Source organism: Artemia sp. Qi Xiang Cuo, chromosome 2 (assembly GCF_049724085.1).
Source record: "Artemia sp. Qi Xiang Cuo chromosome 2, ASM4972408v1, whole genome shotgun sequence".
Lineage (NCBI taxonomy): Eukaryota > Metazoa > Arthropoda > Branchiopoda > Anostraca > Artemiidae > Artemia > Artemia sp. Qi Xiang Cuo.
This window is the reverse complement of record NC_142795.1, coordinates 66,469,168-66,533,541: the sequence shown is the minus strand read 5'-3', so window position 1 is coordinate 66,533,541 and position 64,374 is coordinate 66,469,168. Positions and strand designations below refer to the sequence as shown.

Sequence of the window (64,374 nt, the reverse complement as noted above, 5' to 3'; positions counted from 1 at the left end):
CTAACAAATTTTCTCATCAAAGTAACAATTTTTTCCTTAGCACTAATAGAGTTTTAGTTATAACTATCAAATTTCTCTTAGAAGTGACAATTTTTCGTCAGTGATAACAAATTTTCTGTTAGAACTGTCAAGTTTTCTGTCAAAGATACCAAATTTTTCTTAGAAGCAACAATTTTTTCGTTTATGATTGCAAGTCTTCTGTCAGAAGTAGCAAGTTTTCTGTCAGAAGTAGCAAGTTTTCTTTCACACTAACAAATTTTCTCTTCGAAGTAACAACTTTTTCCTCAATACTAACAAACTTTTACTTTATACTATCAAATTTCTCTTAGAAGTAACCTTTTTTTCGTCAGTGATAACAAATTTTCTGTCAAAGATGCTAAGTTTTTCTTAGAAGTAACAATTTTTTTCGTTTATGATAACAAGTTTTCTGTCAGAAGTAGCAAGTTTTCCTTCACCCTAACAAATTTTCTCTTCGAAGTAACCACTTTTTCATTAATATTAATTGGCTTTTACTTAACACTATCAAATTTCTCTTCGAAGTAACAGGATTTTCCTAAATGTTACAAATTTTCCCCCAAGTTTTACGTCAAAGACAATAAATTTCTCTTAGAAGTAAAATTTTGTCGTTAGTGATAAAAAAATTTTTGTCTAGAAGTAGCAAGTTTTCCTTCAAAGATACCATATATTTCTTAGAAGTAACAACTTTTTCGTCTATGATAAAAAGTTATCTGTTGGAATTAGAAAGTTTTCCTCAACAGTAACAAAGTTTCTCATCAAAGTGACAATTTTTTGTCAGTTATAACAAGTTTTCTGTTAAAAGTAGTAACTTTTCAGTCAAAGAGACCAAATTTTTCTTAGAAATAACAGTATCTTCGTTTATGATAACAAGTTTTCTGTTAGAAGTAGCAATTTTTCCTTAACACTAAAAAGTTTTCTCCTTGAAGTAACAGCTTTTACCTAAATACTAACAAACTTTTACTTAACACTATCACATTTCTCTTAGAAGTAACAATTTTTCGTTAGTGATTACAAGTTTTCTGTAAGAATTGAATGTTTTCTGTCAAAGATACCAAATTTTTCATAGAAGTAACAATTTTTTCGTTTATAATAACAAGTTTTCTGTCAGAAGTAGCAAGTTTTTCATAACACTAACAAATTTCCTCATCTGAGTTATAACGTTTTCCTTAATACTAACAAACTTTTACTTAACACACTCAAATTTCTCTCAGAAGTAACAGATATTTTCTTAACAGTAACACATTTTTTCTAATAATACCAACCTTTCCGTCAATGATAATAAATTTCACTTAAAAGTTACAATTTTTTCGCCAATAATAGCAAGTTATCTATCAGAACTAACAAGTTTTCTGTCAATGATACCAAATTTTGCTTAGAAGTAACAATTTTTCGTTATGATAACAAGTTTTCTGATAGAAGTAGCAAGATTTCCTTAACACTAACAAATTTTCTTTTAGAAGTATCAACATTTTCCCTTTAATACTGACAAACTTTTACTTAACACACTCAAATTTCCCTTAGAAGTAATAGGTATTTTCTTAACAGTAACATATTTTCTAAAAGCACCAACCTTTCCGTCAATGATAATAAATTTCTCTTAGAAGTAAAAATTTTGTCGTCAGTAATAACAAGTTTTCTGTCAAAGATACTAGGTTTTTCTTAGAAGTAACATTTTTTTTCGTTTATGATAAAAAGTTTTCTGTCAGACGTAGCAAGTTTTCCTTCACCCTAACAAATTATCTCTTCGAAGTAACCACTTTTTCATTAATATTAATTGGCTTTTACTTAACAATATCAAATTTCTCGGAGAAATAATAGGTTTTTCTTAAATGTAACAAATTTTTCCCCCAAGTCTTACGTCAAAGATAATAAATTTCTGTTAGAAGTAAAAATTTTTTCGTCAGTGATAACAAATTTTTTGTTAGAAGTAGCAAGTTTTCCTTCAAAGATACCATATATTTCATAGAAGTAACAACTTTTTCGTCTATGATAACAAGTTTTCGTCAGTTATAACAAGTTTTCTGTTAGAAGTAGCAAGTTTTCTGTCAAATAGACAAATTTTTCTTAGAAATAACAGTATCTTCGTTTATGATAACAAGTTTTCTGTTAGAAGTAGCAATTTTTCCTTAACACTAAAAAATTTTCTCCTTGAAGTAACAGCTTTTACCTTAATACTTTTTCGTCTATGATAACAAGTTTTCTGTTGGAAGTAGCAAGTTTTCCTCAACACTAACAAGGTTTCTCATCAAAGTAACAATTTTTCGTCAGTTATAACAAGTTTTCTGTTAGAAGTAGCAACTTTTCAGTCAAAGAGACAAATTTTTCTTTGAAATAGCAATATCTTCGTTTATGATAACAAGTTTTCTGTTAGAAGTAGCAATTTTTCCTTAACACTAAAAAGTTTTCTCCTTGAAGTAACAGCTTTTACCTAAATACTAACAAACTTTTACTTAACACTATCAAATTTCTCTTAGAAGTAACAATTTTTCGTTAGTGATTACAAGTTTTCTGTTAGAACTGAATGTTTTCTGTCAAAGATACCAGATTTTTCATAGAAGTAACAATTTTTTCGTTTATAATAACAAGTTTTCTGTCAGAAGTAGCAAGTTTTTCATAACACTAACAAATTTCCTCATCTGAGTTATAACGTTTTCCTTAATACTAACAAACTTTTACTTAACACTCTCAAATTTTTCTCAGAAGTAACTTATATTTTCTTAACAGTAACACATTTTTTCTAATAATACCAACCTTTCCGTCAATGATAATAAATTTCACTTAAAAGCTACAATTTTTTCGCCAATAATAGCAAGTTATCTATCAGAACTAACAAGTTTTCTGTCAATGATACCAAATTTAGCTTAGAAGTAAAAAGTTTTCATTATAAAAAGTTTTCGGATAGAAGTAGTAAGATTTCCTTAATCATAACAAATTTTATTTTAGCAGTATTAGCAATTCCTCTTTAATACTAACAAACTTTTACTTAACACACTCAAATTTCCCTTAGAAGTAATAGGTATTTTCTTAACAGTAACATATTTTTCTAAAAGCACCAACCTTTCCGTCAACGATAATAAATTTCTATTAGAAGTTAAAATTTTTTCGTCAGTGATAACAAATTTTCTGTTAGAAGTAGCAAGTTTTCTTTCAAAGATACAATCTTTTTCTTAGAAGTAACAACTTTTTGTCTATGATAACAAGTTTTCTGTCGGAAGTACTAAGTTTTCCTCAACACTAACAAAGTTTCTCATCAAAGTAACAATTTCTCAGTCAGTTATAACAAGTTTTCTGTTAGAAGTAGCAAGTTTTCTGTCAAAGAGACAAGTTTTTTCTCAGAAATAAAAATATCTTCGTTTATGATAACAAGTTTTCTTTTAGAAGTAGCCATTTTTCCTTAACACTAAAAGATTTTCCCCTTGACGTACCAAATTTTATCTTAATACTAACAAACTTTTACTTAACACTATAAAATTTATCTTAGAAGTAAAAATTTTTCGTCATTTATAACAAGTATTCTGTAAGAAGTACAATGTTTTCTGCCAAAGATACAATATTTTTCTTAGAAGTAACAATTTTTTCGTTTATGATAACGAGTTTTCTGTTCAGAAGTGGCAAGTTTTTCTTAACACTAACAAATTTTCTCTTCGAAGTAACAACTTTTTCCTCAATACTAACAAACGTCTACTTAAAACTATCAAATTTTTCGTAGAAGTATATTTTTTTTCCATTCATGATAAAAAGTCTTCTGTCAAAAGTAGGAAATTTTTCTTAACACTAACAAATTTTTTCATCAAAGTAAAAATTTTTTCCTTAACACTAACAGAGTTATAGTTACAACTATCAAATTTTTCTTAGAAGTAAAAATTTTTCGTCAGTGATAACAAATTTTCTGTAAGAAGTTTCAAGTTTTCTGTCAAAGATACCAAATTTTTCTTAAGAGTAACAATTTTTTCGTTTATGATAGCAAGTTTTCTGTCTGAAGTAGCAAGTTTTCTGTCAGAAGTAGCAAGTTTTCTGTCAGAAGTAGCAACACCCAGGATGGTAGAAATAGGGATAGATAGTATCCTAGTCTACGTAAATTTTGTGTAGGAAAAGAAAACAGTAATGGATACAGACTTTTGCAATTTTGTAGGTATATCAATCTAGTTTTTTTTTTTATTTACAAACGGGTTACAATAAATAATTAAACAAACATCTCATTTAAAAAAACACAATCCAATGCATTACTGCATGCCAGACAAAACCCGAAAAAAAGAAAAACACTTTAAAAAAATATAAAATATATATATATATATATAATATTTTCTATTAATATCATTTATTTCCTCAGACCCTAATATAACCCAAAAAGGGTCCAACCCAAAAACAAATAAATATCTTCTCTCGCCTCCCTCTCCCACTCCTCCAACAAAAAAGTAAAAAAAGTGGGAACTTGAGAACCATCCACGCAAACAACGCAACACAACTCACAACATTCACAAAAATAGAGGAGAAAAAAAATAAATAAAAAAAGGGAAATAAATCACTCATCCATTCAAAACCCAAACAAACCTCTCACCAACAACATTCAACCAATCATTCTCTACACACAACCACTAAAATCTTCCAAATTGATAAAAACAGCTTACTCTGAGGGAATTTCAAAAATCATCCAGATCTGTCTTATTTTTACCTCCTCGGGAAGTTTGTTCCAGACAGCCGGGCCATAAAAACAGATAGAAAATGTAGACCTTGTTGTGACAGGGAACGGGATTCGTATGGAATGGGCATTTCTTCTCTCATACCTATGTTGAGCATCGGTAAATGCAATCGAGAAACATGCAGGTAGCAGGTTATTAAAACTTTTAAACATGAATAATGCCGTGTAAAACTTAACTAGGCCAAAAAGTGGAATAATCTTAATACCGTCGTATTGCCTTCGAACCGAGTCAGAACCTTGCATTCTAGATAAAACACGAACAGCTTTATTTTGTAGAACCCTCAGTGGCAGTAGATAAGTATTAAATATCGCTGACCAAACACTTACACAATATAACAAATACGGATGAACTAGCGAGAAATACAGCATTCTTAAAATTTTAGGAGGGAAAAAATGTTTCAGTTTCCGCAGCATTCCAACATTCCTGGCAATTTTTGTACACAGTGATTCAATATGAGGTTTAAACATTAGACACTCGTCAACTTGGACACCAAGATATTGAACATAACTATGTCTTTGGAGATATCCACTTTCTAGTTGAATACCATGGATCCAAGGATAATAATTAGTACTTCTTCCATATAGAATAAATTTACTTTTACTATGATTCAAACATAATTTATTTACACGCATCCATCTTTCAATACAACTCATTCCTGTATTTAAAAGCAGAAGTAAATCTGCCTCAGTCACAGCTGCCACAGAAAACTGTGTGTCATCAGCGAGGCTAGACAATATCATCTTTGACCTTCTAGCTGCAGGTCCCACATGACTAAATATCCTTTTAAGACACGCATTCAAATCATTAATATAGATTAAAAACAACAAGGGTCCAAGCACAGAACCCTGTGGTACTCCACATCTCACATTCATATAATCAGAATGAACACTCCCAACCCCAACACACTGTTTCCTTCCACTCAAAAAAGACAAAATCAAACTATGAAAATTACCACGAATACCGGAATGCTCTAATTTTTATAATAATACACTATGGTCAACAGAGTCAAATGCTTTCCTAATGTCCAGAAAAATAGACGCAACTTTCAGCCCCGCATCCAACGAATCATTGACAAATGTTGTTAAAAAAAGCAAAGCTTGCTCTGTTGACTAAGTTATAACTAATACGGTGTTTGGTCGTAAATGGCTCATAAGTTAACATGGTATTCACGTGATGGTAAGACACAAATCTTATTGATTATGTTTTAGTAAACCGAAGACTGGCAGGATCAAAACAAGATACTAGGGTATGTAGGAGTGCCGTTATTAATGTTAAAAGTAAAGATCACCATCTAGTAGTGTCAAGGGTTAATTTAAATCTTAAATATCGGAAGGGTAACTGCCTCCTGGGAAGCTATGATGTTGGTAGACTCCAGGATGAGAATTTGAGAGAAACTTTCCAGGAACAATTTTTAGGTAAATTTAAAATTTGATAATGTGGAAGATAGTTGGAATAATTTTAGAAAAATAATTTGTGAGCTAAGGAAAAAATTGTTACTTTGATGAGAAAATTTGTCAGTGTTAAGGAAAACTTGCTACTTTTGACAGAAAACTTTTTATAATGAACGGAAAAAAATTATACTTCTACGAAAATTTTGATAGTTTTAAGTAGAAGTTTGTTAGTATTGAGAAAAAAAATATTACTTCGAAGACAAAATTTGTTAGTGTTAAGAAAAACTTGCTACTTCTGACAGAAAATTTGTTATCATAAAGGAAAAAATTGTTACTTCTAAGAAAAATCTGGTATCTTTGGTAGAAAACTTGCTACTTCTGACAGAAAACTTGTTATCATAAAGGAAAGAATTGTTACTTCTAAGAAAAATCTGGTATCTTTGGCAGACAACTTGTTATCACTGACGAAAAGTTTTTACTTCTATGAGAAATTTGATAGTGTTAAGTAAAAGTTTGTTAGTATTAAGGTAAAAGTTGTTACTTCGAGGAGAAAATTTGTTTGTGTTAAGGAAAAATTGCTACTTCTAACAGAAAACTTGTTATCATAAACGACGATATTGTTATTTCTAAGAATAATTTGGTCTCTTTGATTGAAAACTTGCTACTTCTTACAGAAAACTTGTTATTACTGACGAAAAAATGGTTACTTCTAAGAGAAATAGTAAAAGTTTGTTAGTGCTGAGGAAAAAGTTGTTACTTCGAAGAGAAAATTTGTTTGTGTGAAAACAAAACTTGCTAATTCTGACAGAAAACTTGCTATCATAAACGAAAAAATTGATACTTCTAAGAACAATTTGGTATCTTTGACATAAAACTTGTTAGTTCTAACAGAAAATTTGTTATCACTGACGAAAAAATGGTTACTTCTAAGAGAAATTTGATAGTATCAAGTAAAAGTTTGTTAGTATTGAGGAAAAAGTTGTTACTTCGAAGAAAAAATTTGTTAGTGTGAAAAGAAAACTTGCTACTTCTGACAGAAAACTTGTTACCATAAACAAAAAAATTGTTGCTTCTAAGAAACATTTGGTATCTTTGACAGAAAACTTGATAGTTCTAACAGAAGATTTGTTATCACTAACGAAAAATTGTTACTTCTAAGAGAAATTTGATAGTTGTAACTAAAACTCTGCTATTGTTAAGGAAAAAATTGTTACTTTGATGAGAAAATGTGTTAGTGTTAAGGAAAACTTGCTACTTTTGACAGAAAACTTTTATGTCATTGGTCATGTACTAAAGCACAATCATTTTCCCGAAACGAATTTTAACTTTAAACGAGTAGGCGATGTTAGTTTTACTCTAAAATTCAATAGGTTAGTCAAAGGGCTTAGAAGTCAATTTCTTGAAATTGGCGAGCAATCAGCGATTTTTTGTTGAAGGACTTAGAATTGCTCGAAATTTGCTCTTAAATCGATCAGTCATATGCCAAATAATATTGTTTTCTTAAACGAATTTTAACTCTTTCGTTCGAATTCAAAATTTCTGTCTCTGTTTGACTCAAAAAATTTCAAATATTTGTCCTTTTTTAAAACCCTAGTCTTTTTTCAAAGAGTTTATAACTATACTTCTTTTTCGGGATCTCTTTTGGTCCAACATCGACGAAAAAAACTTTTGTTTTAAGCAAATTAGTTGCAAAATGTTAGTAAAAAAATCCAGGGTTTTAGCAAACGATAAATATTTAGATTTTCCGTTTTAATTATCTCTTTTGAGTCAATATCGGGGAAGAAACTTCAATTTCGAGTTGTTGATAACTCTTTAAAAAGGGAAGAAAAGGAGCCTTTACGAAAAGGAAAGTATTACAGCTCGGAGCTAGAGTCGGAACAATTATATTTAAAGTTTCAAGAGTCAAAGTTGGAATCGGTATATTAAAAATATCTGGAGTCGGAGTCGGTATAACTTATAATTGACTCCAAAGTCCTAGCTGTTACACCTTACAACTTTTTTGCAATAAACGGAAAGCAGCAGTATTTAAAAAAAAAAAAAAAAAAAAAAAAAAAAACAAAGAAAGTTGCGGTGCAGCGAATTGCCAAATTCTACTATTTTGCGCCGTAAAAAGAAAATATTTGTCATTTAACAAATTGACAACCCTGCTGCAACACAATTTAATATAAATAATTTCGGAGACCACACTCCCTTTCCATGACGATAAAATAAAAGTCCAAAATAGGGATAAATTTCTTTTTAATAGGCAATGTATAGAAAATTCACAAAAAATACCAGATATTTCTACTGATGAGAGTTTTACTACTGATGACGGTCAATGTATATGTGACCGAAATATCTGGTATTTTTCTTTAATTTTCTATACATTGTCTATTAAAAAGGATTTTATCCCTATTTTGGACTTTTATTTTATCACAATTTAATAAAAACCCAAGACTATTAAGGGTTAACTTTGACTTGAATTTATGTAGAGTTTACACACTTTCTTTATAGGAGCTCAAAGACATGGTTAGCAAGGCGTTATCAGATAGCAATACTTTCATTTTTTGGTTTTTTCAACGTCTATGCTTTGCGTGTAAATTTAAGCATTGCTGTTGTCAAGATGACTGAAGAAATAGAAGCTGAAGATGCACATTTAAATAACTATACAGTAAGTTTTCTAATTGTATATTTCAGTTAGTTAAGTTGATAGTTTAATTTCTAAAACTTATTCAATTTATTAATGGTATTGATTAGATTATTAAGTCTTTACCGAAAACGGATAGGAATCAACTTGAATAATCAAGTAGAACATAAAATGAAAAGAAACTACCCCAAATAAGAGTGGTAATCCAGTCTCCTCGAACCCCCTACAGGCTAGGGCGTCATTTGTGTTTTACAGAAAGCGAAATATATTTCTAATAGTTTACATTTTCAATTATAGGCTAGCACTGAAAATTCAAGAACTGAAGGACTATTATAATAATGAAGGATTTGCATTCTTTTGCTAATTACAATGTCTATCGTATCCCCCCCCCCCGAAAATTCCCCCTGCAGAAAATTAATCTCTTTCGAGAACTCCCCAAGCCCTCTATTGAGTAGTACCCTCTTCTCCGCGAAAAATTCTTCCCACATGTAAAATTAAGCAGCCAAAGGCAAACTAAGACTAATAAAAAGAATAAAGAAAAGAAGGAATTAGGGATATTCTAGCTGTATCACAAAATACTTTTAGAATATGCAGTGTTGGATCAAACAGTTAGGGGTGACGAAGGGTAAGCAAGGAGTTACTCGCCAATAGTAACTAAAACTCATGCTTCTTAGTCTCAGCCTGTTATCTCTGGGCACTTTCATCATAGGGCAACTCTTCTGCAGTTGCAACTGATTTTATAATTTTCAAATTGTTTTCTTTAACCTTTATCTTACCCTGCTACGATGAATCAACCCCCTTAAAAACCCGAAAAAGAATTGAAATAGATACAAATTTATAAGATAAATATTGTAGGATATTTTGCAACATACATTCTGCCTGTATTTAGGAGCATAGATAGAATTTCCAAGATTTCTTCTTTTCATCATTATTTTTTTTCATTCTTTTTTGGGAGTTCAGTTTCATTTGCGGGGGAAATGTTCTGCGGGGAATACACAGAGTACCGCTAATTAAACTACCTTTTATTCGTTTCTTATGCATTTATGATTGGAAAATCTGTCTTCATGGGACTGTCTATTCAACTATTTTAAATAACAACATAATGGCAACGTTTTAAATAACAACGACAATGCAACGTAATGACAAAGTTTCGCACCTTCAGAGAGGTAAAGAATCATAGAATCAAGCTTTTATAATATCAAACGATTACCAAAAATGGTAGGTGCTATGCCTGGAGCCAAGATACTGTAATTTTAGCTTTTATAATAGAAATCAGATTTTTACGTAGCAATTTAGCTACTGCCTAAATACATTGGCTAATGTAGAACTGAAAGCCAATTTAAGGATGCATCGAAAAATAGTGAGGTCTTCCTATCTTGATTTCAACATATCAAAGAAATTCATAGCCAAGAAATAATGAGGTCTTGCTATGTTGATTTCAAAATAGCCAAGAAATTTCACCATAGCCAAATATATGCTTTTTTTAAAAGAAACTTTTTAAACACACCCAAAGGATGTTTGTTTGTTTTTTTTTAGAAAAAAAGATTGAGGCATAGCCAGAAACTCGCACACACCGCTTTTTAGCTACGGTATTGGTTGTAGAACAAACATGTTGTATATAAATTGCAGTGTAACTTAACAACAAAAAAAGGGCTAAGTTCCAAAGAATCTCTCAAAAGTATATACTTATGACTGTGTTTCAAAAAATATGTTTAAGGAAATAGCGGTTTGAATAAGTTTGATTCATTATGTATGTGTCTTTTCTTTTACCTTCAAAACTGCTTTTTTAGCTTTAAAATGTTAAATGGTCAATGATTATTCTGTTAAAAATGAAAGCCCTGTCAGAAGCAATTTTACATTTTTAAAAACCTTATGTGACTCAGTATGACAGGCCTAGTTCGCTGATGTGAAATTGCTTAAATGGTCTAGGGAAATAGTGTATTCTTTACTGGGTAAGGTCAAATTTTGTGAATAAATTTGTTGTTTTTATGTAATTTCTGCTGTTATACTTTTAGTATCGAGAATTTGACTGGGATTCAAAACAACAGGGATTATTGTTAAGTTCGTTTTTCTACGGATATATTGTCACTCAAATTCCTGGCGGCTGGCTGGCTCCATATGTCGGTGCAGCAAAATTGTTTGGGTTTGGAATCCTCGCTACAGCTATAGCTACGCTTTTCACCCCAGTCATTGCCAAAGAAGGACTAGAAGCGCTTATTGCTGTCCGAATTCTAGAAGGGCTTTTTGAGGTATTTATTAATTTAGTCTGTTAAACTGTAATCATCGTTTCCTCTTCTTTACGAATATTTTTTTCTTCCTTTAGGCTGCAATTTATTTAATGTTGGAACACTGGTATGCCACCTTCAATGGCGGATTAAGTGGGAAAGTGAGTGTAAAGCCTCACTGACATGACTTTCGATTGATGCTCTGAAAATTCTTTATGTAGGAGCAGGGTAATTCCTTAGAGGGCATAACCCAAGGAAGCCTAGGAAACAATATCATTTTCCTGAACTTCTTTAGTGGCTATGAAAGATGGACAAGTCAAGTTCCTTTTAGTCATTATTAAACTATAGCAAAATCTTGACAACTTTGGAAATAAGCTGAAAATAGAGCATCATCAACATTCCTTTCCTTCAAATTGCTTTACTAATTCCTAAAGATTTGGCAACAGTTTCTATATCGCTGTTTCGGACTGCTAAATTTTGCTACAGTATTTACTTTAAGTATTTGAAAAATTATTGTTAATTAATTAGAGCTCTGTAAGCATTGGCTAATTTATGCTTTAAGAAAGCTGCACGCGCTGTTAATTATATATATATATATATATATATATATATATATATATATATATATATATATATATATATATATATATATATATATATATATATATATATATATACTATATATATATATATATATATATCTCTCTCTCTCTCTCTCTCTCTCTCTCTCTATATATATATATATATATATATATATATATATATATATATATATATATATATATATATATATATATATATATATATATATATATATATATATATATATATATATATATATATATATATATATATATATATATATATATATATATATATATATATATATATATATATATATATATATATATATATATATATATATATATATATATATATATATATATATATATATATATATATATATATATATATATATATATATATATATATATATATATATATATATATATATAGCTATCGGACATGAGGATCCAGAAAAGAATTTTCCAGACAGAATTAGCTTCTAGTCTATATTGGGGCTCTGAGGTTTGGGGTTTTGCTAAAGCAGCTAAGCTAGAAGTAGTTCAGCTAAGATATTTTAAGAGAATTTTAGGCTTGAAGGATTCATTTAGTTCAGTGGTACTGAAAGGAGATTTGGGGCTTTTCTCTTTAAGGAGTGTTAGATTGGTTAGAATGGTAACATTCTGGGAGAAGATAATTAGGCTACCTAGAGTTCGGCTTCTTAAGGCAGCTTATTTGGGGAGCTTGAAGTACGGTAGACCTGATTCCTGGTCAAATCAGGTCAAGCAAATACTGGACCTTTGTGGACTTTCGGAGATGTGGAATGGAAGGAAGTCCAGCGAACTCTAAATGACTAAGAAATCCAAGAGTGTCAATCTCATAAGGACCAATCTATGTCTTTGAGGTTTTACACCCAAGCCAAAGACGGTTTGGGGGAGGATGTTAATTTTAAATTTGGGTTGAGTAAAGAGGATTTGAAGAATTTGTTGTTGGTAAGAGGGGATAGTTTGAATTCAGGTGAGAGAAAGAAACTTTTGGGAAAGATTACGCTGGCGGCTGGCCCCTATTTTTGCCCAATGTGTGGGTTGGTGAATGAAAATTTATTTAATTTTGTATCCGAGTGTGAAGGGTTGTCTGGGTTGCGGAATGAACTTTTTGGACGAGTGTTTGGGAGTGAATGCTGGTTAATTGAGCGGATGGCTGAGAGGAACGCATGTGCTTTTAAACAGTTGTGTAAATTTCTTCGTTTAGGGATTAAACATAGGGAATCATGTTTGGGGGGATAGTTTGTTATTATTTTTAGGATTTGAATTTTATTATATTGTGTTTGTTGGTTAAAAGTTGAATCTTGGTGGTTTTTTTTTTTTTTTTTTTTTTTTTTTATTATTATTATTATTATTTTTATCTAAAGTTGTATTTTGTTCCTGAGCTTTGGTTTGTAGATTTGGTTTGTTGCTATGGACGAAAGGCTTCTTGCAATAAATTATATATATATATATATACATATATATATATATATATATATATATATATATATATATATATATATATATATATATATATATATATATATATATATATATATATATATATATATATATATATATATATATATATATATATATATATATATATATATATATATATATATATATATATATATATATATATATATATATATATATATATATATATATATATATATATATATATATATATATATATATATATATATATATATATATATATATATATATATATATATATATATATATATATATATATATATATATATATATATATATATCTGGGAGTAAGGGTGGTGACCACTCTACGTATCATGTTGAAAGGATATTGATTGTGGTTCTTGGCGTCCAGAAATGGACTGAGTATTGTGTATTATGTGCGATTTATTTTTTGTCTGTAAATAAGCCCATTGAATTAAAATTAAATTAAATTAAAAAAAAAGAAGGATATATAATACATATATATACTTCCTCGATTAATCATGGCAGAAATAGTGGTTTAGGAAGAGTAGTTTCGTTATCATTGATAGTAGTAGTAGTCAATGTAGGATTAGCGGGATTAGGAATAAAACACGTTGGGAATAGCCATTTTAGGAACAGTCATGGTAGGAGTAGAATTGGTAGCAGCAGTGGTTGTAAGAGTACTACCGCCGCCACGAGTAGTTGCAATAGGAGCCTTGTTGCATGGTCCATCGTAGCTCTCTCATTAGTAGTCATGTTTGGGGTTTTAAACGTTGCAAGAATAGTAGGAGGGCTCGTAGCTTTCTTCCAACGCTGTTAATATTTTTTGAAGTTGGGTAATTTCTTTAACGCTAAACTCCTTCAGATTTTGTATCGTAACTTAAGATGTTAATGTAATTCACGTTTGATGATTAATATCTAATAATTTAATAAGGTTTCTTAAATGATTCTATAACAATAATGAGTAGAAAAAGGTTCAGTGTTTGTAGATGTACAAGTTTGTGGACTGGGGATATCCGGATCGAGGACACCATCTTGGGCCCTCAAATTAGGCAGACTAAAATTTCTACCTGATTCTAACTTCGTGAAGATATAACGCATCCTTTTTTCGAATGTAATGTATCTATGAAGATACTATGTTGAAATGTGTTATTTGCAAAATTTGGTGTCCTTGCCACTTGGGCTGCGTGCATCCTGTTGTCCCCAGAGGTATTGTTTTAGAGTTTTGACAGTTCCTATTTTAAATGGCTATAAGGAATATTTTTTGTAGTGCTACGTTGGGCTATGGAGACACAGCAGGATGTAAAATGAATCATGGGATGCCCTTTGAACCGTTTCGTCGTTTAAAAAGTGCTTTTGAAATTGCATTTGATTGAGGTGAGTCCTCTTCAAACTCGTACCTTTGTTTGTTCTTTAAAAAATAACTAGCCTGCAATGTGTCATTTTGCCTTTTAAGAATCGTTCTCTTTATTTTAATGGTAATTTATGTTAACGTTCTGAGAACTACTCAAATTAAGACCTTATTTTATGAATTGTACGGATTCATGAAGGTATAGCCCATTGGTGCGAGAAACCAATTGTGGCCCTTTGTTATTATAATTCATGTCTAACTCGGCATTATAAAAGTAGAACTTCTATCTTTGCTAGTAATCTGCGTCTTCTTTGAATTATAGATTTTTATACTAGATATTGTCATAGTCATAGGCTACTGCTTCGATGTTTCCGAAGACTCATTCTGTTATGTTCAAGGCGCCCCACAGGAAGTAGAAAAATTATCTGAAAATGATTCCATTTAAATAATCAATGGACTTTGATCATCTGTATGAAATTTGATTCGTATTGTACGAGTATTATAGTTTGCATATAACTTCTATTTATTTCTTAGGGAGTCACCTTTCCAGCAATGCATGCTTTGTGGAGCAATTGGGCCCCTCCAATGGAAAGAAGTCGACTTGCAACAATTGGATATTCTGGCAATTATGTTGGTACTGTTGTAGCTATGATTACTTGTGGATTTTTAGCCGAACATGCTGGATGGGAATCAGTTTTCTATGTTTACGGTAATATTCGCTTTTTTGATCATAGATGATGTGAGTGTTTCAGAGGCCGATCAAATTCCACTTTTTATATCTTTTGAGGTTTTACCCAATAATATTTGAATGAATTTTGAATTAGTGCATTCAGAGGGATAATTCCTAAAATAAGGATTAGTATAATTCCCAAATATTAATCCTGTATTTATTTGAGTAATATAGGCAGGAAAAACAAGCAAGGCTATTTGGTTTCGAAGTGGTCAGGAGATATGGTTGGTGAAGACATATATTAACTAAAAAAAAATTTTATTCGCCACTGACAATTTATTTTAGCCAGTTCAGTTTCGCACTGAGATTTAGGGAGATCAACGAGAGGAAATTTCTGTGAGTAGCATTTGCAGAGGGTCTTTAATTTACATTGAATCCCAGTTCCCAGCCCTGTCTAATACCCTGATCTGGTCATTTATGGCTGATTTTGCTCTTTTTTCTTACAACAGTTCGTGAATGGTGTTAATTTGAAGTAAAGAAACACAACAAAATCAGCAAACTTTGTAGTGTAGCCTATGGCTGTATCCAGGAATTAGGGGGGATGGAGAAGGTGGAATTCAATTAAACTGGAAGCATCTCTGATAATCCAGAATAGATGTTTTTGAGCTTAATAAAATAAGAGTTTTGTTATTGCGGTGTTAAATTCAGAAGAGTACACAAACTGGGTAACCGGCCAAAACTCGTATAGTGCCACCGTCAGGCTGTTTTCGCTTGAATGATTTTACCGTCTATTGTCAGAACTTGGCTTTAAGCTCGGTTCTGTCCCAATTTTTACGTGATTGTCATGACTTAAAGCGAAAAATCGGAATGTTAACAATCGATAAAAGAGCACTGTAGATGCGTTCAATTCTACAGTTTTGTTTAGAAGCCCAGTGTTAATTTGTGTTTATTTAACCAAGCTCAAAAAGATTAACAACTTCATTTGATTTAATTTTTCAATTGACTGATTTTGTAGATTTTTCGAAGAAAAACTCAGAAACTATTATTATCATCTGTTCTAACTACATACTTCTCTTTAATGTATGAATAACGAAGAAAGAAAAAAAAGGCTTTTTTAGGTGGGGGGCTAAACTGTATCTCTAATTATGATAAAAATATAACAAATGCCATTAAGTAATTTGATAAATACATTTGTAAATTCGATAAAACGGCATTCAGTTTTATTTGGCAACTCTGGTGCATTGTAGAAATAAAAACGAAAGGAAATGAGCATAAAAGTTAGTCCAGTATTGTCCTATAGAAAAGCTGGTGTCTCACAAATGTGAGAAACTGTTGTGATGTGATCAAGCCCTTTAAATCTCTCTGTGGCTCTACCACATCAAATGACTCGTGCTATTTTTTTCGCAATAGGGGTAATTCTTTTCAAGATAGATAGACTAGCTGCTTAGCATCCCTGTAAACTGTCTCTCATTGAATGAGTTTGAATCCATGACACCGTTTGTTACGTTCCTTTTGATATTTTTCTAATTCAATTTTGTAGTGTTTTAATCTCGTTTTTAAAAAATTTTTCGGGATTAGGAGATCTTTTTCCCTCTGTGACTCCAAATGAGCAGAGTGGAACATCACCTGTTCAGTTAATGAGGGACTTCCACGCAAAGTCTACTGGTGCAATTAAATGGTGATGCTTGTGTCTGTAGAAGCTAATGGCCATAATATCTTGATTGGTTTTTAAATTAAGCGTGAACAGTTATTTGTCAGGTTAGCTAATTTGTCAGGTTAGTTAACGTAATAACTTAGCCATATATTATACTAATTCTTTAAGATGACACGGTATAATTTCGGATGACTCATAAGGTTATTATCTGAAGTTACAAAATACTCTAAAGTAGAACCACTTCTGACCCGGCTTTACAAAGTTGGAATCGATCTTAGATTGTCAAGTTTTATATTTTTTCCCTTTTTGATTGTTTTTTTTTTTCAATTACATCTTTTACGGTGTTTTTAATCAAGATGTTTCTTCAATATTAGAAATATTAAAAATTTTAATTGTGCAAATACTATGGTCTAAGTCTTTCTGTTTGAACAGTTGTTTTTTCAAGGATAATGTTTTTCTCCTCCTTTTCTCTAGGTTTAAATTCGTAAATAGAACCTGAGCGTATGAACGCTTAAAGAACCGCAGAGAATGAGGTGCGCTAATTCAAATTGTAACCAATCCCAAACTGTTTATCTTTATTAATGCCCATTCTCAAGAGTTAATGGAGAGGAGAAACTTTCCTCTTGAATTGTGTACTGATCACAATGGTCATAAAGGGTTTTGTATCCTTGAACGTTTCCGAATGTTCCTGGTGTAAGTTCTTAAGGTAATTTCAAATATTTATTTATTTTCCTCAAAATCGAGGAGTATATGAAATACATTAAAGAAATTGCAAAAATATGTAAACAAATAGAACAAAGCAGCAATGTACAATACACTTTTACACAGAGCTGGATAAAATACATGAAATGAAAACAATGAAAACAAAAATCTTTAATAACTCAAGCATTTTTTTTTTAATTCTTGAAAGAAGAGAAAAGGTTATTCATAGAGAAAATATTTTCGAACTTGCGATAAAAGTTATATATACTCGTAATAATAATTCTTCAGTTAGCTGAAGTCTTTTATGAAAAATTCTGGATTTGTTAGTTATTTAATGTGTTAATTTAGCTCCGTCCTTTTAGGTCAAAGTTGTGGCCTGATGGAGCTAAAGTTTTGTATACGCATTTATTTCCGATGATAATATACTTGGTGGGGCCGTGACCCCTCTGGCACTTGTCAAATTAGTATTTTATTGACAGTAAAAATGCTTATGCTCTTTGTTTTTTGCTAGGGATATTGTTTAGATTCACTGGCTGTTTTTATATTGGGGGTAAGAAATCTCGAGAAGATGCCCTAAAAAGTAATCTGTAATTTTAATTTTGTTTTGGCTTTTTAGGGAATTAATTCAAGACATTTTTTCCACAAAAGAAGTCTTTCACAGAAAAGTAAATAGCTAAACTAAACCAAAGGCGAGTAGAAATAATTTCGAATAATAATTCAAGCGTAAATCGAATATAAATCAGTATCAATAAATAAATAAAACTCAGAAGGAACAGAAATTACAATAAGTAATGAAGTCAAATTTGAAACGAACCACAAACAGGAATAGGGCTAACTCCCCCTAAGTGAAAGTTCCGCCTCCATAGCTTTACTCTTTTGGAGACCTAGGAGCCACATTCCCCCTTTCCTACTAACGAAACCTATATATAAACAATAGACAACTTGCATAACTTACACCCCTTGCCCCAAGGACTGTGGGAGGTCGTGTCATACCCGGAAGCATAGTTACTGGACCTTTCAACTCTTTTGATAAAAAGGCTATCCCAAAATGTTGATCTAACGTCTTTGGGGATAGAAAATCTAAACAGAACATGAAGGGGGTGGGGTGCTTGGTGCATTTAATGAAATTTTGAATCTCAAAATTGGCAGGCACTAGAACTTTCCATTTACAATCGAATGAGCCACCTGTGAAGTTCCTACGACAACTTTCATACGAGTGGCCTCGTAAAAAAAAAAAAAAAAAAAAAAATATAATAATAATACAGTGCAGTTGTGTTATTCCTTGCATAGGAAGCGCTACTGTGTTGCCTATGAAACAGATAACGTTACTGACAGGTAAAAAATTAATTCACTTAGTATTGTCGATTTTCCACTAGCCTTTCTTTTTTTTCTTGCTATTAACAATAAATTACTTTAGGAGTTGTTGGCGTGATATGGTGCAGCATTTGGCTTTTTACTGTAAAGGACTCACCTGCTCTTGACAAGAATATATCTTCGGAGGAACGAAACTACATAGAGAGCTCAATAGGGGTGCTTGAAGAAAAGGGTTCAACGCCTTGGAAAGCAATTCTGATGTCTTTTCCGGTGTGGGCTATTATTGCTGCTCATTTCTCTGAAAATTGGGGCTTCTATACTCTTCTTACTCAGCTACCGACATTTTTGAGCGATGTTACCAAGTTTAAGCTCGGTAAAACAGGTTTTATGGCTGCCATACCTTATTTAGCCATGGCAGTGGCTGTTCAAGGTGGTGGTTTGCTTGCTGATTTACTGAGGACACGGTTCAATATTAGTACTACCTGGGTAAGTTATAATCAATCAAAAGTAAGTATGAAAGAGTAGGGCAACCTTGTAAGGAGAATCCAGGTTTAACAGGAATTATAGCTAATAGTACCCTATCTTTGTAAGTGTACACTACCCAGCAAAACTAAACGAATTCCAAGAGACATAATTTTAATTTATCAAAAGCTACCAGTTTAGATTTATAAAGGATCGGACCTGAAATTTTTTAAAATTATGCGTATTCTTCTTCTTTTTAATTAATTTTGATTGATTATAAAATAGGGGCGGAACTAAGCTGTGTTAAAAGATATTCGTACACCCAGTATCTGGGGGTGGGGATTTGTAGGTTTTACCCCCCTAGAAAATTTCTCGGAGTCGTAAATTGGTCCTAAAAATGCAAATAAAAAACCTTCTTTGAGGCTGTTAAACAGAGTCCACGGGAGGCAAACCCCTTTATCTTTATTCTTTTCTTATCCCCCCCCCCGAACAAAATCCTGGATACGGCCCTGCAATCAAATATGGCTTTGAAGACCTTATGGCGGAAATGTTCCTTTTTTCTTCGACCTGTTTCTTTGTGCCTTTTTTAAAGTAAAATCAAAAAGAAGATTAAACAATAACAGACATAATGTTTTTACTTACATTTCTGTCATTAACTGTATGATTTTTCATTTTTTAACTCTAATTTCTGCTAATTATTTCTGTTTCTTTTTTGTCTCAGATACGAACTTGGATAGCCTGTTTTATCAGTTTCCCATATTCTTTAGTATATACGAATATCGTTTTTATTTTCTGCTTTAGTTCCCTTAAGAGTTCTTCAAATGATGTCAATTAGCTCTGTAAGAATAAATAAAAATACAAACTCATTTTGCCCTATCTTGCCTATCAGTCTTTACCTCAGCGTTTATTATTACTCTTTACGTTTCCTGTTTTATTTTTTTTTTTCCTACTTCATCGTGTCCATTTTACTGCCCATGTAATTCTTTCTTGAACGAGGAAATCTGTTTCCAGACTCTCAATGTCTGTTTTATTTTACTCTACTTTTATTGTTCTTTTTCAACTATTCTGTTTGTCTCCTGTGTAAACATTTAAGACGAAGATCTGTTCCCGGTCCCCCTAGCCTTAGCTTTGTCTCCCCCTTTTAGTCTATTAATTAGCATTTCTTGAAAGAATAATGTCTAATTCTGAAACAATAGTTTCAAAGAACAGATTTACTAATTTTGTCAATTAAGTATGTTGGTAGCTATTAAGTCTAGAAATTCTTTTTAATTCATTAAGAACTATGCTCTAATATCAAATACTTTTCTGAAACTAAAAATCAATTTTAATGCCAATATTCAAAAGTTGTTGCCGCCTCACTTGTTTCTTGAAGGACTTTAATTCGCGTCCAGATAATTGATTAGTTTTGCAGCTGAATTTATAAGCTTTTGGTCTCTTGCATATTTAACCAATATATTTGTCATTATTAGTTATATGACTAAATTTATTTGTGCATTGAAATAAGTGTTTGCATCTTTTTTAGACTTTTTCAGCTTCATAACTTTTTTAATTTTGTCCTTTTTTATTATTTTGCGGCTGCAAAATGTGAACTAAAAATGTGTCTCTATCTCAGATAATATTTTGGACAATGGTCTGGAGTACGTATAGGTTTTTCAGCTCCAGCTTGCGATATGTTTTTAATATGTTGTGGATTGTTTATATTTTGGTAATTTTTCTGAAGGTAGGAGCGTTTATGCTATTTTTATGTGTATTTTTCAGGTAAGAAAATCGTTGTTAATATGTTGCTAATATATTGTTAGTGTGTTGCTAATATGTTGTTAATATATAAAAAAAAAACGTTGTTAATATGTATTTTCAGGTAAGAAAATTGTTCACGTGTACTGCCTTCATTGGTCAGACAGTATTCATGCTGGCGACAGCATTTACATTCAGCCCTGCTGTTGCAGTTGCATTTTTGACACTTGCAGTTGGCTTTGGTGGTTTCGCCTGGGCCGGGTTCAGTGTAAATCATCTTGATATTGCTCCAAAATATGCAAGCTTATTGATGGGACTATCAAATACTTTCGCAACAATCCCTGGGATTATTAGTCCCGGTTTAACAGGAATTATAGTACAAGATAAGGTGAGCAACTATTTCAAACTCTTTTTAATGCCACCCTTTGGATTGTTTTTCTCTAAGTGTATGATACTACATCTTAGCAAACGCGTATACAGCATAAGAAAGCCTATCCATACTGTAGTGACAACTGTAGATAAAAACAAATTTAAGTTTCAAATGCGGTTTTTATGATACACCGATCAGAATGGAATTTAGACAATTTTTTGATTTGAGTGCTAGAATCGGAAAGAATAAGAAAACAGATAGGGAAAACAAAAAGGGTATGAAACAGTTTTTCTATATGGGCGCTAAATTTGACAACAAATACCTTGCCGAGTAATAGCCGAAAATACTTGGCAACAAATTAGTGTTGATGTAAATTTTCCAGCCATTTCCCTATCATTTTAATTCCCTATTTCTGTGGCAGAACTCTAACGTTAAAATCAACTAGTAACGCGAAGGTGGTAGTGGTAATAACCTTCGTTCCACTGATGGCTGGGGATTGGTGGGTGACTCTCCAACCTCTTATGAGTGACATGTGGCGTCAATTCATGAAAAAATTTTGGGGAGGAGGATTATTTTCCAAGTGCGGGGGGGGGGGGGTGACAAGTTTGTCGTTCTTTCAGTTTGTTCAATGAAAATGCCAAATAAAAGCCATTTTTTCGATGTCAATACCACAAAGCTGTATTTTTCAAAATCTAGGGGTGGTAAGTGCCCTCTCTCCCAATTAGTACCGCTGTGAGGGACGAGTGTTGCCTCCCCCAGAAAGTCTGAAGCTGGTGGATGGGACTCTCGGGATTGGAAAACAATGGTCCTCAACATTGATAGGGGTGGATCGAAACAAAAAGTGTATCATTGAAAATCCTATGTCTAAAAACTGCTAACCCGAGGTTTTCAGCCTCCTCTTTTGAAAACTTGAGAAAATCCTATTTAGACTATTTATCACTGATCCGGATTGCAGCGGTAGCTAGTAGCCTAGTAAGAAACGATCACGTCCCATACTAAGAAGTAAAGTATAGGATTTTTAACATTATACAAAGCATGCAAATATAGCTGTATAAAATGCAGTAATTTTTTAGGGTTTTAACAAAAAATCTGATTTATCAATTGAAACTAGAATAATTCCTGAAAATTAAAAAAAAATAATTTTATTTCATCTATCAGTTCAAAGTTATAATTGTCTCCTGGGACCAAACTTTTTTTTGGCTTAGCTCCTAAAGTGAGCATCTCTTTAATGTTGGGCTATATTTCCATAGAAAACACAAGAAAAAATGTATTTTATTTTACGCTAAATTTATTATGTAAATTACAATTATATTTATGGTGTCTGTGCAATAATTTTAGTTTTGTAATTCCAACTAGAAAATTACCCGAAAATTTTTGAGTTAGTTTGGTTTTTCTTTTGATTCAATGAACTCTTTACTTCATTTTATGGGTGGAACTTTATACATTGAAAATATATTATGGTCTCAAGAGGACCAAGTAAAAGAAAGAATAACCGAGAAAAGTATCAGAGCCGAGTAATCCAACTATCTACTTTAAGAAAACAGAAATACACAAAAATGGAGATAGCATTCTGAAAATAGAAAAACAGAGGTATTTAACAGACCAGGGGTATCGAGAAGCAAAAACTGAGAGAGCCAAGAAAAAGATCAAGGAGCGTCATCATAATCATGAAGATTACCGAGAAGCAATACTTGAGGGAGCCAAACAAAATATCAAGGAGCGTTATCATTATGGTGATCATTTCTGAAACAAATATTAAAAAAATAGTTGCTACTAGAATAATGGGTAGATACTGGGGTGACGAAAGCGATAAAAAAAAATTAACACCTATACGAGGCTGTACCAAATAACCCATAAAGATAAAGTTAAAAGTTTATAGTAAAGAGCGAACTCTAGCCTATGGTAACTGAAATATTAAAATATAAAAAAATATAACATAAAACAAATAAGTTTTGAAAAATTGCTTCTCTGGGGTATGATGTCATGTATGTAATAAAATTGGGAAGTGCCTGAATCATCAGGTCCCTTTAGTCCTCTGCTGTGTAGATTTTATAGTAAAGGAAAAACTCTAGCCCGTAGTAACTAAAATATTAAAATAAGATGTAATTTTCGGCAGTACTAAGTTATCATATGCATGATGATGCTACACACTTATCTTTTGACAGGATAATATAACACCAATAATATAATATCTCTTGAAAAATTGCTTCTCTGGGGCGTGGTGTCCTATTTGACTGACTTTGCTGCCTGATTCCCTGTGGTTCGTCTTTTACTATAACAACTAAGAAAAAGCCATAGGCCTTTTCCTGTGTGCAATATATTTATCACGGTTATTTGGATAATTTTTTTTAGAACAGGATATAACCCTGGCTCTTCAAAACCTTACTGGTTTCAAAACCTCCTATAGAAATTTTTAGCTAGTCAAAAGCACTAAAACTCAAATTCAACCTGATTTATTTCTGTTGTGAAAATTTAAGTCATTAAAAACCAAGAATTCCACGATTTTACAAGACATAACCTACTATACAAAGGCCTCCCTCCGTACATCAGGGGTGTCAAAAAAAAAAAAATGGTCTTTGAAAGTGAAAAATGGATATTTATTTTTAAAATGTCCTTCTGAGTTAAAAGAAATCTGGATGACAGTCTAAAAATATGAAAAGACCATATATTATTTGGGATTAGAGGTCTGTCGATGAGAAGTCAAATCTTATTTGAATGTTCTTCCATATTTTCTCTACTGAGTTTTGGAACACCTGATGGCAATTGTACATCACAACGCTACATTTTAATAGTTCAGTAAATCACCAAATTCGTAAATGTTGATACAATTGAGTGTATACGCGTCAACTTTTGAAATGCGAGAAGTTCCGAAAGGAAGAATTTGCATAAAAGTGTATGTCGATGACCAATTTATTCTAAGACGAAAGAAGTAGAAGGTGATATATCATACGCAACATGGAACGAGAAGATCACATTGCAGATCTTTAAAGGTACAGTTATTACTTTTGTTTGAAGTCTACTCTATTCAAGCTTCGAAATGAGACTATAGAGGCATATTACGTTGTTAAAAAGAGGATTATTTAAATGGATTTATTCACAGAACACATATCTATCTTAGGAAGACCAGGGAAAAGAATATTGACAGAAAATATTGGACAAAATTAGAACACGTGAGGTAGGAGAGTTATATATTGGTATCCTATTGATAGAGGAAGAGCTAACTAACGACATGAAATCTTCCACAATTGTTTGGCAAAAGATGTTTCTAGAAGATCGCCAGAATGTTATAGAAAGGTGTCTGAGGGCCAATTAGAAAGCTAATGCTTATATCTATGTTATTTTGCTGTCTTTTTTTTTTTTTTTTTTTTTTTTAATTCCCCACGATAGGACGATAGTACGAGTAGGGCTCGTAAATTTCAATTCTCCCAAAAAACGTATTTTGGCGTCATTTCCGTTCAACCCTAAAATGAAGGCGAGTTATAATAAAAACAAAACTTTGGAATCACTGAGGTCAAAAACCATTAAACGAAAATTTTCAGCCCCCTTCTCATTTCTCTGCAAACCACTATATTTAGCCTGTATATCGCTAATGTCTCTCTTTTTTTCCTTTTTTTCCGGTGCTAGTTGTGACAGCTTTAAAAAAAAAAAAAAAAAATTATTTGTCACACTAGTGTTTCTGACATCTTTTGCTTAAAATTCATAAAAAAAAAGTCATGCGCTTTTTTCTCTAGACAATATCTGAGCTGCATTAGTAGGGGAATTATATAATTGGTAGCAACGAAGCCTGTCGTAAAACAGGCATGAAACGAAAAGAAACCGTGTGTATTCTCTTTTGTGACGATCAGAGTTTAATTGGTTTGCACTCCACCTAGCAAAAATTTGAAGTCGACTTGCAACTTGCACCTTGAAATTGTGCAACTTGTATCTTGAATCTTTGCTACTTGCTATCTTTCTTTTGAATCTTTCAAAGTTGAAAGATTCTCTTTAGAATCTTTGGAAAAGAATCTTTGGCCTGGAGTAGTCCTTGAGGCTTGAATTCGAAAAATTCTAACATGAATAGCAACTATCCACAAGTTTAACATGTAAGTAACCTTCAAAGACAACAAGAAAGGTACTGAAAAGTAGAATTGCGCCGTGACCAGACGCGATACAGGAAAATACGGCGTTTTCTTGAACTTAATGTTACAAGATAAGATGAAAGACATATATCAATGTTAAACGCACATGTGTGCATAGTCTTGTGCTTTTTGGGTTTTTAACCAAAAAAAAAATGTTTTAAACGCAGACTTGTGCCATTCAGATAACTCATTATCCTGAATACGTTCAATATCTATGTTGCAGTACATGTAACTGTGTGGGATATTTTAGAAAATTTTTGAGAAATCAAAATTTTTTTTCCTTTTTGCAGTTTATTAACCAGTGCTTCTTCTTATTAAATGCTGGCTTATTTGGTTTTGGTGCTTGCATGGGTGGCTAGGTTTGCTGAAATCAGTATCGTGGTCATTTGACGACAGAAAATGGGCTGCATGCATCATGGGCTAGATGTTTATTGAATCAGTGTAAGTATTCATGAGCTGAGTGCAGATTTCCAATATAAAGATCCCTACTGGCATATTTGTGTTGCCAACTAGCTAGTATGTTATTAAACATGTTATTTATTAACCAGAATGTGGAAAATGTATGCAGTTCTATTTTTGTGCTGTTAGCCCACATTCACACATCTGCGATTTTACGGAAGGAACAACAATCTACGTTCTTTATGGCAGATTAACGTAGTTTTGCTGAATTTTTTGGTTAGTTTGGACTGTGTTTCAAAAAAATGACAATGTATATCCACTTTAACTACAATAATAAATCACAGGTTCAAGCAAGAAAGGGAATGATAGGAAAGTATGTACAATAATGATGAATATGGAAAAATACATCGAGACTCACAGAAAATATCAATTAATTTGTTCAAAGAATCAAAATTAACATGAAAAACATACATAGTCATGAGACAATTGAATAAAGGATCTGAAGAAGTAAATGCGGAAGGTAAAGTAGGAGTAGCTCGAAATGTCAGCTACATGGTATGGAATAAGAAGGTATCTTAAAACCGCTCTTCTTTCAATTGGCTTATCAAATATTTTTTTTGTATAATAACTAATTTCCCTCGATTTGATAGGAATTTGAACTTTTTGCTGCTGTGTAAAAGTGTTATAGAATATTTTGGTGTTCACTTGAAAATATTCTGTCGTGGAATTTTGCGATTTTTCTTTAGAAACAAAATTTATTGATAATCACCCGAAGAAAAACCGCGACTCTCTCTCCTCTCTCTCCCTCTCTCTGTCTCTCTCTCCCTCTCTCTCTCTCTTTCTCTCCCTTTCTCTCTCTCTCTTTCTCTCTCTCCCTTCAAACATTACCACCTTATTTCTTCCAAAAACCTGCCGACGAAAACCTATTTTGGACAATTTGTGTGATCTAGGTCTATTTCTCTCTCTTACGCTTTATGGTTGAGTTGGCGCATAACTTACCAATATAAGTATCAAGCCTATCAGAGAGAAAAAACTTTTTGGCTTATTTTCGGGTCTTTGACAGATTCCCTCTATCTAACAAGAATTTTAGTCCTAGTGTTCGATGGAAAGGTTCCTGGAAGTTTTAAGCTAATTACATCTTCAAGCTCATACATCACCGCGTTTCACTGCTATATAACCTGTTTATGAATAATGGACAACTTGCGTAATTTAGGCTCCTCTCTCTCTCTCCCTTTTTTTATCTTTCTCTCTATCACTCCCTTCCTCTCACTCATTCGTTCCTACCTCTCTTTAATAACTGCATTCTTAGTTTTTAAAAGATCGTGGTAACTGCAACAGAGACACTTCCTTTTTGATTTTTAAATCAAATTTTACAATCAACTTCACAAATCAAAAAAGAGCAGTGTCTCTGCTGCATAGTTATCCTTATCATCCCACATATCATCCAATGCTCTTTTTAACATTATAATTGCTACCCGGTGATTGCATCCCAGCTCCCCTAATGGGTGGGCTTAGCACTAAGCTGCGCACAAAACGTTGTTGATTTGATTTTTTCTTTTTTTTTTGCATTGGTTGGAATTATGAACCAACTGTTGGTGAAAAACAAGTACAAAAGTACTACAAACCGGCCAAGTCTGCAAAGTTTGTTATATTGGCTTGGGCTGCTTCCTTAAGATGCAATTACACTAATTCCTGGAAGTTTCAGCCATTTCAATAGTTAGATGTTATAATGGCAATCAAGTGTTTAAATGCATATTCTTTTCAGTGAAATACAAATGACGCTTTGATCTTTAGACGTTAAAGAAGGTCGGTAGACTTGCTTTATTTTGTCGTAATTTCTGGTCACTTTGGTTTTGACTTGGCTATTCATTTTAGTTTCTGTTCGTCTTAGTAATCTTCTATTCTTCCTTAGCAGTCAGTATCTGTTATCTTTATGCTTGTGTGACTATTTATTTTATTTTCTATTCGTTAGGGGTCGAATTTATTCATTTATAGTAATAGTAGTTTTAGGTTTTAATTGTTAAATTATTATATTTCTGTTTGTTTTTGGTTTTTGTATTCCTCTTTACTTTTCTTTGAAAAAGATGATTTTTGAAAAACGTCTTGCTAATAATTAATGATAAACAGAGGTTTTAGTTTCATTGAATATCATTTTCTTTATACATGATCATACAAACCTTTTAGTTCACACATTTCTCTGTACCTACCTTGGACAACACCAGACCAGAAAACCAAAATTGACCAATGAATAAAGATTATTTCATATGAGTCAAACTTTTATCACTTCCGACAAAATTAAGCGGCTTAAATTTTAAGTTATGTTTTAAGGTACGGTGGATTAATTTGAACGGAAGTTGAGCTGTATTAGGAATGGTTAAGTTGCATTGTGAGGAATGATTGCCAGGAGGCTGAGCCGATTTGGAGTGAGTTAATCGTTGGTTCAGTTGTATGGGGTTGGGATGCACGAGTGTTAAGTTAAATGAAGTTGAGTTCAATGGGATCAAGTTGCAATAAGACCGCCAATAACAAATCTGCAATATTTGGACGAAATCTAGGATCTGAGTAAATTAGGTGGATGGCTAGAATTCTGGTAACATTTTTACTCCATAAATTTGTAGAAATATAATCCAAGCGTGTAACCAAGTGTAACGCTTTACCCATGCTAGGGCAGATGAGGTGCCTCTGAATTTGTATATGGGTCTGTAAATATGCTCCTAAGATGACATTTCCGGTGTGATCCAAAAATCGCAGTGAATTACCAATTGAGCATTACTTGCTGAGTATTTTCTATAAATTTATACACCTACATAAAACCTATTTTAATTATTCGATGTTTTCTAACTAACCACAACCTAGGTTTACTGGACATTAGTGCCAACTTTAAAACTTTTTCAGTTCCAGCTAAGCGTAGAGCTTCTAAAGGCAGAGCTGCTGTTGGTATTGCTACTTGTGTAGCATCGAATCTTAATTCTAGTGGTTTCTTTTCTAGTGATTGTTTTTTAGCTGTGCGTGAAGGTGAGTGCGTAGCAATAAATGTGTATTTATCCACAGATTACAAAGATGAAGATTCGGAGAGAGATTTCGCATTAGCAGTTAGTAAACTTAGCTCATGCCTTCGTGATGTCCTTAAACTGAAAATCCTGTGTTTGATCGTAGGTGATTTTAATTGTGATTTAAATTGTAGTTTGTCTTCAGCTTCTATCCCTGCTTCTTTACTATACGGAATATTTGATGATGATTTTAAAGTTCATCAGAAATCCGCTATGTTTACTTACATTTATTCTTCCTCTTGCACATCTAACCTTGACAATGCTGTGTCGTATAATCTTGATATACTTTGTGTTGAGGTTTTTTTTTATAAATTTCAAGTTTCAGACTACCTTCCTATTGCTTCTAGTTTTAAACGAGAAGCTTCTCAGATTCCAGTGTTTCGGGCTCATATTGTTCACCGGCATAAGAGGTATACTTGTCGCGATTGGAAAAAAATCGACACATTTCAGTACATTGAAACTTCTGATAGCATCCTTAACAAGAACCGGGTTCCATTTTATCCCTGAAAAAGTCTTCCATTAAAGACATTAATGAAGTTAGATTAACTCTTGATATCTATTCTGCTGAAATCTGCCATGTGTTTTTGTGCGCTGAAAAAGGGCTGTTCCTCTTAAAAAAATTCGTAGCGGCACCCAAGTTCCTGGGTGGCCAGGAAATCTAGCCCTGTCTGTAGCTTGTGATCGGGTTAAGTTTTGGTACAAATTATGGAGAGATTGCCCATGTCCCGTCAAGAAATAGTCAATGAGTTGAGAAAAGTATAAAAAAATGTTTTGCTAAGGAACTTGCCGTTCATCGATCTAAAATGCAAACTCTTAATTCCGAGAGTCATACTTTTATGACGAGCTTTACAACTTCATTGGTGAATCTCCTGACCTTGATTTCGTTGTTACTTGTGGCGCTGCCATAAAAGCCATATCTCGACTCAAAAAAAAAGCGTCTTGTGGATAGACAAAGTGAACACTACACATCATTAACGGAAGGTGTGTACTGATGGGTGACCTCAGCCTTCTCATGCAAATGATATTTGATACAGGTATTGTTCCTTCCTAGTTCTGCATCGGTAATCTGACTCCATTACCGTCTTTACTACCCTCTGTAAACTTTTTGAGCTCCCTTTTATTGATGAGCTAAGACTAAAATGTTACGTTCCCTCATATCAGTTCGGTTTTCAGGCTAATCTTGGCTGTTCTTATGCTCTTACAGCACTTTTTACCGCCCTCGCCTACACTGAATCTTCGGGAGAAAGTCTGATCCTCGCCGGACATGACGTTAAACGTGCGTTCGATTCCTTAATTCATTAATCCATGCTTCTTCATATGGAAAAGTGAGGCCTCAATCCGTCTGGAGCCCTTGTTCTATAGGAATCGTGATTTATATAGGAATCGTGATTTATATAGGAATCTTAGAGTGCGTTTAAAACTGCTATCCTGTTTACCCCTTCAGTTGGCTCCTCATCAATCCCAATACAATTGCATTAATCCTCGCGTGAAGCAAATCTTCGAATCCCTCGAGTGAGCCTCTGATTTCTAAGTACCCTGTCCCCGTTAAGAAAGGGACTAGACAGGGACCTATCACTTCCCCAATCCTGTTCAATAATAGTGTCCTGGACGCTCAGGCAAAACTTCTTCCTTCTTGCATTCTTGGGGTAATTGATGTGCCTCTCGTTTGTTATGCTGATGACATCCTAAATTTTAGCCGTACTATCCAGCGCATTGAGCAAAATTTCAAAGTCCTCAAACATGAATATTCAAAAATTGGACTGTCTTTTAATCCCGAGAAAAGCTAAGTTGTCCTTCTCAATTGGCGATCTACTTCAAAATCCCTCTACTTCTCTCCTAAATCTGGACGGTTCTCTTATCAAATACGCAGACCATATTACATACCTGGGCCTTCTAACTGGTGCATCTATGCGCTACACACGTTGTTTGCTAATATCTCACGTTGAGCATAAAATTAGTATTTCTTAAGCTGAAATCGTAAAAAGCAAACTACGCTTCAACCGTTACCTTACAACATCCATCTACAACGCCACAGCCCTTCCACATCTGCTTTATATTGTTCCTTTCTGGAAATTTTTTACAGTTACAAATAAAAAGCACCTACGATCAATCTTCTTCAAATTTGCTAAGTATCTTTTACATTTGCCTCCTTGGACAAGAAACTGTAAAATTATCCATTTGTATAAGCCTGTAGACCCAAATATTACTATTAATAAATTTCTATCCTGTTTTCGAAGAAATTTTCATCATCCTTGGTCATCAATTTTTTCGCAAGAGTTTGTTCGTATTAATGTAATATATTTAATTAATTTTTTTTTTTTTTTTTTTTTTTTGTCATATATATGAATTTTCAATGTTTTTTTGCGTCCTTTGTTTTCTTTTTGTTATCTTTAGTGATTAATCCGTCTATTGTACTTTTTTTTTGACGGGCAATAAATGAATAATAATAATATACTGACTAGTGACACAAAATGATTCTATACCCTAAAATAATTTTTTTCTATGTCTTCTTTTTTATGTCAGTTATAATAGTTTAAGGTACGTAATTAACTTGTCGAGAAAAAGATCAAAATTAAATATTTCTAAATTTCTTTTCTTTAGGAAGCTGAAAGTTGGCATATCGTTTTCTACATATCTGCTGCCATTTACCTTTTAGGAGGCATCTTTTACCTTATTTTTGCTTCTGGTGAAAGACAGAAATGGGCCAGTGCAGCAGATGAAATAGAAATGACATAGGATGAGATCTACTATGAAATAAGACTTTATGGCAAAATATTTGTTTTATTTTTGCTGTTTTGCCTTTTTCCAATTCTTAATAAAACAATATTGTTATCAAAGTTTGATAAAAATAAAATACGACATAGACTAAACCTTCAGAGCAAATTGAAAAGGTTATAGATTATCAAATATAGATTGGACGATTCCTATGAGCAAGTGGCTAGCTTCAATTGATTAAAATGCGGTACGCTTTGGCTAGCTTAGGGATCATGATTCAATGAGATAATTCAGGCATGCGAAGGATTCTCCTTGAAACTGAGTAATGTCTGTTCGTTTTGTCATAAATATGAACTGAAAAGTCTGTATTACTCAATTTATGCAATAATTCCCAAGTTTGTGCATAACAGTTCTTTATTTCACTATATTGCAAAATTGTTATTCAAATTGAAAGCTATTTGTTTGATAATAAAGACTAGATAAAAATGGTTAGATTTTAAGCGTCAATATGTTCATCAAAGAATTGCTACTACAATGTCCGCACAGCTCGTACAATATTTGTCTCACTGATAAAGGTTTAACATATCATAAGTTTGTTCTTGAAATGCAATCCCTTTTCTGCTTGCCTTTGCTACAGCACGAGTGAAAACATGGTATAAGCCTAGGGATCAAGTAACACATATGGAAACATGTTAAGAAAACAATTCTTATTTTATAATATGCAGAATAATCCTAGTTAACACATTTCGCAGGGGGAGAACCTTTATCTTCACTTCTTTCACTGTTGAATAAGTTTTTTTTTAACAAAATTCTGAGAAAAAACATGGATTCAACTGCATTTTTCCGTTTTCAAATAATCTAGATATGTATTTAAACACCATCAATGCCATCTAATAATTTCTCACCAAAAACTTAATAGACAAATGCTAATGAATTAGGTTAAGCTAGGTTAGATTATATTAGTTAGATGGCGGTTGGGTGTTTGTTTATAAACCATTTTCAAGACTTACAGAATAGACATAAATGCTTAAAAATGTTATAGAAAACTGGAAATACAAGGAAAATAGCAAAGATAAAGGTTTTCCCACTGTAAAATATGTTAACTAGCATTATTCTGCATATTATGAAGTAAGAACTGTTTTCTTAACATGTTTCCTTATATACTGCTTGAACCCTGGGCTAAAAATCCAAAAGGGCTGTGTACCTAAGTTTTTCCTCTGGCATAATTTTTACTCATCGGCAGTATTAGCAATTGCTTCCTTAAATATCAGCCATTGAAAAATGGTCTATCGATGGAAGCAATATTTCTTGCCTGCTGAAGTTTATTTGCTTTACGCTTTAGCAGTAAAACGCCAAATGAAAAGCAGGGTTTAGGCTGGGCAGACAATTCATATTTAATCTTCTATCGACTTGGCCAAAGGTCTATTGATTGCAAGTCCCTAGCATTATAATGTACCGTGTTGTAAAGTGTCATTGGTTTAAGTCACGATCCTTGTTGGCCCCGAAATACATATGGAGCCCATCGGTTAAGGGAGGCATATTCGTCCGCATAGTCTTTGGCTAAAGGCACGATCCTTCGGGATACTTAGGGGCCGCGAAAGCCTGTCTTCGTTCTTCACTGAAGGCAAACAAACAGATACGCGCAACAATCATTTGTGTATAGTTAAAAATGATAGTTAAAGTGTATCAAGATCTCAAGTGTATAGTTAAAAATGAAAGGGTAATATAAGCCCTGATAGTCCTAAAATAAAGCTCACACATTACTCAGTTATATATTTCTGTACATAACTTATATAGGCCTAGTCAGTGAGTTACACATATTTATAAGTAGTAGGTTAAATATGTCACTGAGTTATATATTTCTGTATATAACTTATATAGGCCTAGTCAGTGAGTTATGTAAATTTATAAGTAGTAGGTTAAATATGTCACTGGGTTATGGCCTTTGCAAAACAAAAGTGATCCGTTTATCTGGCCTCCCCCGGGCCATTCAGCGTGTCCTCAGGTGGCGATAGGGGAAAGCTCTACAGATATGTAGGGTACCTCCATAGGAGGCACGGACCAAGGGGGACCTTGTCCCTGGGGGTCCATAATAGAATCTGGGGCACCCTTGCCCGGAGTCATAAATACAGGCGGAGGAGGAAGAAGGCCCCTCAAATGTACACTCAAAAGGGCCCACTGGTTTGTCCACAAGTTCCATGAGTTGCAAACCTTCTCCCAGCAATGGGTTAAATTGCATGGTGATGCAGAACACCATTGCGGGAGGATCCTCTATAGGAGGACAACTGTGGCAGGGCGTAAGATCCAGCTCTGAGGACAACGGCCTCTGCAAAGGGCTGCCTCGACCTTTTCGGGGTACCTGCAAGACTGGGGACCTTGCGGTCAACTCTATTCCCACTTGAGGAGTAGCGCCCCTCGAGGAAATTATAGCCTAGTAAACGACTCACCATTCGTACGGAATTCTGACTAATGGACAATTGTTCTGGGATTGGTATGTTTTGATGGGCGTCTTTGGGCTGAAAAACCTCTTCCTAGCTAATTTATCTATTACTGGTTGCCTCCCCGTAGTAGCATAATATTTGTAGGCATGAATATATAATGAGTCGGAGGTAATAGGCTTGTCATTGTCGGTTCTAGATTACAACTCTTGTTGATAGAAGAGCATCATCAAGTACTGAAAACCATGTTTTGACAAAGATGGGACAAGGATTGCACACAGCCCCCATTCATAGAGGTACCAGGGACTTCTTGCTGCACGGTTCTCATCCGGCTTAAGCACTTCGATGTAGACTTGAGAAGATGTGTGATCCCCGTCCTTCACTGGCATCCGGGATTATTGCTTTTCCTGAGGCGAAAATAATTTCAATGATTTAAAGGACATGAAAATTGGAACTTGGAATGTTATGACATTAAAAAATGACTATTGTATCGACATTTTGACTGACGAATTCAGACGATTTGAGCTGGATTTATTAGGAGTTTCAGAAACTCATATCCCAGGGGTAGGAAGCATGAAATTAGGTGATATAGAATTTGTTTTCTCAGGCAGGAAGGATGGGGTACATAGACAGGGAGTAGGGCTCATGATGAATAAAGAAGCTGCTAAGTCTTGTTTAGGCTGGGAAGGTATTAATAATAGAATACTAATTGCTCATTTTATGACTAGAAAGTTCAGGGTATCAGTTATAGTAGTATACGCCCCTGTAGAACCGACTGATGGAGATACTAGTTACTCAGATGAATTTTACTTACAGTTACAGGAGCAAATAGACAAGGTCCCAGGTTGAAATATGATGTTATTACTAGGAGATTTTAACGCACAGGTTGGTAGAAATAGAGATAGATGGTATCCCAGCTTAGGTAAATTTGGTGTAGAAAAAGAAAACAGTAATTGATACAGACTTTTGCAATTTTGTAGGTATAACAATCTAGTTATAACCAATACGGTGTTTGGTCATAAAATGGCTCATAAGTTAACATGGTATTCACGTGATGGTAAGACAGCAAACCTTATTGATTATGTTATTGTAAACCGAAGACTGGCAGGATCAATACAAGATACTAGGGTATATAAGAGTGCCGTTATTGATGTTAAAAGTAAAGATCACCGTCTAGTAGTGTCAAGGGTTAATTTAAAGCTGAAATATCGGAAGGGTAATTACCTCTCTGGAAGTTATGATGTTGGTAGACTCCAGGATGAGAATTTGAGAGAAACTATCCCGGAACAGTTTAATACTAAACTTAAGAGTTTAAAATTTGATACTATGGAATATGGTTCGAACAAATGTATACAAATAATTTTTGAAGCTGCTGAAGGTGTCTTAGGGAAGTAAGCTAGAACTGAAACCAAGAATATTAGGGAAAAAGCTTTATGTTTAATAGAAAGGAGAAAGGACTTGTACAAGAATTATCTGAGTGATAGATCGCATGAAAACAAAAGAAATGTAAAGAAATGGGAGAAAGCATTGAAATATGAACTAAGGAGGTGTGAAGTGGAGGCCATGGATAAAATTGCCGAGGATTTAGAAGATGTAGCTAGACTGCATAATAGTAAAATATTGTACTGGCACGTTAACAAATTGAGAGGTAGTAGTCATTCCGGACTTGTCCCAGTTAAAGATAGGAATGGGGTTGCAATTAGCGACAAGGAAAAAGCTAAAGCAAGATGGGCCGAACATTTTGAGAACTTGCTTAACCGAGATAGAGTTGCAGGAAAAAATATAGAGGAACCTGAAAAAGATTGTGATACCTTGGATCTGAAGGAAGATGTTTTTTGTGAGGAGGAATTAGCAATAGTACTAAAAGGATTAAAGAATAATAAGGCTCCAGGTGCTGATAGGGTAGAAAATGAGTTTCTTAAATATGGTGGCTCTGAGGTTAGAAATAAGTTATTGAAGATTATGAATATGATTTTTGAAAAAGGGGCAGTACCTAACGATTTTAGGAAAACCTTAATTAAGCCACTTGCTAAGAAAGGTGATAAAAGTGAGTGAGGTAATTATCGAGGCATTAGTCTGGTCTCTGTAGGTAGCAAATTGCTTAGTAAAATGATACTTTTTAGACTGAGAGATGCCGTAGACAAAGTTTTAAGAGAAGAGCAGTGCGGTTTTAGAAAAGTTAGAGGATGTGTTGACCAAATTTACACTCTTAGGTTAATAATTGAGAAGTGCCTAAGTTTTCAAACACCTTTGGTCCTCAGTTTTATAGATTATGAGCTAGCGTTCGATTCTGTTGATAGAGGAGCTTTAGTAGTGGTTTTATCCTTGTATGGTATACCAGACAAATACATTAAAGTGATTAGTGCTATGTATGAGAATAACACAGTTGCGGTTAACGTAGGAAATGAGGGTAGGAGCTAGGTTCGCATCAAATCAGGAGTTAAGCAGGATGTTCTTTCCCCTATACTTATGGATTATTTCGATAGGCTTTGTCTTATGAAGCACAGAAAAGGCACAGGGACACCACGGAATCAAATGGGGAGGAAAAAGTCTCCTGGACTTGGATTATGCTGATGATTTAAGCATCCTAGATGAAAGTCTGAGCAAAATGAATGAAGTTTTAGAGATTTGCGAGTGCAGGGTGCTAGTATTGGTTTGAAAATTAATGTTAGGAAGACTAAGTCACTAAGGCTAGGAATAAGTGAAGATGAAAAGATGACGTTGGGTAATGAAAAGATTGATCAGGTGGGCAGCTTCACTTACCTTGGTAGTATTATTAGTAAAGATGGTGGGAGCGGTGAAGATGTTAAAAATAGAATAGCCAAGGCTCAGGGTGTTTTTTCACAGTTAAAAAAAGTCTGGAAGAATAGGAAGATAAGTCTGCAAACCAAGATTAGAATCTTAGAAGCTACAGTGATGACAGTGGTCAAATATGGCCCTGAAGCATGGGCGCTCCGCAAAGCAGATAAAGATTTGCTAGATGTTTTCCAGAGAAATTGCTTAAGGATTGTTCTGGGTATCTGTCTGACTGACCGTATTTCAAACAATAGGCTATACGAAAAATGTGGTTCAATACCGCTTTCTAGGTCTATAATGAAAGAAAGGTTGAGGTGGTTAGGGCATGTTGTGCTGATGAAGGATGACATATTGCAGAAGATTGTTCTTTTCGGTCAACCATCTAGGGCTAAACGGAAAGCAGGTCGTCCCCGTCTGGGGTGGGAGGACGTCATAAAGAAAGATTTAAAGGAAATGGGAACTTCGTGGGCGGGTGTAAAAAGGGAGTCTTTGAATAGATTGGGGTGGAGGAGGAGCGTGCGTAGCTGTGTTGGCCTCAGGTGGCTTGGTGCTGCGATGAGCTGTTAGTAGTAGTAGTAGTAGTACCGTGATTCTGCACAGTTGTTCTATCATGCCATCTTATCTTTATCCTTTGTATTTACAATTCTGGCAAAATTTTTGAATTTTTTTCACGTTACTTTTCCGTCATGGTTTCACAATTTTCAGTTTTGAGAAAAGGTCTACGAACTATCCAGGTATGTGTCTTCTGATTTTATTGATTCTTGAAATTTTTAATTTTAGTCTTTGTTTGCCAAACGCTTGGAGACTTTATCCATAATTTTAATCGACCATTGTATAATGATGTTAGATAACTTGCCAGCTAGCCTGTAGGGTAAAAGACCTCTTTTTGGGGAAGACCACTTTTCTTTGGCATCCTGGAAAAATAGCAATCTGCTTTTGGACCACCCCTTTTTATTGCAGCATGAAGCAATGTGAGGGCAGTAACAAGAGCCCTGCTTTCTTGGTCAAATTTTCACCAATGATTTGTCAGCATAAATTGAAAATGTGGTCTGTTTTGAAAAGCAATAGAAAAAAATTATATTTAAATATTTGTTTATTTATAGAATAAATATCAAGCAATAAAAGTTACATTTCTAGAATCAGAAGAAAATCAGCTTTCTGTTAATATATGAATAAAACTGAAACACGAAAAGGATATAGGCCTATACATCAAAATATGATAATTAGTATTTCCAAAAAGAGGTCCCTGCAGGTAAGTCAATAAACTAATAGTTTCAAATGGTTTATCTTAAATAATTTGAATAATAACCATATTGATGCATAGCTTAGACTTTTAGCCATTCATTAATAGCCTATATCCAATCCTTCTCAATTCCTCTTTGGTAGCAATATGTGAGGGTTTTAGTTTTACATATTTTGCTCAATTTTGCTTTCACATATTTTGCTTTCAACCAATTGAGATTGTTGTTAGGCCTAAGTAAAATTCTACTTTAGCTACTTTTTGCTATCTTGGAAAGTGGTTAGGTTAGGAAAATGAAACTGCCAGGGATGGGTCTACAGGCTAAAGCATGTCCTGGGAAGGTATTTTGAAATACCTACCTCCACTTCTTCTCCCTCTTGAGGGTCCTGAAATTTGCCTGCATGACAGGTCTAGGTAAATATTTACCAAATCATATTATTGACTTGCATATAAAATGAATATACCACTTGATGCTTTTTTTATGCTCTTTCCAAATATAATAGGCCTACTCATTTTTGTCAGAAATCAATTTTACCCCCCACCCCTATATATACCAATTCAGGGTATATATTTGCACATTAAGGGGGTGGGTTGGGTTTGGGTTTAAATTTTATTTCTGATGTAAATGGGAGGTAAGTTTAAACTTTATCCCCATCCCCCTAATGTGCAAATATATACCCTGAATTGGTATATAGGAGTGGGGGTAAAATTCATTTCCAGCAAAAATGAGCATTATATTTGGAAAGAACATAAAAAAAGGCATTGAGCGGTATATTCACTTTTTTTGTAAATCAATAATATGATTTGGTGAATATTTACCCAGGTCTATACCTATTTAAATTTAAGAAAAAAAAATTTTACCAGAATTTTCAGTTATCAGTTTCTTTTTCTCTGGCTTTGGTTCTGAAAATGTAATTCCTGTTATTTAAGAAGAATTTTAAGCCATATCAATGTTTCTTTTTCAAAATTTAGGAAATGTATTTGCATATCTTTTAAAGATAAATTTTTTGTTAGCCTATTCATATTATTGACTTACAAATATAGTAAACATACCACTTAATGCCTTTTTTTATGCTCTTTCCAAATATAATAATCATTTTTGTCAGAAATGAATTTTACCCCCCACCCCTATATATACCAATTCAGGGTAAGTTTAAACTTACCTCTCATTTACATCAGAAATAAAATTTTTGCCCATACCCCTAATGTGCAAATATATACCCTGAATTGGTATATATAGGGGTGGGGGTAAAATTCATGTCCAAAATTTGAAACTTTTATTTGAGTTTTTTTTTGTTCTGTTGAAAAGTGCTAAGGAATGGGAAAAAGAGGAATTTACACACCAGAAATATCTTAAAACTGAGAAAAAAAAGCACAAATCCATATGTGTTGAAAAGACTTCCATATGAACTTCCACAATTTTTGGCAGTAATGGGTGCCAAATTAAAAAAAAAAAAAAAATGAAGAAGAAAAAAAATACAGGCAAACAATCATCAAAATTAAGCTAAAACACATGGCACTAAAAAGTTTAAGAAGGTTTGGCTATCCTTTGAAAGGATAGTTGGCCTTGAGAACCAAAAAATTCTAAATTGTTTAAGTTGTTATAGACAAAAGCAATGTCAAATTCTACAATTTTGTCTTTCTTATCTTCCAAGTGTAAAACTACCACAAATCACCATTAACAAATAAATGAAACCCAAAACTAACAGAAATTACAATAGATAGCCTAGTCAAACTCAAAACAAGCAAAAAGTAAAAGGAGTATGGCTGAAGAAACCCATGTCTTCCTCAGACCAGAAAATAATTTGCACTTTACTTTAAAAATAAAATAACTGTGCATTGTCAGTTTGATATACATATTCTGATATCTATTCCTTATAGTGTTAGTTCTTCTTTATTTGTTAAAGTCTAAAAAGTGAAAACACTTAAAATATATTTTGCTTTCAGTAAAGTGCAAATTATGTTCTGGTCTTGAGGAGGTGTGGGAGTTGTCAGCCCTACTTATCCTAATTGTTGCTATTTTGAGTTTGAGTAGCTTATTTATTGTAATTTCTGCTCATTTTGGGTTCAGTTCATTTATTTATGGTGATTTGTGGTAGTTTTATGCTTGGAAAATGAAACACTACATTAACCTAATAATAGTATTTAATACTTGGAAAAACAGTCATTGCAAAAAAAACACTTAACACTTGGAAAAAAAAACACTTAAATGAAACTTTATACTGGGATTCTTTATCTTTTTTTTTAGTTAGTTAACAAAATTTCCAGTATTCCAGATAGCTCACTATTCTTCTGTAATTTTTTAGTGGCTATATACCTAGAAAGAATTGTTTTCTGACTTCAAACTGTCCAAATACTTTACCCCCAAGTAAATACCCCCTGGAAAAACCCCCCTCCCCCCCCCCATGGAAAAGAAGGCTTTCCAAATTTGAGAATTTTATTTGAGTTTTATTTTTTTAATTTCTTTATGGGGAAGGAGTTTTGTTACTTGTGTATTATGGGCAACTCACTCAAGTTTACACTGTGTAAAACTCAAGAACAAAATCGGTTTCTTTGTTATTTTTTTTTTCAGCTTAGGGCAAGACAAGACAAAGACAAGTGACAGAATATATGTGAAATATATAATTTGGGCTATATATTTGCACATAGTGGGGGGGGGATAAAGTATTTGGATAGTTTGAAGTCAGAAAACAATTCTTTCTAGGTACTGACAAATTACAGAAGAATAGAAAGGTATCTCGAAATTTTGTTAACAAAAAAAAAAAAAAATCCCAGTATTAAGTAAATGTAATGTTTCATTCAAGTTTTTTTTCCAAGTGTTTAATGTCTTTTTTTTTCAATGACTGTTTTTCCAAGTATTAAATACTATTATTAGGCTAATGTAGTGTTTCAATTAAGTGTTTTATGATGATTAATTAAAAAAAAAACTTTCCAAAAAATAAGTTTTTCAAAGAAAAGTAAAGGCCGTTTTAGACTTAAGATCAGCAGATACAAACACCTGTTAAAATTTAAACTCAAAACGACCAGAAATTACTATTTATATGCCCCCAGGGCATAACTTAAAACCCTTGCCCTGAGGGTTGTGGAGGAGTAACCTCCTCAAAGATATATTTTCTATCTGGAAATCAACTACGCTGAACAAAATGGCTATCCCAAAATTTTGATTGGATGTGTTTGGGGAATAATGGGCATGGGGGGGACTAGGTGTCCTCCACTCACTTTCGCCTATTCAAAAGGGCACGTTCTCTTTGAATTTACACTCAAATGAGCCCTTTTAAAACTTTTTACGACAATGCTTTCTATAAAACTCTTATATGCCCCCGGGGCATAACTTACAACCCTTACCATGAGAGTTGTGGGGGAGTGTCCTCCTCAAAAACATATTTTCTATCTAGGAATCAACTACGCTGGACAAAATGGCTATCTCAAAATTTTGATTGGATGTGTTAGGGGGAATAATGGGCGTGGGGGGGCTAGTTGCCCTCCAATCACTTTCGACTATTAAAAAGGGCACTAGCTTTTTGAATTTCAAATCGAATGAGTCTTTTTTGAAGTTTCTACAACAACGCCTACTGTAAAAACCTTATATGGCCCCAGGGTATAACTTAAAACCCCTGCCCTGAGGGTTGTGGGGGAGTGTCCTCCTCAAAAATATATTTTCTATCTGGAAATCAACTATGCTGAACAAAATGGCTATCTCAAAATTTTGATTGGATGTGTTTGGGGAAATGACGGGCGTGGGGGGGGCAGGGGGGCTCGTTACACTCCAATCACGTTTGACTATTAAAAAGGGCACTAGCCCTTTAATTTCCAATCGATTGAGCCTGTTTTGAAGTTTCTACGACAACGCCTTCTATAAAAACCTTATATGCCCCCAGGGCATAATTTAAAACCCTTGCCCTGAAGGTTTTGGGGGAGTGTCCTCCTCAAAAACATATTTTCTATCTGGAAATCAACTATGCTGAACAAAATGGCTATCTCAGAATTTTGATTGGATGTGTTTGGGGAAATGATGGGCGTGGGGGGGGGGGCTAGTTGCACTCCAATCACTTTCAACTATTAGAAAGGGCACTAGCCCTTTAATTTCCAATTGAATGAGCATTTTTTGACGTTTTTATGACGCCTTCAATAAAAAACCTTGTATGCCCCCCGGACACAACTTACAACCCTTGCCCTGAGGGCTGTGGGGCAGTGTCCTCCTCAAACATACACTTTCTATCTTGAAATCAACTACGCTGCAATAAATGGCAGTTTCAACATTTTGAATCGATGTGTTTGGGGAATAATGGGGGTGGGGGGTTGGCTAGTCGTCCTCCAATCACATTCTACTATATAAAAGGGCAATAGCTTTTTTAATTTCCAATCTAATGAGCCTTTTTTGAAGTTTCTACGACAATGCCTTCTATAAAAACCTTATATGCCCCCAGGGCATAACTTAAAACCCTTGCCCTGAGGGCTGTGGGGGAGTGTCCTCCTTAAGAATATATTTTCTATCTGGAAATCAACTATGCTAAACAAAGTAGCTATATCAAAATTTTGATTGGATGTATTTGGGGGACTAATGGGCATGGGGGGGGCTAGTTGCCCTCCAATCACTTTCGACTATTAAAAAGGGCACTAGCTTTTAGAATTTCCAATCGAATGAGTCTTTTTTGAAGTTTCTACAACAACGCCTTCTGTAAAAACCTTATATGGCCCCAGGGTATAACTTAAAACCCCTGCCCTGAGGGTTGTGGGGGAGTGTCCTCCTCAAAAATATATTTTCTATCTGGAAATCAACTATGCTGAACAAAATGGCTATCTCAAAATTTTGATTGGATGTGTTTGGGGAAATGATGGGCGTGGAGGGGGCAGGGGGGCTAGTTACACTCCAATCACTTTCGACTATTAAAAAGGGAACTAGGCCTTTAATTTCCAATCGATTGAGCCTGTTTTGAAGTTTCTACGACAACGCCTTCTATAAAAACCTTATATGCCCCCAGGGGATAACTTAAAACCCGTGCCCTGAGGGTTGTGGGGGAGCGTCCGCCTCAAAAATATATTTTCTATCTTGATATCAACTACGCCTAACAAAATGGTTATCTAAAATTTTTGTTTGGATGTGTTTGCGGGAATGTTGGGCATGGGGGAGGGGACGAGTTGCCCTCCAATAATTTTATACTATTAAAAAGGGCACTAGAACTCTCGATTTCCAATCGAATGAGCCCCCTTTGAAGTTTTTACTACGACGACCGCTTTCGTATGAAGTGCCTCTGGGAAAAAAAATAATAATAATAAAACATTGGAGCCGTATGGCCTTTACTATAGGCAACGCTACAGCGTTGTCTCTAATTGTTGATCAAAGTTTATGTTATTTATGCCTTTCATTTATGTTATTTTACTATGTTCATGGCTGTATATTTGGCTTTAAAATACACTTATTTATCTGTCTATCTAATATGCAGAATAATTGTACCAAACACATTTTGCATGCAGACCCACTATACTTTACCTTTAAGCTTTAACAATTTTTGAGTAAGTTAAATGATGTAAAATGATTGTTATATTTGGATGGATGACAAAGGCATGAAAAAGGGATTGAGTGGTATATTCACTTTATTCATAGGTTGGTAATTTAAACTACTCCATATTTAACCATATTTGGAACCATCATGGGGTGGGCCAGTATATTCCTGCAGTTAGAGTGCATCAACTACAATTATTCTGTATATTATGAAGTAAAAATTGTGTTTTCCAACTCTTTTATATAGCTAAAAATAAGAGAAAAAGTTATCATCTTTGAGGGTCCATAATGCACTTAAAGTTGAATTGGATTGGGAATATAAGGGCTTAAAATTGAATCATGTAAAGTGATAATGATATTTGGAAGGAGCATGAAAAAGGCATTGAGTGGTATATTCACCTTATTCATAGGTTAGCAATTTAAACTACTCTATATTTACTTATATTTGGAACCATCAGAGGGCGGGCTGGTAGGGTCCTTTCTCAGAAGGATAATCATGATATTTCAACCAAATATAGAAATATGGTATCTTGTGCTACTACTTTTATTTTACTAGCATGTTTTCTGCAGAAGCAGCCAATCACTACATATTTACTGGTAAATTTGTTGTGGTTAACCATATGTAGAAAAGAAAACATACTAATAAAATCAAAGTTGTACTATTAGATTCTTTATTTTGTATTCTTCCAAAATATCATTGTAGTTTCTCTGACAGTGCATCCCAATCCAATTGAGGGCTCCAGATATAGCCCTAGGATATATAGAAAACTAAAAGAAAATAGTAAAAAATGAATGAAAGCACAGCATCATAATATGCAACACGTTTCTGTTAATCTGGTTGTCATTTTTTCTTCCATTATGATCTACATTTTGAAATCATTTTTAAACAATGGTTTTATCCAATATTGTGGGTTTTCATATAATTTAACTAGAAAAAAAACTGAATACATTATTTGATGCCTTTTTATGATCTTTCCAAACGTTTACAATTGCTTTTGAGCAAATTTGTTTTCTGCCCTTAAAAGGGCCCAAAACAGTCCGTATTAACCAAAAGTTAAAAAAAAAATGATTCCTTAATAAAAAAAAAAACTATCTAGTGAAGACACATTGCCATATGTTGCTAATCTAGGAATGGCAATTATTATTTCAATTGTCCCTAATAGTAAAATGTTATTTTGAAATCAAATTTGCAGATATTTAAAAAAAAATTCTGAAACCTCTTGAATATTTTATCATACCTAAACCAAAGTAAAGAGAGTAGCATACCTGGGACTTATTTTGCTCTTTATTTTTTATATTTGTAAATCTTGTTGCAAAAAATAGTATGACAAATATTTAATACAAACTTCAAATAATTTATTGTAACATATGTTTTTTTTTCTAGAACTGTTATCTATAATTCAGGACCAAGATACACTGTAGTTGCTTTACCTTCCTCCTTGGCTAAATGAACCTTGGACCTTATGGTTAAGAACAAATAAAATATATAGTAAAGCATAAAACACAAATTTGGTGGTATATAAATAGATTGTTAACATGGACAATCATTTTAAGAACAAAAATTAACAGGTTGAAAGATCCACAGCAAAGGACAGTTTTTCAAGTTGACTTTGAGACCCTCCTTACACTACTGGATGTAGCAACTTTGTTATTATGGTCTATTTCATTTGTCACTGGGTCTTCAAACCAGTTGTTTCTCTCTCTTCCAAGTTTTAACACCCTAAACAGAAATTTACAGCCCCCATCTTGAACAACAAGGAAAGTAATGTTTTTGCATGGGTAGCACTGATGTGTCCTTTTTTTCTCCTTTGTTCTGCTTTTTTTTTCTTTGTTGCTAGCAGGACACTGAAACATCAGAAAGAGTTTTTTAAGGGCTCATTTAGAAGTTAATTTTTATATCCAATTTGTGTTTAACCAGTTTTCAAACTTTACATCATGGTTCTAGCCAAGGTAATAAGAACTATAGACAAGGTAATAAGTAACCTTTTCCAGTCCCATTAATGGCTAAAAACAAATTTGCCCAAGATGCAATTATTATGTTTGTAAATAGCATGAAAAAGGCATCAAGTGGTGTATTCCTTTCCCTCCTAGCTAATCATGAGCAGTGCAATACCACTGCCTAAGTAAAGAGAAATGTGGGCACAATGTAAAAAACAGAATACAACATTGGATTTTTGCAATATCTACTGGTGGTGCTGATCTCTGTCTCATGGCCCTTCACCCAGAGAGTGCAATGAGGGGTCAGGGCTAGACATCCTGTGCTTTTGCATACCCATCTTCTTTAGCCTCTGCTGATATCTCTAGGTATGGTACCCATTTAAAGCTGGGGCAACTGTCTGGACTCGCAGGGTCACGCCAATGAGTCCCTTCAAACAAAATCATCATCAACACTAGGACTAAAACCCCTGCCCTCTTGGAGAAACAGTCTTAAGTCTAGCATGCTAACCACTTGGCTAGGACAAAATCTATTTTGGAACAATGTATTATTATTCCTTTTTTTTGCCAAGGAGCTTTGTATAGATGGAGTTCATTAAATTGGAAATATAAACTTCTAGTAACCTTTTTAAGAGTCAAATGTGATTGGAGTGCAACCAGTCCCCCCTTCCCTCCCACACCCATCAATTCCTCAAACACATCCAAAAAAAGTTTTGAGACAGCTATTTCGTTCAGAATAGTTCAAAGGTACAGTAACTATGTGTTTTGGAATGTCCCCCTCCCCGCCAACAGCCCTCAGGACAAGGGCTGTAAGTTAATCAATTTGCCCACAGTCAAACAGTTTGTGGTAACGAACTGTAAGTAAGAAGAGACCCGGCTCAATAGTAACCGAAGCTCTAAAAACGGGATTTTGATACCAATAGATACGTAAAGAGAATAAAATTTTAATACTGATTTCAAATATATAAGTTTCATCAAGTTTAGTTCTACTCATCAGAAGTTACGCGCCTACGAAAATTTGGCTGATATTTAAAAAAAAGGGTAAAACACCCCCTAAAAGTCATAGAACCTTAATGAAAACCACACCATCAGATTCAGTGTATCAGAGAACCTTGCAGTATAGGTTTCAAGTTCCTGTCTGCAAAAATGTGGAATTTCGTATTTTTTTCCAGAAGAAAGATCACGGATGCGTGTTTATTTGTTTTTTTGTTGTTTTTCTTTCCCAGGGGTGATCGTATCGATTCATTGGTCGTAGAATATCGTGGGAGGGTTCATTGGAACGGAAATTAAAAGTTCTAGTGTCCTTTTTCAGTTACCCAAAAAATGGAGGGCGACTAGGCCCCCTCCCATGCTCATTTTTTTCCCAAAGTCACCTGATCAACATTTTGAGATAGCCATTTTGTTCAGCATGGTCGAAAATATGAAAACTAAGTCTTTTAGGATGACTTAATCCCCCAAAGGCCCCAGGGGGAGGGCTGAAAGTTATGAACTTTAACCAATGTTAACATAAAGTATTGCTTATTGAGAAGTATGCAGACGTTTTCAGGGGAGATTTTTTCTGGTAGTGGGGGGTCGGGGGTTATATGGGAGGATCTTTCCATGGAGGAAGTTTTCATGGGGAAGGGACATTGCTATGAAGGAGGCGCCGGATTTCCCAGCATTATTTAAAAAAAAGATAAGAAATTAATTTAAAAAAACAAACAAGTTTTCCAATTGAAAGTAAGGAACAGCATCAAAACTTAAAACGAACAGAAGATATTACGTGTATGATTGGGTTCGCCCCTAGTCAATACCTCGCTCTTTAAGCCAAAGATTATTTAGTACTTTCATAAGAGCTATTTATTCTAATTAACGGCCTTTGTGATTAAGGCACATTTTTAAAGAATCGGAACAAGATTTGAACTTCAACGTAAAGAGCGAGGTATTGACTAGGGGGCGAACCCCCTAATATACGTGTTAAAAATATATGAATATATAAGTTCGTTACATAAGTTAATTTGTAAATTACTTATATTTATTACTAATAAAAACGTTCGTAAATAAAATTAAACAACTTTCGAGAAAGCCATTTAACCAAGTAAAAGTAAGATTAATATGCAAATTTGTTTTAAGTATTCATGTACGGTGAGCCAAAATCAAAACCTGCAATAATTCAAAAAGGTTCAAAAATTAAATAAAAAAACAAGTTTTTTTACTGAAAGTAAAGACCAACATTAAAACTTAAAACGAACAGAAATTATTCCGTATATTAAAGGGGCTGTCCCCTCCTCAACACCTCGCTCTTTACGCAAAAGTTTGACTTTCTCACAACTCTATTTTTGTAAACAATAAAAAACTTTAGTTTAAAGAGCGAGGCGTTGAGGAGGGGACAGCCCCTTTCATATACGGAATAATTTCTGTTCGTTTTAAGTTTTAATGTCGCTTCTTACTTTCAGTTAAAAAAAACTTATTTTTTTATTTAATTTACATGTAGTATTTGCTATTGAGAAAGGTGGGCATGTTTTACCTTTGGTGTAAAAAAGAACAAAGGCCATTCAGACAAACCTTTCAGAAAATGTTGAGGAGAGTGTTGAACAAAATCAAAACATACTATGTGCATGCATGTTGTCAAAAGGGTGTAACTCAGGAATGACTATTGTATTAATTTGAGACCAGGAAATGATAGGGAGGATGATCAATTGACCAAAAAGGCAACATTTACATGCTACTACTGCTGCAACAATTACTGCTTCTGTAGCAAGTACTGTCAAGGCTGAGGGTATTGAAGGGAACATTTCAGGATATGTTAAGGAAAAGCTGAACTAAATCAAGACATACTATGTGTATACATATTGTCCAAAAGGCACATTATCAATATCTTTAAAATGGCTTATTGTATTAAGCCAAAACTTCCCGAGTGTCATGAGGGGGATGTTCAACTGGCCAAAAGGCAACATTTGGACACTACTACTGCTGTTAATACTGCTTCTACTAATGTTACTGCTAGGCTAATACAACACTGCTATTGCTACCACTGCTCTTGCTACTACTATGTTGCTAGCACTATTAAGACTAAGGGACAAAGGTGAAAATCTGAGAGAATATAGAGGGGATATTTGAACTAAATCAAAGCACTACATGCATGCATAATGTAAAAATCTTGGGAATTTGGAAATTTGGAAAATCTTGGGAAATTGGTTATCTTGAAAATGGATAAGGACACTAAGTCAAAACTTCCAGGGGATGCTTAAAGGAGAAGATCAATTGACCAAAAGGATATATTTGCATGCTACTGCTGCTACTACTGCTACAAAAGTGGCTTCTGTAGCAACTACTTCTAAGGGTGAGGTTATTGAAGTGGAAATTTGAGGAAATGTGAAGAGGGAGGTGGAACTACATCAGTTCATATTAAATGGAAACAGCTTGTTAAAAAGCCATATCGGTAATACCTTTGGAATGGCTTACCATATCAAGCTGAAGCTTCCAGGGCATCACGAGAGGGATGTTCAACAGTTCAATAAGCAACATATCCATAGTACTACTGCTATTGATACTGCTGCTACTATTGTTACTACTACTATTACTAATACAATGCTACTACTGCTCCTAATACTACCATGAAACTAGTACTATTAAGACTAAGGGTATGAATGTTAAAAGTTGAGAGGATACAGAGAGGAAATTTGAAGTAAATCAAAACACACATTGTGCATGCAGATTGTCAAAAGGATGCATTTTCAGGAATGTATTAGGGAATAAAGTTCGAACTTTCAGGGAATCCTTAAAGGGGAAGATCAATTTACCAAATGGCAATATGTGCACACTAGTGCTAATACTACTACCACTGCTACTACTACTACATCAACTACTACTTCTATTGAAACTACTAGTAATGCTAAGAGTATTAACATGAATGTTTCAAGAAGCGTTGAGGGGGACGTTGTATTAAATTAAAAGACACTACAGATGTACAGGTTATCAAAAGGGCATATCAGCAATAGCAACAGACACTTGTATGAAGTTGAAACTTCCAGGGCTTGATGAGGGGGATGTTTAACTGACCAAAAGGCAACTTGTTAGTGCTACTGCTGCTTCAAGTGCTATTGCTGTTAATTTGTAAAACTGTTAAGTTGTAAGACTACTAGTCTTACAACTAGTACTCCTGCTACTACTACTACTGTGTCTACTGTTACAACTATGACTAAGTGGGTGACGGTGAAAGTTTCAGGCAATATTGAGGAGGGAAGTGGAACTGAATCACGACACGCTGTCTGCATGTAGGTTGTCAAAAGGGTGTATCAACAAGATCTTGGGAACGATTTGGTGTGTGAAGTTGAAACTTACATGGCTTTTTTTGGGGGGAGGGGGTGTTGGAGTAACCAAGAGGCAATATTTGCATACTGATGCTTCTGCTCCTACTGTTACTACTGCTACTAAAGCAAAGGCTATTACTACTGCTACTACTATTAGTACTTGTTCTACTCTTTTTAAAGCTAAGGGTATTAAGGCGAAATTTGTTGGGAGCGTTGAAACAATGTTGAACTAAATCAAAATGTACTATGCACATACAGGTTGTCAAGAGGACGCATCAACAATGTCTAATAAATGGTTTTTGGTATTAAGTTAAAAACTTTAGGCATGTGTTGAGGGGCTTGTTGAAAAAAACCAAAGGTGCCATGTGTAGGCTATACTGCTACTACTAGAACTATTGCTACTATTGAAGTTAGGGGTATTAAGGTGAAGCTTTCAAGGAGTGTTTTGGTGGATGTTAAACTAAATCAAAACAAACTATGAAGATGTAGACTGTCAAAAGGGTGTAACAGCAATATTTCAGGAAAGGCTAACATTATTATTTTGGAACTTTCAAGATACAATGTGGCAGATTTTGAACTAGCCAAAAGGCACTATGTGCATACTACCAATACTACTGCTACAATTGCTGTAACTAATGAGGCTAAGGGTATTAAGGTAAAAATTGTAGGGAATGTTTTGGATGGGGGGAGGGGGGTCAGTTAACCAAAAATCTATTTGCATGCAGGTTTTCAAACAGGCATATAAACAATATCATAGGCGGCACAGCTCTATCAGAGAAACTTTCAAAGTAGCTCATTGATTTGGAAAAGAAAAGTTCTAGTGCCTTTTTTAAGAGTAAAAAAAATTGTTGGGCAAACAGCCCAGCTCCCAAGCCCATAAACTCTCCAAACACATTCAATCAAAATTTTGAAGTAGCCATTTTGTTCAACATAGTTGAAAGATCCAGTATCTTTGTCTCTGGAGATGTTAACCCCGCAGAGCCCTCAGAGCAAGGGCTGTAAGTTATGCAATTTACCCATTATTTTTTTATAGTATTTGTTATTGGGAAAGAGGGCTTGTTAGACCTCTGTTGTTCAAAAAGATCAATTGCATTCAAGGGAAGTTTTCAGAGAATTTTGAGGGGAGTGTTGAACTAAATCGAAACATCTTATGGCTATGCAGGTTGTCAAAAGGGGGAAACTCAAGAATGACTGAGTGTATTAAGTTAAAACTTTAAGGGAATGATGAGGCGGAGGATCAATTGACCAAGGGAATGTTGAACTAACTGAAAGGCAATATGTACATGTTGTTAACTATTACAACTGATACAACTACTATCTCTGATGAGATTGAGGATATTAAGGTGTAATTCTCAGGTAGGACTCTGTAAATGCTGCTACTACTTTTACTGCTGCTACTTCTAAATCTATTACTATTATTCTTAAGATTATTACTGAGGCTAAGGGTAGGAAGTTGAAACTTTCATGGAGTGTTGAACTAAATAAAAAGACACTGTGTACAACCAGGATATCTAAAAGGCGTATCATTAGTATCCCAGGAATGGTCTAGGATAATAAGTCGAAATTTTCAGTTGTTACGAGGTCGAGGTTGAAGGAGGATGTTGAACCAACCAAAAGGTATTATATGTATGCTATCCTACTACTTCTGCTACTGCTACTACTACTTCTACAACTACTATTACTTCTACTACTACTACTACAACTACTACTATAATGACAGCTGCTAGTAGTACTGTAAATAAGGGTATTACAGTGATGCTTTCAGGGAATTTTGAAGAGGACAGTGAGGTAAATTGAAACATACTTTGTGGATGCATGTTATTAAAAGGTCAAAATAGCTATATATCAGGAACAGCTTAGAGTATTAAGTTGAAATTGTTAGTGCAAGTTAAAGGGAGGGCTGAACCAACCAAAAGGTACTATTTGTATACTATCGCGACTACTCCTAATGCTGCTTTTAGGGCTATGGGTATTAAGGAGACATTTCTAGAGATTGGGGGGGGGGGCATGTTGAATTAAATTGAAACACGCTATATGTATGTAGGCTGTCAAATGGCCGTATCAGCATTATATCAAGAACAGCTTAGAGTAATAGGTTGGAACATTGAGAGCATACTGAGGAGCAGGTTGAGCTAATAAAATAAACATTCTGTGCATGCTACTACTACTAGTAGTGGTACCACTATTGCTGTCAGTACTAATGTTACTAAGCCGTAAGGCATTAATCTTGAACTCCTACGACAGTTTCTACGACAACGCTGTCTATAAAAAACCTTATATGCCCCCAGGGTATAACTTAAAACCTTTGCCTTGGGGGCTCTGGGGGGTTTGTCATCCTCAGATGCATACTTTCCAGAACTTCCAACTACATTGAACAAAATCTCAAAACTTTGAATAATGTGTTTGGGGAAATAGTGGGCGTGAGAAGGGGGATTAGTTGCTCTCCATTCAGTTTCGACTATTAAAAAGGGCACTAGCCCTTTCAATTTCCAATCAAATAAACCCTTTTTGCAGTTTCTACGACAAAACTTTTTATAAAAACCTTATATGCCACCAGGGAATAACTTACAACCCTTGCCCTGAGGGTTGGGGGGGAAAGAGTTTTCATCCTCAAAGACCTAATTTCCAGAATTTTCAACTATTTTGAACAAAATGGATATCTCAAACTTTTTATTGGATGTGTTTGGGGAAATGGTGGGAGAGGGGGTTAGTTGCCCTTCAATCACTTTTGACTATTAAAAAGGGCACTAGCCCTTTCAATTCGCAATCAAATGAGCCCTTTTTGAAGTTTCTACGACAACGCTTTCTATATAATTCTTATATGCCCCCAGGGTAAAACTTACAACCCTTGCCCTGAGGGCTGTGGGGGGTTGTCATCCTCAAAGACCTAATTTCCAGAACGTTCAACTACGTTGAAAAAAATGGCTATCTAAAAATTTTGATTTTATGCGTTTGAGGAAATGGCGGGCGTCAGAGGCGGTTAGTTGCCCTCCAATTACTTTCGACCACTAGCCATTTCAATTTCCAATCGAATGAGCCTTTTTTTCAAGTTTCTACGACAAAGCTTTCAATAAAAACCGTATATGTCCCCAGGGAATAACTTACAACCCTTGCCCTTAGGGCTATGGGATGGTTGTCCTCCTCAAACACCTAATTTCCAGAACTTTCAACTACGTTAAACGAAATGGCTTTTTCAAAATTTTGATTGGATATGTTTGGATAAATGGTGGGTGTGAGATAGGCGTCAAGAGACCACACTTTTTATAAAAAAAAACTTTATATATCCCCAGGGCATAACTTACAACCCTTGCCCTGCGGGCTGTAGGGGGTTGTCTTCCACAAAGACCTAATTTTCAGAACTTTCAGCTACGTTGGGCAAAATGGCCATCTCAAAATTTTGATTGGATGTGTTTTGGGAAAAAGAGGGCGTGAGAGGGGGGTTAGTTGTCCTCCAATCACTTTCGATTATTAAAATGGCACTATTATTAAAATAGCACGATCAAAGGGCACTAGCCCTTTGAATTTCCAATCGGATTTGAAGTTTGTACGACAAAATTTTCTATAAAAACCTTATATGCCCCCAGGGCTTAGCTTACAACCCTTGTCCTGAGGGCTGTGTGGTGGGGCGCGGCGGTTGTCATCCTCAAAGACGTAATTTCCAGAACTTTCAACTACGTTGAAAAAATGGTTGTCTCAAAATTTTGATTGTATGTTTTTGGGGAAATGGCGGGTTTAGATGGCCTCCAATTACATTCGACTATTAAAAAGATCACTAGCCATTTCAATTTCCAATCAAATGAGCACTTTTTTAAGTTTTTACGACAACGCTTTCTATAAGCAACTTTATATGGTCCCAGGGTATAACTTACAACCCTTGCCCTGTGGGCTCTGAGGGGGGAGGGGGGTTTTCATCCTTAAAGGCCTAATTTCCAAAATTTTCAACTACGTTGAACAAAATGTCAATCTAAAAATTTTGATTGAATGTGTTTTCGGAAAAGGTGGGCGTGATAGGGGGGTTAGTTGCCCTCGAATCACTTACGACTATTAAAAAGGGCACTAGCCATTTCAATTTTCCATCAAATGCGCCCTTTTTGAAGTTTCTAAGGCAGCACTTTCTCCAAAAACCTTGTATGCCCCCAGGGCATAGCTTATAGACCGTACCCTGAGGACTTTGGGGGGGGGGAGGGGGTTTTAATCGTCAAAAACCTAGCTTTCGGAATTTCCAACTACGTTGAACAAAATGGCTATCTCAAAATTTTGATTAGATGTGTTTGGGGAAAAGGTGGGCGTGAGAGCAAGGTTAGTTGCCCTCCAATCACTTTCGATTATTAAAAGGGCAATAGCCCTTTGAATTTCCAATCGAATGAGCCCTTTTTCAAGTTTCTACGACAAAGCTTTCAATAAAAAACCTTATATGCCCCCAGGGCATAACTTACAACCCTTGCCGTGGGGGCTGTGGGGGGGGGGGGAGGTTGTCTTCCTCAAAGACCTAATTTCCAGAACTTTCAACTACGTTAAAAAAAATGACCATCTCAAAATTTTTATTGTGTGTGTTTGGGGAAATGGCGGGCGTGAGAGGGGGGTTAGTTGCCTTCCAATCACTTTCGACCACTAGCCATTTCAATTTCCAATCGAATGAGCCCTTTTTGAAGTTTTTACGACAACGCTTTCAATAAAAACCTTAATAGCTTCAGGGCATAACTTACATCCCTTGCCCTGAGGGCGTAGGGGGGGGGTTGTCATCCTTAAAGACCTAATTTCCAAAACTTTCAACTACGTTGAACAAAATGACTATTTAAAAATTTTGATTGGACGTGTTTGCGGAAAATGTGGGCATTAGAGGGGGGGGGTTAGTTGCCCTCCAATCACTTTCGACTATTAAAAAGGGCACTAGCCCTTTGAACTTCCAATCGAATGAGCCCTTTTTCAAGTTTCTACGACAAAGCTTTCAATAAAAACCTTGTATGCCCCTAGGGCATAACTTATAACCCTTGCCCTTAGGGCTGTGGGGTAGTTGTCCTCCTCAAAGACCTAATTTCCAGAGTTTTCAACTACGTTGAAAAAAATGGCTATCTCAAAATTTTGATTGTACGTGGTTGGGGAAATGGCGGGGGTGAGAGAGGGTTAGTTGCCCTCCAATTGCTTTCGACCACTAGCCATTTCAATTTCTAATCGAATGAGCCCTTTTTGAAGTTTCTAAGACAACACTTTCTATAAAAACCTTATTAGCTCCAGGGCATAACTTACAAACCTTGTCTTGAGGGCTTGGAAGGGGGCTGTCTTCCTTAAAGGCCTAATTTCCAAAACTTTCAACTACGTTGAACAAAATGACTATTTAGAAATTTTGATTGGACGTGTTTGCAGAAAAGGTGGGCGTGAGAGGGAGGTTAGTTGCCCTCCAGTCAGTTTCGACTATAAAAAAGGGCACTAGCCCTTTGAACTGCCAGTCGAATGAGCCCTTTTTCAATTTTGTACGACAAAGCTTTCAATAAAAACCTTTTATGCCCCCAGGGCATAACCTATAACCATTACCCCTAGGGGCAAGGGTTATATGTTGTAAGCTATAAGTAGGGTTTATAAGGGCTATAAGGGTTATGAGGTAGGGCTCTGAGGGGGTTATAATCCCCAAACACCTAATTTCCAGAACTTTCAACTACATTGAACGAAATGGCTATTTCAAAATTTTGATTGGATATATTTGGATAAATGGTGGGCTAGAGATAGGCGTCCAGAGACCACACTTTTTATAAAAAAAACTTAAATGTCCCCAGGGCATAACTTACAACCCTTGCCCTGAGAACTATGGGGGGTTTTCATCCTCAAAGACCTAATTTCCAGAACTTTTAACTACGTTGGGCAAAATGGATATCTCAAAATTTTGATTGGATGTGTTTTGGAAAAAAGTGGGCGTGAGAGAGGGGTTAGTTGCCCTCCAATTACTTTTGATTATTAAAAAGGGCACTAGCCCTTTGAATTTCCAATCGGATTTGAAGTTCGTACGACAAAAGTTTCTATAAAGACCTTATATAGCCCCAGGGCATAGCTTACAACCCTTGCCCTAAGGGCTGTGTGGTGGGGCAGGGCGGTTGTCATCCTCAAAGACCTAATTTCCAGAACTTTCAACTACATTGAAAAAAAGGCTATCTCAAAATTTTGATTGTATGTTTTTGGGGAAATGGCGGGCGTGAGAGGAGGTTTAGTTGGCCTCCAATTACTTTCGACTATTAAAAAAGTCACTAGCCATTTCAATTCTCAATCATATGAGCACTTTTTCGAAGTTTCTACGACAACGCTTTCTATAAAAAACTTTATATGCTCCCAGGGTATAACTTACAACCCTTGCCCTGTGGGCTCTGCGGGGGGGGGGGGGTTGCCATCCTTAAAGACCTAATTTACAAAATTTTCAACTATGTTGAACAAAATGCCACTCTAAAAATTTTGATTGGATATGTTTTCGGAAAAGGTTGGCGTGATAGGGGGGTTAGTTGCCCTCCAATCACTTTCGACTATTACTAACGGCACTAGCCCTTTGAATTTCCAATCGAATGAGCCTTTTTTCTACGACAAAGCTTTCAATAAAAATTTTATATGCCCCAGGGCATAACTTACAATCCTTGCCCTGAGGGCTGTGGGGGGAATGTCCTCCTCAAAGCATAATTTATATCGGGTAATCAACTACGTTGAACAAAATTGATATCTCAAAATTTTGATTGGATGTGTTTGGGGAAATGGTGGGCGTGGAAGTGGTGTTAGTTCACTTTCGACTATTAAAAATGGCACTAGCCATTCAAATTTCCAATCGAATGAGCCCTTTTTGAAGTTTCTACGACAACTCCTTCGATACGAAGTGGCCTTGTATAGAAAAAAAATACATTGTGCCAACATTGTTCTTTACTTAGGCAGCGCTACTGCGCTGAAAGAGAAGATAACTCATTAAGTCAGATAAAATACTTTTTTTGTTAAGGTTCTTGGTTCATGGTGTGTGGTACTACCCCTAGTCATTTTCCATCCAATCAAGCTGAAAGTTATTTTGACCAGTCAAATTCCTCTGTATTCACCAATCAAAACGATACCTTATCTAGGTTTTATCAAAATTAAAATTATTGGCTTTAGAGGCAGTGGACCAAAAAGTTGGGAAATAGTAGACCAAAGAGTAGATGGTTTTGGTTTATTTTTATTTTAGTAAACTCTTTTTTTCTCTCTAAGGTCTTTCTCAAAGAATATGTTAACTTATGAGTGGAAACTGGCGCTAGTGTTGGTCGTAAAAAAACTAAACATCAACGTCACAACGTTTGGTGACACTTGACATTTTTAAAGCTTTGTAACCGTTTTTCTGTCAGGAACTGAGACCAGACACTTATTATTAGCCTACACCAATTTACCAACTGCACAAATTGAATTAATTATTCTTGTTGCCACAGTGAAATAGCCTAAATGCTAACTGTTGCCAAACGCTAGATGGCATTGAAGATTTTTGTCAACATAGCGCCAGGTCCAACTCTTGTAAGTTACCCATACTCTTTGGTATTTTCTATGACATATTTCATGGCCTTAGGCCTGTAACAATATTGAGCCTCATCTGTCATTAGTAAGCCGTATTCCTACGTCTTCTCCCTAGAGTTGTGTATCTTGAACTTCCTTTCAAAGGAATGAACAGAAGGGTTTTCAGGAATATTGTCCTTCGGAAGCCCATTACAAATGGAGGTGCACCGTCTTACAAAGCTATTTTTCAAGTATGCGGTATTCTAGGCAATCTTACATTAACGTCTTCCTGCGTTTTTGTGTCCCTTACACTGCATTATTTGAAGATACAGTAATTTGGTACTTTGTTTTGTAACCTCTTAATATTTTTCAATTTTGTGTACTTTTTTTCTTTTTTAGCTGGAATGTATATTCTAAAACATAATTTCTGATCAGACAGATCCCAAAACAGACCCTTCCTTTTCAGATCAGAGACTAAAAGTTTGTTCCAATGGTCGGCAAAATTGTATTTGAATATATAAACGCTTACACCTTTTCCCGTTTGTTAAAAATGAGAAACTAAGAATAAGTCTGAGATATTAACTTCCCCAGATTGCCAACAAATATAAGCTATTTAATGTAGCAAGTGAATCACCATCACTGTATATATAAAAGAAATTAAAAGAGATTGTTCTTCACGCCCAAAGTAGCAGGGATTGAACGCATTTTTGATTTATTTTTAATTGATTTTGTAAATCCCTTCCCGATCTCCGTGAGTCAATGTTTTCCTTGTTTTTTTTTTTTTCTTCTTCTCTTTCTTCCTTTCTTTCTTTCTCCCTCAGTGCTTCTGAGAGTTATTGAAGAGTATTTTTTTTCCTTAATTATTAAAGGAGACGTACCAGTTGCCTCTCTGTCTCCTTTGTACTAATTAAATAAAAAAAAACAAGTTCTTTTAAACTGAAAGTAAGGAGCGACATTAAAAATTAAAACGAACAGAAATTATTCCGTATATGAAAGGGGCTGTCCCCTCCTCAACGCCTCACTGTTTACGCTAAAGTTAGACTTTCTCACAACTCTTATTTTTTTTAAACAATGAAAACCTTATTCCTTACATGAAAGGAGCTGTCGCCTCCTCAGCGCCTCGCTCTTTACGCTAAAGTTTGATTTTCTCACAACTCTATTTTTCAAACAATAAAAAACTTTAGCGTAAAGAGCGAGGCGTTGAGGAGGCGACAGCCCCTTTCATATAAGGATAAGGTTTTCATTGTTTGAAAAAAATAAGAGTTGTGAGAAAATCAAACCCAATCATATACGTAATGTTTTCTGTCGTTTTATGTTTTGATTTTGCTCCTTACTTTCAGTTTAAAAACTTGTTTTTTTTATATATATATATAATTTCTGATCTTTTTTAAATAATGCTGGGAAATCCGCCCCCCCCCCTTCATAGCAATGTCCCTTCCCCCATGAAAACTTCCTTCATGGAAAGATCCTCCCACAACCCCCGACCCCCCGAAATGGAAAATTCCACATTTTTGTAGATAGGATCTTGAAACCTCTACAGTAGGGTTCTCTGATACGCTGAATATGATGGTGTGATTTTCATTAAGGTTCTATTACTTTTAGGGGGTCTTTCCCCATTTTTTCTAAAATCAGCCAAATTTTCTCAGGCGCGTAACTTTTGATAGGTAAAACTTAACTTGATGAAATTTATATATTAGGAATCAGCACTAAAATATGATTCTTGTGATATATTTGTTGAATTAAAAATTGCGTATTTTAGCGTTTCGGTTACCATTGAGCCGGGTCCCTCCTTACTTCCAGTTCATTACCAAAAACTGATTGATTTTATGTATAGCGTTTTTGGTTCATACAGTCAAGTCAAGTCAATTCAAAAGTCGGGAAATTTTTGGGGAAGTTATTTAGTATTCATTAAAAAAAGATACTTTCCGAAACAAAAGTTTTTCAAAGCAAAGTAAAAGAGCCATATCAAACTTAGGACGAGGGGAAATAAAATCCTATAATAATTTAAAATCAAAGTGACCATAAATTACAATTAAAGAATAAATGAAACCCAAAACGAACAAAATGAAAATAAATGATATTATCAAACATAAAGATAACAGATACTGATAGAGATGAACAAGTAAAAATTAAACTGTATATTCAAGCCAAATTGAAAACGAACCAAAAATTATTTCAAACAAGATTTTATTTACTGCCCTCTTCCTCCTCCTCTAACCGTAAGAGTTCTAAAGCGTGTTCCGCCATTTGCGTTTTATTGAAACTATTTGTATTCTGAATAGGCCTAGTGTGTTGTGTTTATTTGACTTTTAGACTATTTTCTACAAGATGGCATTTCAAAATTTTGATCGTATGCTTTTGAAGGTAGGGCAGCTAGAGTGCCTTTGGAGAAAGAAAAGTTATAATAATACATTGAAGTCTTATGGCTCTTTACTATAGGCACTGCTAAAGTGATGCCTCAGAAAAATCGCATACATGCAGAAGGTTGGAACTCAATCATGCGTTTGGACGCTAGCATTTCCTCTATTGTATAAAAAAAAATTCCAGTCGTTGTGGGGGTTCAAACCTCTTCGGGTTCAGTATTTATTTTATGTATATAAGACCTTGTTAGTGCTCCGTCCAGCAAGGAGTCATTAACTTAGAAAATAATTACCAAAAATTTTTCTTCTCGAACGTGTAGTGACTTTTTAAAAAGATTTCATGGAACGTTGGATATTTTCTAACAAATGACATTTGACACCCTAAACTAAAAGCCTATTTCAATAAGATAGTTTTCTGTAAGAAGTTTTTACATAGAATAGTTTTATTCTGGGTACATAAAATACTTATAAAAACAATTAAAACGATAAAATTTTGATTGAAGCTTTTCACTTCAGGTATAAAAATTTACTGCAACACAAAATTTAGCTTGAAATGACAAAGTCCAAAAATGAAATAAAACAGAGGCGGATCATTGGTCCATAATAACGTCGAAAACGCTGCAATTTTCTACAAAACACTACACTACACGTTTTTTAAATCCGGTTGTCCCATCAGGCCCTCTTGGCTGCCTAATTACAACGACTCTAGGACCGAGCTCTTCTATTTTGTAGTCTCTACTTCTCCTGCTGGGTGGCACATATACTTTAGACACTTTGATTTTTTCTGGGTTGTCACTCGTTGAAGCCAGTCCCGCATTGGTCAGAATACTGGATTTTCGTTTTCTATTAATCAGCAATAAAAGTTCTTTCATAAATGGCTGAACTAAACAATATTCAACACTGTTGGATTTGTGAAGGATATCTGATATTGAGTGCCATTGAATACCTACAATCTCGTTTTTAACTTTTGGCTCAAATTTGAAGCGTTCATCTACTCCATAATTTACAAAGAGCTTGCAGTATTTATTATATTTACCACGGTGCTCAATCCACTTGTTTGCATCGATGGAGCTTTTGCAGTCATACCCGGTTTCTTCATTCACTTCTCTGATTGCACATTCTATTTCAGTTTCATTATCTTCAATTTTACCTTTTGGAAAACACCATCTTGATTCTCCTCCAACCACTTGCACAAGCAATACTTTGTCACATGTGTCGTTAATTAAAATACATCCAAACGTTTTTATTGCCGCTCTTCGTCTTTGCCATTTGTTGTAAATTGCATTAACGTTTAAGACTTGGCTCCTAAGAAGTCCATCTCGCTCAAATATGTAACGCACGAATCTTTTGAAATCTGGGATCTTCAGTGATACAAGCAGATGTCTATAATCACTATCATACAGAGACCAGTATAGCAACTGAATATTGTTGCAAACTTTGTTCATGTCCCTTTTTTCTTCTTCTGTCATTTTGAGCATAAACTTTTCATTCAACGTACGGCCAACTTCCATTTCGCACTAAAGCGTAGCTTCGACGCTAAAATCACGATATAACTATCTTTAAGCTTAACTCTGTTGAACTAAGTGCAGAATGTCGCGTGCTCATGATATTTATTTTGTGGATGACGTCATTGACCTTGTTTTTCAATGTGGTCTTTTTGTGACGTCATTTTCATTAAATTTGAATGACGTCATTATTGTATATTCTATCCTTTCTAATAGGTATTCTTTTAAAGCTTATTCTATTTTGAGAGTATTTATCAAAGGGGACCATGTCCAAAATATAGTAACTCTTGAAAATAGATTTTTTTTAATTCTGTCTTGCCCAGCATCAGCTGGCTTATGATTTTTTCCTTTGATTACTAGTTCTGGTAAATCAAAGTTTCTCGAGCTTCTCTAATCATGAGGCTCGTAACCAGGTAGCTATGCATGGATTTATCTTGCGGGTCTGTATTTCAAGAGAGGAAAATTTGTAAAAACTAAGGGGTTGCAGTCTCTCAGAAATCGTGTACACCAGGTGGCGCCTGCCAAGGGTGCCAAGTGTGGCGGAACTGTGCCAAGCCTGGCAGAACTTCGCCAAGCGTTGGTGAACTGTGCGGCTCACGTGCCGTTCTGAGATGTAAACCAGGTGGCAAGAAATTGGCCATACCTCTTTAAAATAGCAAAAGAGACGATTCAATGAATATTATAGGAAAATATCATAGGAATATTAAGGAAAGATTTTGTAGCTAGAAATAATTATGGAAGCATTTTGAGGAGGGACAAGTCGAAGCTGTATGCTAGAGAATTCTCCTTCCTGCGAACGTTTATGGCGAAAAACTTGAATATTTCAGCCATTATTAGGCAGGTTAAATTTAAGTTAAGTTTATGATCTGCTTGATGTTAATACAGCTAATTTTAAAGTTTTCAAATGTGACTGTATTCAGTTTTTATCTCTCTTCCCTTCCCTTTCTCCGTTCCTCGATTCTCCTTTTTTCTTTCCTCCTATTCTCTAAAAAAAAAAAAAAAAAAAAATAAAGTGGGTTGTTTTTAAAAAGGAAAAAAAATTGTCTTTTTAAACTTAATTAATTTAAAAAAATTTATACAAGACAAGTTTTTCAAATAAAAATAATGAGTTACATTAAGCCAAGAATTAGGAAAAATAAAGTCAAATAATCTTCCAAGCGCAAAACAATCACAAATCACTATCAATAAATAAATGAAACTCAAAACGAACAGAAATCAGAGGCATTGCCATAGCATTACCTATAGTAAAGGCCATACGACTCCAACTTTTTATTATTCATTTATTTGTCATTATTATTTTTTTTCCCAGAGGCGCTTCATATGGAAGGGGTCGTCGTAGAAACTTCAAAAAGGGCTCATTCGATTGGAAATTCAAAGGGCTAATGCCCTTTTTAATAGTCAAAAGTGATTGGAGGGCAACTAACCCCCTCTCACGCCCACCTTTCCCAAACACATCCAATCAAAATTTTGTGATAGCCATTTTGTTCAACGTAGTTGAAAGTTCTGGAAATTATATATTTGGACATGACACCCCCCCCAAGGTCTTCAGGGCAAGGGTTATAAGTTATGCCCTGGGGGCATATATGGTTCTTATGGAAGGAATGCTGGTATAAACTTTAGAGAGGGCTCATTTGATTGGAAATTGAAAGTTCTAGTTCACTTTTGAAGTGTCAAAAGGTATGGGAGGGTAACCAGGGCCCAGGGAGTAGGCCTTGTAAGTGTTGTCTTGGGGGCGTTTATGGTTCTTATGAAAGGGATGGTCGTATAAGCTTCAGAGAGGGCTCATTCGATTGAAAATTGTAAGTCCTAGTTCACTTTTTAAGAGTAAAAATATATCCGAGGGCAACTAGCACCCCCCCGCCCCCCACACGCACACACGCCCTTTTTTCCTCAAGCCTATCTGATAAAATTTTAAAAATAGCCATTTCATTAAAAAATATTCAAAGGTCAGACAAGAAAAACTCCTGTGTCGACGCAAGCCCCCCATGGCCCGGAGGCAGGCGTTGTAAGTAATGCTCTGGGGGCATATATTGTTTTATAGAAGGGATGCTTGTATAAACTTCGGAGAGGGCTCATTTGATTGGAAATTGAAAGCTCTCGTTCACTTTTTAAGAGTAAAAGAAAATTGGAGGGCAACTAGCCCCCTCCCCCTCCACTCCCCAAATGCATCAGATAACAAAAACTCCGACGTCGACACAGCCCCCCAGGGCCCGAGGGTGGACGATGTAATTTATGCCCGGGGGGCACATATGGTTGTTATGGAAGGGTTGCTCTATAAACTTAATAGAGGGCTCATTTGATTGGAAATTGAAAGTTGTAATTCACTCTTCAAGAGTAAAAAGTGATCGGAGGGTAACTTGCCTCCTCCCACATTCCATTTATTTTTTTCCCAGACGTACTTCATATAGAAGGGGTCGTCGTATAAACTTCAAAGAGGGCTCATTTCAAAGAGGGCAAACTTTTTTCACTTTGATATTCTTACTTTGATACCAGTTTGACTTTCATGAAGATTTCATTTTTTTTTTAAGTTTGTTTTTGAAATGAGGAATTTTTAAAAAATTGAAACTTTTTGCACTAAAAAATGAACAAAAATTAATTAAAAAAAACCTTTCGAAAAATAATTTTTTCAAAGAAAAGTAAAGATTATTTTAAACTTAGGCTCAGAAGATACAAATACCTGTTAAACTTAAAACTCAAACGACCAGAATTTAATATTAAGGAATAAATTAAGCCCAAAATGAACAAAAATTAATTAATCAGTAATAGCAAAAAATATACAACAAGTATTAGAATAAATGAATAAATAGATCTAATAGCGAGTAATGCTTAGATTGAATATGAAAATCAAGCTAAAAACAAAAAAAAATGTTTTGCTATTGAAGTATAAATGAAACAAAACGAACAGAAATTAAATAAACAATCTATGCAAACAAACATACAATAGATAATAATGTAAATGAACAAATAAATCTTAAAGCGAGTGAAACTTGAATTGAATATGCAAATCAAGCTTGAAACGAACAAAAATCACTACAAACAAGAGTTTGGTTATCGCCTCCTTCTCTCACTGTAAAAGTCAAAAACCTGCTGCGTCATCGGCGCTTTACTGAAACCAATTTTATTACAAATATTTTGTTTTGTACTTAATATTGAAAATAAACATTAAAATTAAAGTAAAATTTTGAACTGATGAGCTTTCAGCAATTAATATCATTATTCATCAAATATTCAGTGTTATTTATTAGTTATTTCTAAAGTTGTTCAAGACGAATG

The 64,374-nt window shown here is 34.6% G+C and overlaps 2 protein-coding genes across 3 annotated transcripts in view; both read left to right on the top strand.

The window, feature by feature from the left end:
* The first annotated feature begins 8,619 nt into the window (after positions 1 to 8,619).
* Positions 8,620 to 31,699, top strand: LOC148955520 (sialin-like). Of its 2 annotated transcripts, XR_016143112.1 has the most exons (7): positions 8,620 to 8,759; positions 10,751 to 10,984; positions 14,897 to 15,071; positions 18,806 to 19,188; positions 21,023 to 21,286; positions 25,677 to 25,827; positions 31,437 to 31,549. XR_016143112.1 is itself a non-coding variant. In XM_089102675.1 (6 exons), exons 1-6 carry the CDS (start codon positions 8,712 to 8,714, stop codon positions 31,569 to 31,571), a joined length of 1,239 nt encoding a protein of 412 aa, XP_088958801.1. In that variant the 5' UTR covers positions 8,620 to 8,711; the 3' UTR covers positions 31,572 to 31,699. The 2 variants fall into 2 exon arrangements, 1 of the variants encoding a protein (XP_088958801.1); XM_089102675.1 differs by lacking the exon at positions 25,677 to 25,827 and having other exon boundaries at positions 31,437 to 31,699.
* A 5,748-nt stretch (positions 31,700 to 37,447) lies between these two features.
* mEFG1 (mitochondrial translation elongation factor G 1) overlaps positions 37,448 to 64,374 on the top strand; it is a 91,970-nt gene continuing 65,043 nt past the window's right edge. Inside the window, exon 1 of the mRNA XM_089108226.1 lies at positions 37,448 to 37,518. Coding sequence (XP_088964352.1) covers positions 37,471 to 37,518 — 48 coding nt within the window. The 5' untranslated portion in view covers positions 37,448 to 37,470. The remainder of the gene's footprint in view (positions 37,519 to 64,374) is intronic.

Bases quoted from the DNA above. Each gene is read 5' to 3' on its own strand.
- LOC148955520 (XM_089102675.1), top strand. From the start codon at position 8,712: ATGACTGAAGAAATAGAAGCTGAAGATGCACATTTAAATAACTATACA. The intron at 8,760-10,750 runs GTAAGTTTTCTA...TTATACTTTTAG, and splicing joins CACATTTAAATAACTATACA to TATCGAGAATTTGACTGGGA. The intron at 19,189-21,022 runs GTAAGTTATAAT...ATGTATTTTCAG, and splicing joins TCAATATTAGTACTACCTGG to GTAAGAAAATTGTTCACGTG.